General features: G+C 35.3%; 1 protein-coding gene across 1 annotated transcript; it reads left to right on the top strand.

Annotated features, from left to right (window-relative positions):
- Positions 1 to 10,942: 10,942 nt before the first annotated feature.
- On the top strand, positions 10,943 to 35,710 carry LOC131054561 (disease resistance protein RUN1-like). Its single transcript, XM_059214304.1, has 5 exons — positions 10,943 to 10,999; positions 11,113 to 11,145; positions 11,454 to 11,502; positions 33,708 to 33,897; positions 34,009 to 35,710. Exons 1-5 carry the CDS (start codon positions 10,943 to 10,945, stop codon positions 35,180 to 35,182), a joined length of 1,503 nt encoding a protein of 500 aa, XP_059070287.1. The 3' UTR covers positions 35,183 to 35,710.
- Positions 35,711 to 72,089: the final 36,379 nt, after the last annotated feature.

The raw sequence follows: 72,089 nt of genomic DNA on the forward strand, positions 1-72,089 counted from the left end.
AGAACTTCATCTTCAAGAATGATGGGAATATCAAGTTTTGGAGTACGAGGAGTTTTGGAGTGCGAGGTTGGCTTAAGGATAAGACATATCTTTTTTCCATTTTTGATAAGATTGAAAGAGAGTATCGCTTCTTGGTGTAAGAGATTGAAATTGTTGAGGCCAAAAGTAATCAATAGGAACACTTGGGCTTCTTTCTGTTGGTCGAAATAAGCTATGGTTAACAGTTATGATTTCTCCATTGTGGGGAAATTTCAAACACTTATGGATTGGAGAAGCAATAGCCTTCATTGAAGATAGCCAAGGGTAGCCTAACTTCACACAGAATTGTTCAGATGAAGGAATGATAACAAAGTTGACATCTATAGATTTAGTGTGATAGAACCAATAGTAGGACAAGAAAATCCATCAAATAACTTAAAGACCACATTAGTGTCATCATAGATTAGTTTATGTAAATGTAAAGTATAAAGACATTCTTTCGTGATGACATTAACCATGCAAGAGGGATCAATAAGCACACCATGACAAAGTTTGTCTTGGATCTTTGCAACTATGTATAAAGGACCATCAGGTGCTCTAATGATCTCTATAGGGTCAAATGTGATACATGGATCCTTAAGTGTTTCTTGTTTCTCTACCATATTCACCAAATTTTGAGTCGTGGTAGTGAAATCAAAGGCAGAGAAAGAGTTATCTTCAGTCTCAATCACGTTAGAGGTATGAGAGGGTAAAGGATCAATAGAAATCATAATATTTTGATTAGGAGGAGCCACTGATTTGTTTCCCTTATCATTCACACCTGTCATAGATAGACTATTATTATCAACCAGGTCTTGAATCTTACTTTTTAATGCAAAACATTTCTGAGTATCATGACCAGGTTGACGATGAAATTGACAAAAGGAATTATTATAAAAGGTGAGGCTACCTTAGAAGGGTCAACTGGTTTTATTGGAGGAAGTTTGATAACATTTCTTTGTAACAACTGAGACATGATGCTATGCAAAGATTCATTCAAAGGAGTAAATTATCTTCCTCTTTTGAAAAATTTAGAAATAGGAGGCACACATGTCGTAGCATTCACATTGTTGTTGTTGATGGTGCAATTGAATTTGATGAAGCCTTTACTCAGTTTGAACTTTGTAAATAGTTGTTGAGAACTCTCACCCTTATCACTCGAAGCCATAGGAGTAGATTGCTCCAGTTGACTCACAGTCAATTGATAATTGTGAAGTGTTGTGCACAACTGCGGAAAGGAAGTAAACTCAGAAAGGAGAAGTTTTTCCCTAATGCTTTTTTGCAAATTAGAAATGAAAATTCTTTGAATATCATTATCAGGCTTTGGAAAAGAAATTTGAGAACACAAATTCTTATATCTACCAATGAAATTAGTCACTTTTTATTTAACACCTTGTTTACAATTTGCATTAAATCAGTCAAAGTGATTTTAGGACCTATGTTGTTTCGAAATTGTTGAATAAAAGAATTTGATAACTATTGAAAAGAAGTAATAGAATAGGAAGGCAAAGAACAATACCATTGTAAAGCCTTATCTCTCAACATTCTAGTAAAAAAATTGGCAAGCACTCTTGGATCATAAACATAGGGTTATATGAGGTAGGGGTAAGTTCAATAGTGATGTGTATTAGATTGTCATCAAAGTTTCCTGTTAGTGTTACTTTGTATCAGCATTAACCACTTATTGTCATTTTATTATAATCAGTTTGTTGTTCCTTATAAGATTTTGAAGTATTACCATAATTTGCATAACCTGAATATGATTGTATTATGTATTCTTGAGATTATGTGTAGATATATATATTTATATGTTATGTTTGGCAGTAACGTTATGTTATTTTAATGTTGTTTGAATAAATAGATAAAATTTACCTTCTTAACTTAATATGATATTAACTGTCATTGACTTGATTAATAACATCTTAATTTATATTCAATGATGCACAAATCTGAATTTAAATATGTATATCATATTGGCTAATATATACTCTAATGCTAACTCAGGAAATTCATGCTTATACGTACCTGACACTGAACTTACCCTTGTCTTTATCCTTGCTGGTAGACTATCATTATTCATCTTGTATATGCTCTCTAAACTTGGGCATTAAGGTTGTCCTATGTATTATCACATGGCTATTTTTTCTTATTCTTAGGGTTGCCTATTTCTCTAAACATGATTAGGCTTTTTCACTATGTTGACTACCACCTTTAATGGACTTCCATCATGAAGACTTATTACTATTGCCCTCTTTGGCGATCACAAGATGACTAAAATGTTTGCATAGATCTAGGACTAGTAAGATACTTATATAGTTACTAGGAGTCATGTCAGATACACATAAAAGCATGATACCCATGTTAGTAAGATCCTCTAATACTTAGTCATAGATCGCATTCTAACAACAAATAGAAGGTCATATCTTGGTAACCTAACTAGTCCATGAGTAGTAGCTCAAAATGTTATCAAAGCTAGGTTAGATTAGGAGCCCCAAGAACCTATAATGTGTCTTATGATGGTTGTTGAAAATAATCTACACTCAAGCCAACAATGGAATGGTAAGAAAGGGGGCAGTATCTCAATGGTAGAGAAATTTATTAACAAATGGAATGCCTTAAATTGGATTCCTAGCTATTTGATGAGTATTAACTTAACATTTTCATGTGTAAATAACATCTACTCCCACTACCATAGATCCAAATTCCACCATTTCTCCTTCCACAACCTCTAGTCACCTTCATGTACCAAAGCCACTAGTGCCACACCTTTAGTACTTACATCCTTCACTTATCATCCACCATATGGCCTATTTATCAAATTTATTTCTTATACATGTAAAAGACATATGCACAAGATGGAATTAAAATTGGTAGATTTAAAAGCCATATTCCACAACCTTTGCTAAAATCCTTTCTACCAGTGCCAAAATGTGAGTCTTGTAACAAGATGCGACATCCATCAAAGCATAATAGAGATGAGATTTCTAACAAGAGGGCAGGTCAAAAAATGTAGGAAAGCATCGATTAAAAATAAATACAAGATTGCACTTTATAGATTTAACTTCATTTTGTCTTTTTGTGGCATTGAATTTCATAGTGTTTAAAAGAAGATATCATAGTTTTTCCAAAAAATGTCAAAACCCTGCCTAGTGTTTATCGAGAGGAGTAAATAATGTATAGTTTGGTTTCCCATGCATATAAATTCACCCAAATGTGTGGGAAGGAATTTTTTCATGCTATGTATCATATTATGTTGTGTGCAGGGCTTCAAATTAGATTTGGTACATGTTTGGGCATGAGGACAGCCTGATATCTCTATGTATAAGACAGTAAAAGGCAGTAAGAGTGAAGAATTTGGTGGGAAGACCAAGCGATTGGTATTTTGAAGTGGTTGATGATAAAGAGAGGGGTGAGGCAACCCTATTCAACCTTTGGAAGGGTTTGTGGATCAAAACCAAATGAATAATATTAAATTTCTATGACTGTCCTAAGGGTATTGATTGTCATAGTCATAGTTTTACAAGTGATATTGTTTTTGTTTTGACAGAGTTGTGTTTGTAAACCCAAGTGTCGACATGTGATGGAGTCATGAGATTTATTAAGAGTACATCAATACTTAATAACAACATAGTGTGTAGGCACCTAAAATATGAAAGGACTACATATTGGAAGGCGCATGTGATGATGCCATGAAAGGTTTGATATCCCTATGTATCAGACTGAGAAAACCAGTGAAAGACAAAAAAAAAAAACATTGAGAAGGCAAAAGGTTGAATTGCCTAATGTTTGTTGTTGAAGTGATGTGTGGGGACCTTGCCAAGTCAAATACCATGTTGTAGTTTCAAAGGGTGGAAAAAGAATAGGCATTTTATTCACCATCCTAATAGATCATCCATCATAACAATTATTACCAATGATGTGTGCATTGCAAACAAAGTTCTAGAGGAAGGCTCTTTCTATTGTAATACCAAGTGAGTGTTCATAGACCTTGTGTAGGGTCCTCCAAGCCTAGAGTAAGGAGTTTGAAGCCTAGATACATTGATTTGGCCTTGTGGCCATCAATGAGTGTTGACCCAATAGGAGAAATCTTGAGACTAGCAATTTTGGAAGTGTGGCATTGTTGAGAGCCAACACTTATGTGTGAACCCCATCTTCACGTATTATGATTAGTTGCCATGATACTTGACCCTATCCTCATGGTGTTGGCTCAAATCATATTAGTGTGTTCTGTTGAAGAAACATGATGTGAGAAGTTTGATGCAGAGGCAAGGGTAGAACTCAATATTTCATATTAGGATAGCAAACACATTGATTAGGCAAGTCAGATAAGGTCTCTCCAATGTTTAGGATACACAAGGGCAACATTAGTCATGTAAGTAGGCATAAGCATGGGAATGGATAGTTGATTTCCTTTTAGACTGATTTGGACAGTATTGAGAGGATCCTATAAGGAATGACTATCACCATACTCTTGATGACTTCACAACATTTATAATGAATTTAAATTAGACACTCATGGATTACCCTAATTAGACATTAGTCAACTTAAGATATGATACAAGGATTGCATACCACAAAGCCATTAGATATGTTTTGAGATGAAAAAGAAGAGTTAAATGGTTTTGGTTCAATGATGATAATTTCTATGTTCAAGTAATTTAATTTGGTATATTATACTAAAACGCTATTTCATAACTAACATTTCAACTTCTATATAACTAGTTCTATAGCCCGATTTTCTTGTCTGTGAAGAAAGACCATGTCAGACAATATCAACGAACAACAAAATAAGGAGACAATTGATAGATTGTGGTCTAACTTGAAGAGAAAAGGTGATGGAAAATGTTATTGTCCTTGCAAAATTTGTAAGGGGTTAAAGACTAGAAGACTTCTAATCAAAACAGCTAAGAAACATTGTAGTCTGCATGGTCACATTGAAGGTGGACATGATTATCATCCATTGGTAAGTTTTTCATTATATCGTTTTAACAATTTATATACATAATAAATAACTTGATGATGAGATCATTATCATGGTTTATTTATGTTTATCAATTTTATATAGGTCAAGCACCCTAGAGCACATGATATGGATCAACACAACCCAGAGAATATGGTTTTTGAAGTGGACGGACATGGAGGTGTGAATATCGAAGCTGAAGATAATGATCCCATGGAAGATGATGATCATGAGTCACAAAACACAATTGAAGATGATGGTACAAATACATTGATCCATGACACATTTAGTACTTGCGCAACTAATCATGATGATGAAGATGACCTTGATGTTGTTCATGATGTCCCTCTACTTGAGAAGGCATCTGAGGCCCTTTACAAAGGCTCGTAGACAACTCTTCTCTCCATTGTATTGTTGTTGGTGAACTTGAAGGTTATGAATGATTTATCAAACATAACAATCTCACGTATGTTAAGGTATGTCATATATGTCATAATAAATGGTGAATCATGATGTACCATTAATATTTTTTATATTAACAAATTATATTTTTTTCCTATAGATTGATAGGTGGGTTTTTGTTACCACCATCAAATATTCTACCTCGCTCATATCGAGAATTATCTTCCATTATGAAAGATATTGGAATGGAGTATCAAGCAATAGATGCTTGTCCCAATGATCATATTATATATCACAAACAACATGAATTTCAAACTGAATGCCCTGAATGTCATATCAATAGATATCAAATATATCAAATAACAAAAAGGGTTCCTCGCAAGGTTCTTCGCTATATTCCCATTATTCCACGTATGCAACGATTATTCAAGTGCACTAGCTTCACACAATTTATGGATTACCATGCACAAAATAGAAGTCAAGATGACATTATTTGAATGCATGCAGATGGTTCAATATTTATGGACATAGAGGAAAAGTGGCCACATTTTAAAGAAGAACCTCATAATCTTAGGCTTTCATTGGTAGAGGACGGTGTCAATCCATTTGGATAGATGAGATCTATTTACTCAATGTGGCCTAGTTTTGTTATCAACAATAACATTCCTCCATGGATGTCAATAAAGAGGGAGCACATAATGTTGGCAATGATTGTTCCAGGTTTTTGTTCATTCAATTAGGTAAGTACCAAGTTAAAGATATGAATGTATATATTGAGCCTCCTATCAATGATTTGTTGGAGTTATGGAATGGTGTCACTATGTATGACGTCTCTAGACCAATAGGACAAAGACAGTTTCAATTCCATGCGATGCTTCTATGGACAATACACAATGCCCCGAGGCTAACACATTTTTATGGTATGTTATAGTGTTTAAGTTGTGCATGAACATTATAATTCAAAAAATTATCATATTTAATCCAATTATACATTATCTTGTAGGTCTTCAAACAAAGGGAAAATTTGCATGTCCAGTTTGTGGTCCAAAGATGAAATCGCGCCATTCAAAAAGTTTAGGAAAGTAGGTGTTTGATGAGTGTAGGAACTTTCTCCATAAAAATCATAAGTATCAAAATACTGAAAAACATATTTTCAATGGGAAAGAAGAGAATACATCAAAGCCATGAAGAATGACACCTCACCTGTGGAAATTGGAATATAATAGAATTAATCATCAAGGTAATGCCATTCCATCTAATGGTTTATGTCATAAAACATATTTTCTATTTTGTTTTGTTTAATGATGATGTGATTAATGATCATGAAGGTCATGAATGCATAAATGACCACCTTCCTAAGGGACTAAAAATTTATCCCCAACAATTTAGTAGGTTGCCCTACTATGAGCAGTTACAAACTATGCATTTGTTTGATACTATGCATATTGGAAAGAATATAACAAAGACATTATGGAAAATATTGGATGGAAGGTGTGACAAAGAAAAAATTGTCAAAATATGTAGTGACATTCAGGATTCCAATCATGCAATGATAAATGTCATTCAATCAAATAGCCATGGAGACTAGATTAATATAAGTGAGCTTCCTTGGTTATTAACGGACCAGCAAAGCAATGCTATAAAAAAAGTCATACAAAAAAATTTGATTTCCCACAGGATTTGCTGCAAACATAAACAATCTCATATCAAAGAAAAGTGAATTTGGGTCAAGGATGAAAACACATGATTGACATACCTTCATTAAGGTAATTCATATTCTTGTGTTTTTACTATGTATTTAAGTATTGCACGTACGTGTACTTTTCATTGTATTATGTTAGAAAAAAATGAAAAGATAATTTTATAATTGTTACAGTACGTTCTACCTCTATCTCTCCTAGATGACTTCGACAATAATGTCAAGAAAGTAATATATGATCTTGGAAAATACATGAGGTAAGTAGTGATATTTGTTCAGTTCGTTGTATAGATATTATATTTGTGATTTGTTTTACTTGTTATGTAATATATTTTTTTGCATCTTGAATATCTTGTAGGTGGTTGTCATGTAAAGAAATCCATAAAGAAGATATAAAATATTGCAAGAGAAAAATTCCTCATATAATGTGTGAAAAGTGTCTACCTCCATCTTTTTTCAATGCACAAGAACACTACCTCATACACCAAGTTGAGGAGATTGAATTGTGTGGACCTATACACACTAGGTCAATGTGGATGGTTGAGAGGCACTTGGAATTTTTGAAGGCTTTGGTTTGACAAAGAGCACATCCTGAGGGTTCTATGGTGGAGGGAAATATGGTATACCAGACTATGGTGTACATTTCTGAATATCTTCCTAAGTTTGCAGCAAAGATCCACATGGATTGCATTTGGGATCCCAACCCCATTAACAAATTCAAAGGGGAGTACTTGACCAGGAAAGGTAGATTGAGGAAAGTGAGAGGTAATTATAAGATGTTATTGTAGTTAATTAATTCTTAATATTCAAAATAAATTGGTTGTAAGACGTCTATTTATTTTTTGTACAGTTGGTCGAGAGTGGGATGCACTACATTTGTATATTGCAAACAATCTTGATTGGATGACGGTATGGATTGAACATTGTCAACATTCTGAATGCACATTAACATGGGAAGGTGTGGCTTCATTGGTTAAAGAAGTTCATCATAATGGAGATTCCAATGTTACGCAAAGGGAAATTGATTTAGCATATGGTTTAAGAGATAAACAGGTACGTATAAATTTATTAATCACCCATGTGTTTATCAACTCACAATGCAATAAATTTTACATGTTTGACATATCACAGGTCAAACACCACAATGCTATGTGCTACAATGGTCATAAATTTTGCATAAAAAAGTTGGATGACACGAAGAAAACTTGTGATTCTGGCATCACTTCAGTCTTTGAGGTGACAAATATTTCATCAAGAAATGATATATATCCTCAACAGTCTCAAAATTGATACTATGGAATTTTGGTGGATATACTTGAGTGTGACTTTAATTCCTTCAAATTAGTTTTGTTCATTGTCAAATGGTACAGGCTACGATTGAATAAAAATGATCCTGATAGAACTATTATTGAACATGATAATGGTTTTACAATGGTTAATACAAGGTCATTTGAACCAGTTGGGGATGAGCCCTATGTTCTTCCAAGCCAATGTGAGCAAGTATTTTACTCAGAGGTTCCACATAAACCGGGTTGGTCATTTGTTGTTAGACATGATCCAAGAGGAAGGCCGATAAAGTATAATGTGATGGAAGAAGAAGATACCGAAGAAGTAGAAGATGAAGTAGATGATGATCACGATCGATAGTTTCTCGATGATGATGAAGAAGAAGAAGCTGATGATGATGATGACGATGATGATGGTGGTGGTGGTGGTGGTGGTGGTGGTGGTGGTGGTGGTGGTGGTGGTGGTGGTGGTGGTGGTGGTGGTGGTGATGGTGATGGTGATGGTGAAGACGATGACGACGATGATGATGATGATGATGATGATGATGATGATGATGATGATGATGATGATGATGATGATGATGATGATGATGATGATGATGATGATGCTGATGACGATGGTGATGATGATCATGATGTTCATGATGATGAATAAAATGTATGAGGTATGCAATTAGTATATTATCTATTTAATATTGATTTCTTGATAGAATTTTTTTTACATAATTAATTCATTATGTTTTGAATTCTAATGCCATTACATAATTAATTCATGATGCACCTTTTAATATGGAGATGGAGATAGGGAGAGTGACTATTTATGTGACATTTTTTAAAATTTGTGTTTATTTATGGAATTTAGATTGTTTATTAGCTATGTGATGGATTGTGATTTAAAATACATATGTGATGGATTACATGTTTATAATGATACATGTGACATTTTTTGAACTTTGTGTTTATTTATAGAATGTGGATTGTTTATTACCTATGTGATGGATGGTGATTTATGATACATATATGATGGATTACATGTTTATGATGACACATATGTGATGCTAATTATGATGCTTATGATACGTATGTATTTATTGTTTATCAACTTACAAATGTAGTAATACTTATGATGCTCAGTTGATGGTATTGATTTCATGAATAGTCCCTGTGTGATTATGTCACCCTTGGTGGGAACAAGTCATTGACTACAGACATCGTCAACCATTTAGTTGAGGATCCTGCATAATCTACATAAAGTAAAGGTAAGGAATTAAAAAATTTACAATGATTTTGATGACATCTTTTTATTATTTAATACTCTTTTTGTCTACAAAGTTCATGTTGTGTAATATGTAATTTTTAGCTAACATAAGATAATTGAATTACATGTGTAGGAACCTGAACCCCTTTGACAAGGATCCTGCATAGTCTCATGGATGGACAGGTATAACTAGTCAATACACCCTATAGAAATAGTTTTTTTTTAAAAAATTACTTGGAAAACAAACTTCCTCAGTTTTTCAAACCTCAACATTAGCAGCAAATCTAATATAGTTATCAACACTTGAGGCCCCAGTTGGACTTATTCAAATTTTAATCCCAAAATCAACTTTAGGGCCGACTTCTTCATCAACATTACCCTCATTTGCAAAATGTGTCTCTCATTACCAATTAACTCTCTCATTTGATGGAGTGTAGGTACCCCCAAATAGCTATTAGTCAGATCTGTCTTCCTCGAGTTAGGGAAATGTAGGAATAGAAAACAAAAGTGAGACATATAGTAGGTCTACAATAGGGAGGTCAACAAGAGGTCAAAAGATTAGAAGAAAATTCAATAAACGCATGAAATTTTTCCTTGCTCAAGGGGGGTCATGTTCTTATGATGATGAGACCAAAGGCGACATTGAGGTGCCATTGAGGTACAAACATCTATACAAACAATGGGTTCCCAAGGAACTTCCTCCAATAAACACTGATTTTTGTGTTAACGATAGGATATATCACATAACACCTTCGTCGTTACATGGTTTCAGCCTATTTTCCATGGATGACATAAAGGTTTGTTACAACAAAGTTGTTGAATTGATGGAGTTTGTTGGACCTTGTTACAATTACAATAATTGGATGCAGATTGTTCAATATAAAAAAGGTATGCGTAGGTATGCACTGTCATCAAATTATATACAACAGAAAGATAATGATCAAAGTAAATGAGTGGCTATATACATTGATGGTCGGCCAAAAGCAACAGGGAATATTGTAGGTTTTATAAATAGTATGCGACCTAGGTCAACTAATAAACAACCCAATTGCATATTTGAGGCACATGAGGGAAATAGTGTATTCGTATATACGATAAAATCAATAAGTGCAGGTGAAGAGCTTCTAATAGATTACAATTTGAATCGTAGAGATACAAACAAAGTTAATATCATGGGGGTGGTACGTAGTATATATCATTTAAATTAACCAACCTCCAATTAATGAATCCAATATACCATTTTATTATAAGTTTTTTGCTAAGTCGATTGGTTTAATTTCGCTAACATTTTTTATATTTTTCCTTTGTAACAGGGCGACATGGATCCATCACATATCGCAGATAGGGATGTAGATCGCGACACTTCTAATGAGCAAGTAAACCTCATTATAATTATACAAATTAGATAGAAGCAAACTGTTACATTATTATGTTTTTTTTGTAGTGATTTAGACTAATTTTGTAATTGTTAATGATATTCTTGACATAGACGGATGTTCGGGAAAAGGGGAAGGGAGCTACAGTATCTGAGCACCTATCTAGGGATGTGGACTCAATAGGATTAAGCAATGATGAACCTGAAAATTTCACACACCCTATGGAATTCATAAAAAAGCCTCTTAGAAAAATTAGTAAAGAGATTGTTGCTTTGGCAATCGTGCATCCTATGACTGATGAGATACGAGAGAGGGTGCAAGTATTGATTCGGACAACAGAAAACTTGCAAGTAAACAGTAATGAAAGCTTTAATTATAACAAAAGTTCAATGATGGTTTATATTTTATTCTCTTTTATGTCATTAACTAAAATATGTACGTGTTGTTTTTACAGCAATTTATGTGCCCTCATGAAAATCGTAGCCATGATCAGGGTGTTGCAGGTACTTTAGGTGATGACAATTTTCTTGGATTATTGGTTGCTTGGCTTATCACTTTGAGTACCCAAAACACATCATACTTGATACTGTCAATGTTCATAATAAAGGTTCATCCTTGTTTACAATTCTTGCACTTTTCATATATTTAATGTTTGATATATTTAATGTATTATTCTTTAGGTGCTATCAATGTTCCTATGCAAATGTTGTTGCCGCCTCATCAGAGACTAGCCCCACTTGTATTGCTGACTGCAATGTCGGCAACACGTAGCATGCAAACATCCTCTTCTGCATGTCATATTGGCCCGCCCATTGTTGGTAGATCCCTCTTTTGCTCTATCTTTTGTTATGTGTTTATTTCCCTTCAAGCGTTCTTTCTTGGGGGCATTTCATAGTGGATTCATTTTCTACAAGAGGAGATGCACATGAGGATGTGCTAGAGGCGACTACAGCTGATAACATACCATCATTTCCTGGATCTTCTTGTATTGCTAGTACGGGAATGTTGTAGGCCACATTGGTGGTGAGTGATGAAGAAATGATTCCCTTAAAGATACAAAAGGTTCCAGGTACTTTAAAATTATTATTATGTATAGTCTAATTGTAATTTACTTTATGATCACTCATTTTGGACTAATGATCCCATGAATTTTTTGCAGGATATGATATTTTCTATAAACATCTTAGTGACATTGCATTGCAGATATTTGGGCCCACCATACATAAAAGGTGGTACATCATATGTGAACTAACCCTAATCCACTATTTTGATTTCATATCATTGCTAGAATAATTTTCCTTTGATCCATTTCTTGAACTGTAATAAATGTAGCTTCAGTTCATTTCTATATCTAATAGGTTTGTTTTTGCTTTAAAAGGTGGAATGACCAAGAAAAAAGGTTAAAAGATGAATTGACAAACCAAATGGTTGAGTGGTTTGGAAATGACACCTTTGACAAAGCCAAGCTCCTTGAAAAAGCTGGCACATATCTAAAGTATGTGAGGGACAAATACAAGACCCATTTAGAGAGGAACCTAAAGTACGAGCATCCCCCCATGATTCCAGAGAGGGAGTGGAAGGACCTGATTTTGGATGCCAAGGAGAGAATTGAAAGGAAAAAAGGAAATACACCACTAGACGCTAGAAGAAGGTACGAGATACTATTAAGAATGTAATTATGTACTAATTAATTACTCTTTATATTTATATAATCTAACATATTTTAAACTTTTTATAGACTGAGTGACACGCCAAAGGAAACCAAGGGAAGACAAGAAAAGAACAGGCAACACAAACTCGGCTCTGGTGGTTATATGAAACTTGTTGCATGAATTGTAAGTATCTCATGTAAATGAAATATTGCATCAAAATATTAATAAATTGCAAACGATTTTTTTTTTATCAAACAATGCAAGCAAAATTCACGATACCAAGAAAAAATGCAGGGCTCTGAATTCAATAGAGTGCCTACAGAAGATGACAAGAGAATTGCCTACTAGCAAGGCTATACAACTATGGTTGATCGGCTATGAGAATTGAGTGGGCATACACAGTATTCGAGTGCATCTGTCACACAAGTAAATATGCTAAATGGAAATTGTTTCAAATTGAATACTTTACCAATAATCTAATTGATGTTGAGTTCCAACATAAAGTGACTATATTTGTTTTAAATAAGCAAGCAATGATAACAATGTTTTAAATAAGCAAGAAATGATAGCAAGGGTGTTTTGGGAAGGCATGCTCACACATGGAGCATTGGGACTTGTGCAAAGAGGCATTCCCACTCACACAAGGATTATGTGATCATTGTTCTCGTTCACATGAGAGAATGCTTGGTTCCATATGGTCCGTTCCCATGTAGCACATACGATGAAAGGCATGCCCGCACATGGAGCATTGGGACTTGTGCAAAGAGACATACCCACTCATGTAGCTTAGGGATTGTGTGATTGACATTCTTGTCCATATGAGAGAACGCTTGGTTCTATATGGTGTGTCCCCATGAGCACTTACAATGAAAGGCAAGCTCGCACATGGAGCGTTGGGACTTGTGTGAAGAGACATTCTCACTCATGTAGCACAAAGATTGTGTGATCGTTGTTCTCGTATGTATGAGAGAATGCTTGGTTCCATATGGTGCATCCCCATGAGCACATACGATGGAAGACATGCCCGCACATGGAGCGTTGGGACTTGTCGAAAGAGACATGCCTTCTCATGTAGCACAAGGAATGCAAGATCATCCTTCTCGTCCATATGAGAGAATGCTTGGTTCCATATGGTGCATCCCCATGAGCACATATGATGACACTTCCTCCACTACACTCTAGAATCTAATGCCTTGTGTAGTTTTAAAGTAGTGGCCCTATGTGGATTCATGACTTGGTATCATCCTTGTCTATTGATGTTGCACCGTATTGTTCCATTACTTGTGTCATGTATGCATCGTGTATGGCATGTGTGAGCCTATAATCCCCCTTGTATACTTTGATTGACTATTTGGAGCTATCTCCACAAGCACGATGGGGTGGACCTAAGGGTTCCATGTGGCCAGGTGGCATTGCAAACCACCGCTGGGGACCGATGAACTGAATTCGTGATCACCTTGGAGAGAACTTCCACCTCCCTCAACACATGTTATTTCTCTTTCATCTATTATTGCAAGTTGTAATTCAAATGTATATTGAAATAAGCATTGTAATCATTGATGATATGTATATTAAACACTCCATGTGGAGATTGATGTAATTGAACATAATTGATATGGTTTATGCTAACTTCACTTAAGTATATTATGGGCCCATAACCCTTAGGTCCCAAGATCAATTTCATAACTAGAAAATAAGATATCTAAATGAGTTGAAATTTTTTATGAGTAAACATGTGGGCATGTTGAACTATACAGGGGGAGAGATGACCTTTAAAATTTAATTTTTTTATACCAAAATTTAAATTCAAATACCCTAGTTACTTAAACAAAAGAAAGGTTGGAACTATTTTATATCAAGTGTTTTGTGGGTGGTCATAATGCATTTATGTTTTCTTTTAAGATGCTAGTGACATTATTTTTAGTACTATCTTTACCTATTGTACTTTTCTGTTGGACTCAATCAACCCAATAACCTTGTACATGTGATTTATTTTATTAAAGAAGATCATATTAGCTTGAAACCAGTGCGCATCATATTAGTTTTAAACCTATGCCCCCTATTGGTAGCTAGTGGGGATAGAATATCATTCACTATACATATCAATGAGGTGTGCTTTACGTCTAGATAATAATAAATTAAAAAAAAAAAAAAAATCATCAGAATTATGATGGAGACTAAACTTTCCACCGACGATGGAATCATCGGACCAACAACGTTCTTGTCAGTGCAAAGTTTCTGGAATCTGTTGAAATTCCAACTCAAACTACACAAACATCCAACGAGGATGTTGTATGTCCGACGACACTTCCTTATCAGACGGTCGTCGATGCATATTAATGGACCGATGACAAAACCGTCAGACAAATAGTGTTCTCGTCGGTGCAAAGTTTCAAACTTCCATCGACATTCCGACGCAATCTAAACAAACATTCGACGAGGATGCTATATGTTTGATGACTTTTTTGACCGAAAGAGCGATCATGCCCACTACCAGCAGAGTCCATGGGGTCGTCGTAGTGCTAACGGTCAGAGGCATCGTCAAAAAGTCCGACGATGAGTTTTCGACAGCTACTTTTGTTGGCAGTCCAACGTAAAGTAGTTGCAATTCCGAAAATTGGCCGTCGGAAATTAGGCCCGAATGTACTAGTGAAGCTACCCAAATTAGGCTCCAACTCTTCAGGAAATAAACTTTGGGAAACCTTAATTCTAATGCTTCGTCTAATGAAGATAGTATAGGTAGGACTAATAGTGGTAAAACTCATGCACTAGAGGGAAAATTTAAAATTTGAATTTGAATTTTGAATTTTGTGAACAAAGTTTGCAAAATTGAATAATGCAAAAATTCAAGAAAGTGATGATTGTACAATCTGAACTTTGTGGAAATAAGAAATGACACAATTTCCAAGATAAGTTATGATAAAAGAAATTGAGATTTAAAATTAGGGCCAATGGGATACTACCTAATTTCAAAATTAAAATTGACAAGATTTTAAAATCAGGGCAAATTATAATTAACCACTTAATTTTAAATGTTTCCTTGAAAGTTGTGATGTTGGAATTGAGAAGTATTTTTTATTTCAGAGGGATCAAAATTTGACAAAATGAGCCAATTTTTTGGATTTAAGCAATTAAATACAGTCATAACAGTCTCCCAAAATTTTGGAAAAAAAGTCAAGGACCAGATTGAAAGTGTACCTGGTCCACCCAACTTTTTCAAAAAATTTTAGGGATGAAAGCTACGATGATTTGAGAGCTAACCCCCAAAAATTGGTTAATTTTACGAACTTTAGATAGGCAAAATTAAGGTTTGAACATCAAAATAGAACCCTATTAGGGTTTTGAAAAAGATAAGAAATTGAATTGTAAATTTGAAAAAGGTCAAACCTAATGGACAGGGCCATCTTGAATAATATTTAGAAAACTAAAATTGGTTGAAATTGATTGACATTTGCACAAAATCCAAGTAAATTTGAAAATTAGGGTTTTAGGACCTAACCACTGAATTTTAAAATTTTGAATTTTGGAAAAAGGAGGGAAATTGAAAATTTGAATTTTAGGCAAGAAGACAAATCTGAAAATTAAATGTAAATCCAATGTTTGCACAAATTCAAGTTGATTTTTTAAAAATTAGGGTTTTGACAACCAACCACTTAATTTTGCAAATTGAACAAGACAATGAAGAAATTGAATTTGACAAGCAATGCAATTCTCAGATCTAAAACAATAGATATAAATTTTTACAAAACATAAGTTCAATTTCAATTTCAATTTTAACAACTAGGTTTTGATTGAATTAACCACTAAGTTTTGTAAATTGCAAGAAAATTAAACTTGTTAGTGAAAAATATGCAATAATTTGTAAAGCATGTATGACGTCGAGTTCACCAAAATGTGATGTGGTGAAAAGGGATGAGAGGAGATCAAGTGGAAAGCTTTACTCCCCCGGAAAGAAGGATGTGAAAGTTTCACAAAGGATTCCCTTCAACTTCTCACACACATTACATTTAAAAGAGGGGGGCTGAATTCACTAAATCCAATCCCAAATGGAAAGAGATTAAATGCTAAGCGAATTGTAGGGAATTGACAATAAATTTGGAAAGTAAAGCAACCCTCTTTAAAAATAGACAAGTTGAATTTAATGAATTGAAACTAAGTATGGAGATGACAAAGAAATGATTATATCCTGAGATAGAAATGCGGGATGAAATTGTGCACCTAGAATTAGAAGTAAAATGTCGAGACGAAGCTCCCCTTCAAATTTGAGCAAACGTTGTAGGGACCAAGTTGAAAGTGTACTTGGTCCTTTGAAAAATCCACACGCCAAAAATGGTTTTTCTGTCTCTGAAAATGAAGCCTAAACTTGCAATTACAGCTGTGCACCTGCAACCTACACATAGAAAAGAGAGGAAATGTTGTTGGGATTGGGGGTATGCATTTAGGTCAAACCTCGGTTTGGAATTAACCAAATGATGAAAAATACTTGCAAGTAAATGAAAGGACATGTCTGAAGTAGAATTCACCTCAAGAGAGGATGCAATTGAAATGATGATAGAGTTGTTTGAAAGGATATGTAGAATATAATGTCTTGAATGTTGGTAATGATCTCCTCTTCATTGGTTGAATCCTTGACTTGAATGCAACACCTATCCTTGAAAGGACACTTGAGATGCTCAATGCTTGAAAGGATTCTTGAATGCTTGATGACAATGTCGCTTTGTGATTTTTCCTTATGATTGCTTGTACTTGATTTCTCTTATTGAACTTATGCCAATAGGAGGGAAAAAATGCTCCTTATATACTTGATAATCAGGGGTTTTAATTGATTTTCCATCTTAGGCCAACATAGGAAAACTTTTTCCTGCTCACAATTGACAAGCCCAATGCAAGATTAGGTCAAGGGAGACCCAAAATAGGGCAGGGATAAGGGTGCCATGCCCCTGTCCTACCCTAATTTAGGACAGGCAGTGACAAGAAGTAATGCGGGGTGCAAGTTTTAGGTGTTTTGAGCATGTCTCGAGTCTCCAATCGGGATTGGGGATTCATTCACCAATGAAAAGACCCAAATGCAATCGAAAATTGCAAGGTCACAATTTTATGACACTACACTGAGTATGCAAAAGAATGAATACTTAATCACTTAAGAAACAAAATAAAAATTGTTGTATCTTGGGTTGAATGGTTTAGGATCTTACATTTTGTATAAACCGTATCTTTTTGTAAAGTTGGAATACATGTTTATACTACAAATTTCAAATGTAATATTTAGGTAGAATAATAGTCAATAAGTTGGATTTCTTGTAGCCTCTCAAGGCCTATCTTTTTGTTATACTTATTAATAGGTATACTATATTTTATTATATAAAAATGTCTCCTTGCTTTCAATATTGTATTGGTTTATGATATTATCTCCACATGCCACATTTGTCCTTTAATCACCTTCAATCAATATGAGTGCAACACCTATTAAGTCTTGTTTTCCTAGGATAAGTATTGACACATGAGTTAAATTAAGTCAAGGTTTTTTTACACTCACACTATTAGAGAATAACATCTTACAACTCATTCAAAACTACCTTGATTAGATAAGCAAGGTTACAACACTCAAGGAAAAATCTACACCATCTAATAATTGTGTTTGTGGAGCTACAAATGTGAAAGCAATAGACCCAAGGGGCAAGGAGGAAAACTAGGAAGAAGAATGTGCTAAAACCAATACTATGGGTGTTGTCACCATGAGCATGGTTGAAATCAAACTTGACATTAAAATTCATGTGCCATTAATGTTTGAATGAGAATCTATTGTACTATAAAACCTAAAGTTTAGGATGAGATATTTTTTGGACAATACGTGTCAATCCCTAAATAAATTCTATTGCCTTAGGTTTCTTTATCAACATGTTTTAGATAATTCCAAGGATAGGTGCCACTTCGAAGAGGGTGTCCCTAGCTAAGAAATCCTTAAATTGATGTAAATGATGATCTAATTTTTACATTGAGAATCAAAGGTTTAGAGACTAGCCTAATGGTCAAAACTCACATCCATAGGAGGAGAGGTGTTGGATGAGAAAGTAAGATCTAACTATATTAGAGGGGGGATGGACGCATCCAAATAGAAAATTCTTCATATATGGAATCTAGTCTTGTGCAAATAGGTATTATGAATTTTCTTGAACAATGCAAAGGCTTCTTTGAACTTTGTTAGCTGAAAGGAGAGATTGGGTTGTAAAACTCATAAAAGAGTTTACAACACACAATTTGAACTACTATACAAGTAATGTAGAAAATAGAGCCTTTAAAGTTTTATAGATTTTTTTAATTTTGAAAAAATTAAATTTGTTTTTATATTGAAGTGGTGGGTTCACCAAAATGTAGAGTGTGGAAATAAACTAGATTGCAAAGGAAGATTGATTTTCTTCTAGAGTAATCTCATACAATATACTATGATGAATCAATAGCTTTAATACTAATTGTGTTAGGTGAAAAATAATGATGGCAAATTATTGCAAAACTACAAAGATCCAACCACAACAAACCTTAGTTCTACAATAAAACATTCACCAGACACCAATGAAGAAACCTAATAACATGCAAATCAACAAGTTGAACAATAATACCATTCACATGCCAAGTAGAATTTGATCTCCATTGATCTTGTTTTGATATATTTCCTCTCAAATTTGTGTATGTGCATAAGAGATCAACAAAGAATGGATTGTGGTTGTGAAATTGCTTGATTGATTGAAAGCTTGATAGTCGCATTAGGTGTTAGAAAGAGAAAAATAATTCTCTTATATAGAAGATAGTTTAGAAAATGGAGGGATAAGATTAAGAGGTGAAAGAAAGAAATGGTCGGCTATGTTTAAAGGGTAGGTAAAAGTAATAATAAAATAATGAAGGGGGTAGGTAGAGGAAAATTAAGAGATAAATGACATGTGTCATAGAAGAGAAAAAGCTAATGAATTAATTAAATAAATAAATATTTATTTAATTAATAGAGGAAATGGGACCAATTAAATAAATTTACAATATTTATTTAATTTAGGGAAAGATAATTTAAATAAATAAAAATATTTATTTAAATGAGGAAAGTGCTAGAAGAAGATAAATAAGTTAATTAAATAAATACAAATTTATTTAATTAATATAAGGATTAGGATAAAATAATTAAATAAATAAAATATTTATTTAATTAAGCTAGGACAATTTTAGGTATCTACATTTTGCTCCTCTTTGAGACAATGCAACTTGTTGTGTTGTTTCAAAGAAGATAAGATAAACTAATACAAAGTTGCCCCAAGATAGGAATGATATGCCCCCTTGAGAGATTGGATGTTTTTTTTGAAAAAGATTGCAAACAATCTCTCGACAAGAAAGAAAGGCTAAAAATGACTAGTAAGATTGGGTGACAAGGTTATGCAGGAAAAAAGACTAACTCTAGAAGAAAGACACTAACACAACATACTAGGGTTAAGAAACCTCTATATGCAGACACAAAGGAAAACATCCTCATTGGAATTCATATCACTTAGGAGATTAAAGCAGACTAGGCTGCCTAGAGAGCAGTCAACAGTACAGGAGAGATGACAAAGAGGATCCACAAAATCGATTGCATTCGACGGTTCCAGCGACCTAATGACATGGGTGAGATGGTATGTACCTTGACCTTACTTAGTACATTTTTTCATTTATTGCTCATTTAATGCATTTTAGAAGTAGTTATGCAAAAATGTGAAAGTGACATTTAGGTTAGAAACGCATCTAGGTTTGTTTTGAACACGTTTGTGATAGACGGGCGCGTCTAGGTTGAGTCTGCACACGTCTATGTATGTCTTCACATCAGTGTCTCAGTATGAGCGCATTTATGATGAATAAGTGCATATGTGTCAGAAAAGTGCATATGTTTTTTTTTGGGTTTTTTTGTGTTACAAGGCACCTATTTGCCAGGTTTTCACCATAGTGACAATTTTTTATTTTTGACATTTTTTAACTTTTTCATATTTTTTGATATTTTTGATATGGGATACTCTGAAAAACTATGTAAAACCTACAAAGGTGTACATTTTTTAATAGGATCCTCTAAAGGTTCTCCATCTGGTATTGATAATTGATATGCACCTGATCCATAAACTATTGTGATGACGTAAGGGCCAAGCCAATTTGGTTCGAACTTACCCTTATTTTCCCTATCTTGTTGATTCTTAGGATTCTCTCTTAGCACTAAGTCACCCACCTCAAATGTGTGAGGCTTTACCTTATGATTGTAGTTGCAACTCATTCTTTGTTGATATGCTTTGAGATGATTGAAAGCAATTTGTCTGCGCTCATCCAATAATTCTAAATCTCGTAAGTAGGAGACCTGGTAGTCTTCATCATTGATTAGATTGTGCAAAGAGACCCATAGGGATGGTAACTCGACCTCAATAGGAAAGATAGATTCAGCACCATAGGCAAGTGAATAAGGGGTAGCTCTAGTAGGTGTTGGAACACTTGTGTGATAGGCCCAAAGTGCAGGGTTGAGTTGGATATGCTAGTTACAACCAACATCATCGACTATCTATTTGAGGATTTTTAGGATAGTTTTGTTAGACATCTCAACTTGACCATTACCTTGGGGGTAATATGGAGTGGAAAGGCGATGGTGGATATGGAAGTGATCACAAAGCTCACAAATATCCTGATTCTTGAATGGACACCCATTATTTATGATAATGGAAGGTGGAACATCGTATCGCCAAATGATATAATTAAGGATAAAAGTTGTGATTTGCTTTCTAGTAACTTGGGTGAGAGGAACGACTTCAATCCATTTTGTAAACTATTATGTGGCTGTGATAATGAATTTGTGGACATTGGAAGAAGGAGGGCAAATCTTACATATGAGGTCGAGTCCCCACTTACAAAAGGGCCATGAAGTCGTGATTGAATGAAGTTCCTATGCTAGTGCATGAATAAGATCTCCATGAATCTGACACTGGTTACACTCTCTAAGAAACTAATATGAGTCTTTTTTCATAGTAGGCCCATAGATTCTAAAAGGTATATTGGATTTTGACATTCTTTTTGTTGTCTTTGCATGCGACTAAACTATTTATAGTTATTGTTCTAGCTCTGGGGTAGTAATGATGCACACTATGGGATCCGTTATGTGTGTAAGGGTCAAAAAGTACACATTTCAAAGTGACCTAATACTTGCTTAAAGATGCCACAATAATCGTGAATTTAAAATTGTCAAACTTATGCACAAATTCCCTAGTAGTTTTTTATTAAGGCAAAAATAGGTTTTGAAGGGACCTGAAACCTTTTAACAAAAACAAAGATTAGTGAAGAATTAACAAGGAGTTAAGCCAAAAAGGACCACTAGAACTAAACAACTCCTTATATGTCATTATCCACATTACAACAAAGGGGCAATGACCAGACAGAGCGAAAAGACAAAAACATGAAGTAGCAGAAAATACTAGACATAGAAAAGCCAGCAGAGAACCAGCATAGACACAAAAATGAACCAACCCTAGTCCAACAATATCATTGACTTTTCCATCTCTTTTTCAATCTCAATCATAGTGTTGGTGATCTTCTTAAGCTTCTGAAAGTCAGGGGGAGGTCCAACTGCCTTTCTCTTCAATGTACCTCTGGTCCATTTTCTCCAGGTCCCAAAGAGATATCCTGCTTAGTATTAATGTCCACATCCACCACATCCTTCAACTAGAAATTCTCTTCAAGGCTACAAATCATAGTCTAAAAGATTTCCACAGTGGCACCAATCACCCCACAACTAGTTTTGACAACCGCTTTGATGGATTCCTTGATTTTGGTATTTTTCATCTTCCAGTGTAGCTATTCTGGCTTCATAGCTTTCCTTGAAGTTATCAAAAGCTTGCATAGTTGTTTTAAGGCATTCGATGATAGAGGATTTCTCCTTCTCAGACCTAGGGGTAATCTCATCCGACACCTACACTTTCTCCAACTTCTTAACTTTATTTATGATAATCTCCAAATTGTTGCTATCAGCTCTTTGTTTGAGCTGTATATCCTTAATCTCATGAAAGATCCACTTAAAAAACTTAAAGGTATCCACAGTCCCATCTCTGGCTAAAGCCAGAACATCAGTAACAATATCCTTCTCAGAACAAAGAAAATGCAAAGAAGGTTCAACAGAGCTTGGAAAGGGCTGACAGTTCTCAAAGTTTTGATCAAGTGGGGGCTTGCTATAAGCAGAGGGAGAAATACTCTTACCCTAGTTGTGAGGGTTATCAACCAAAGAACCAACAAGATTAGGATCAAACTGAGGATTCCCAATAGGGGGGAGCTGGAACAACAAGGGGTTTTAGATTTAGGGCTCTTAACATCACTAGCTTTCCCCTTATTTTTAGGAGTGGTTGAAGAGGGAGAAAAGTCATCATCATCAGTCTCAGTATGGTACTCATCCTCCAAGGATTGAGAATCCTCTGAGTTAGAATTAACCCCATGGAGAGAGGAAGTCACAGGCAGAAAAGATTTGGTATGATCAAAGATAAGAAGGATAAGTCCTTCATGTAAAATAGGGTTTTTGGTAGTCCATCCTTCTTGTGGTCAACAACGCTAGCATTTAAAGAGATTGCAAGAAAGAAGGGAAAAGAGATTCTCACCTTATGTCGGAAATGGTTTAGGAGTGCAAAATGGTATGCGAAAGCTCTGGTATACCTCCCATCAAGAGTGACATACTCCATAATCACCTTCAGGATAGCACCCCAAATGGACTTAATCTTTGCAATATTGTAGCTATTAGTCCCATCTCTCACCAATTTCTCTTCTCCTTCTCCTACTTAGGGAAGAGTTTCACCTCCTTCTTGGAGAATTTTATGTCTTTGTAGAACATAGCTCCTTCGCTAGAGAGGCCAGTGACCTCTACAATTTCTCAATATAGATGGTGAAACCAGATTTCTCCAAGATTCTCCAAATCATTTTATTGTTTTTCAGCACTGTGCAATCCATGGGCTCCACACGCTTCAAATATCCCCCCATATTATGACAACCACTGTGCCTGAAAAAATGGTCTGCAAATAGCCAAGACACTGCAATTCTTCAAACAGGAAATGGCCCCAAATTGTATGTGAATGCAATTTGATCCCAAATGCACCCAGTAAACATGCAGGAAGAAGGTCTAGAATAGCCATGAATTCTGATCGCCCAAGAAGTGTCCTTCATATGCCACACACAACTCATACTAATTTCAAAGAAATTATTATTATAATCATTACAAATTAGCTTCTTGACTAGAAAGGTTATCTAGCCTAATTAACCCCCTCACTTCATCATTCAATTTGTCCCCTCTTCACCAAATTAGTTTTTAATGGGCTTTAACTCCTAGGATGGTAAAGTGGTCCGCCACCTTATTATTTTCTCTATAAGTGTGAGAAATTTGGCATTCTTCAAAAGAATTAATAATTGAATGAGATAAGTTTATCCAATTAACAATGTTCCAAGAAGGATTGACTTCTTTTTTGAGATATTGGATAATATTTTTAGAGTCCCCTTCAATCCATACATTTGTATAGTTTATCTATTTGGCAATAAGAAGGGTTTGGTAGGCTCCCATGGCTTCAGCAATGTGGTTAGACGGGGTACCCAAAAGGAGTGCCACAACTGAGATACATATGCTATTACTATCCCTAATCACTCCCCCACACCCAGCTGCACCTAGATTACCCTTTGCCACCCCATAAAAATTAATTTTAACCCATTCTGAAGGAGGCTTAAGCCAATAAGTCCCATCATGGGATTTTCTTATTTACTTGAAAACTCTGGAGATATCCAATTGAATTTGCCAAGCATTTGCAACCTTGTAATCATAGTCAGAGCAACTTTGAATCTCTTTTCTCAATTGGGCACTATTAAGGCAATTAAATTTTTCCTTTACAATCCTTTGAATTTTTTGAAAAACAATCTCAATTGATAAGGTAGAGTCTATGAATATTCTATTATTCCTCTCTTTTCTTATACCCCAAACAAGCAGCAGGAGAGAATAGGACCAAAGTCTTTTGATAACTTGATTGTTACTAGGAGCTCTCCATTGAATAAACAGATTTGACATAGTAGATGGAAATACCCAACAAAGATCCCAAAGTTGAAGCATTCTCCCCCAAATTTCTTGAGCAAAGGGGCATTTAATAAAGAGATGGGGGACATATTCTACATTAGCCATACAAAGGATGCAAATATTGGGAAGTTGAAATCCCCTCTTACATAAGTTGTTTGTAGTTAGAATTTTGTTTTGGAGGAGGATCTAGGAAAAGATATTGACCTTATGGATAAGGTTTTTGATCCAAGCTTAGCCCAAACAGGGCTAAAAGAGCTCTAATTCCAAAACATAATAGCAAAAGTAGAAGAAACTAAATACTTACCAAAAAGATCAACTTTCTACACCATCATATCATCCAATTGATCAACACAAGCCAAGTCCAAGAGAATTTGCAGAGGAATTAACTTTGGACTAATCTAAACCAGATTAACCCAACAACCATTCCTCTAATAATATTCTACCAAGTGACCAAATCTTCTAATGCATTCTTCCCTAGAGGGATTAAATGAAGAGTTGAGACATAGAGGCTAATTTACAATCCAATAATCCTCCTAGAACAAGATGCTCAAACCATTACCCAATTTCCAACTAGCACCTTTAGTAGCAAAGCTCCTAACCTTAATGATATTGTTCCAAAGATAGGATGCATGAGGTAAACAATCAGAGGTGATGAAATATTTGAAAGAGGTGTGTGTTATGGGTACCAATAATAGTGCATAAATAGGCCAGTTATAGTCCAAAAATGCTAAAAAAATGGGTGGTTATTGGTACATGGAAATTTATTAATGAGATTTTAGTTTTTTTATTTTGGTTTCTCTAAAGTTAGTAGGGGAGAGGACCCAATAGTTGAGCACCCTAACTTCGTGCTTCTCAAAATTCTACGGGAAAATTTCAAATCACTCTCATTTTTTACTGTAACTTACTTGGCAAGTTCGTTTCGTATATATTTTGATGATGTATCATTTTTTAACAAAAGAAATTAATTCATCTATAAACCTTTTCATAAATTTGTTATATATTGTATATAAATTTCTAACTATTATACTTTATTTATTACAAATATTAGTATTAATATACATTTGATGAAATTTTCAAATTTCAATTTAGTGGTACAAAAATTTCTGGAAAAAGATAAGAAGTAGGTGTATGTCTGACCACCCTAATCACAATAAAATCATAATATTTTTTTATAAGATTTATAATATAAGTATTAGACTCATGTCTGGATGTGTCACATATTTTTTTATAATTTTTTATAAAGTAAATAATTATTTATGAATTTTCTACTGCAGCTTTATAGAAATTCATAAACTCCTACGTCTGACCACCTTAACTTGGTCAAAACCTTATGAATTTTTTTTTTTTTTAATTTTTCCCTATAGTAGATGAAGCATAGGATGTGACACATGTTTCAGATTCAAAAAATATTATGCAGTTCGAAAGTTATGAGTGTTTTTCAATCAATCTATCAATCAGGACTTTTATCAGAATTCAATTAGAAAATAAATAATAATTATTTATTTAAGTTGAAATAAGACAAGCCTTATATTGTTGGAAAGCTGAGAACATCCTTAAAAAATCCTTTTCTTTTTATCAATTTTGGCTCTAAAAAAAGTCGTCAGCCACTAGTGTAAAGTCTGGAAAATCAAGGAATACTGAAAAACACGTTTTTTCAGTTGACTTTCCAGGCTTGTCACTTCCAAGCCAAATCCTAAAGCAAACCCGAACGAAAAGATGGAGGGATAAAATTTATGTTTTAAAATCGGATATCCGATATCCGTTAAAATCGAATATCCATTTTTGAGAAAATAAAAAAAAATATTTTAGTAAATTGGGCATAACTTTTGTGTTTTATATCAAAATTTTGATTTTTTATAGGCGTTGGAAAGGTAATTAAGAGCTCTATGATATGGAATAGGTATATTTTCAATTATTTGTTTTAAAAAATAATTATAATTCATTTAAATTAATCCTTCATTTTTAAAACATAAAAAACTCATGACTTTTTCATATGATTTCCCTATTCCATGAATTTTTGTAACAATCATCTCAAAATAAACTAAATAATTAATTAATTAATAATAGAAAATTTATTAATTTTATTGAGTTTGATAATTTTTTATAAACCATGTTATCTATGTTTGTTCCTTTCTCCACCTCTCTCTCCTAAACCTATCACTCTACCTATTTGTTTCTTCCTCCCTATCTTTTCTCCATATTTATAAATCTCTCTCTAGACCTATATCTCTAACTGTCAATGAATATCTCATTCATTTTCTCAAGCTCTATAAGGTGCTTATATTTCTACCTCTTCATAATTTCCTCCTCTATGTCACTCTCTCTTCCCTAAGATCTAGACTAGTCTCTCTGCATTTCCTTCTCATCTCTAGCAACAAAATTCAGAGGGGACAAGGAGAGGCCTAGGCAAGTATCAAAAAAAGGAGAGGGGAAGAGAGGTGAGAAGGAGAGATTAATTGGGGGAAGAGAGAGTGTGTGAGAGAGAGATAAAGGTAATTAGGTGGAAGGTGAAGAGAGAGAGGGAGGGGGTGACTGGGGTGAAGAGGGAATGAGAGGGAGAGTTTGAAATGATTAGGGGGTAGGAGGATAGGGGGAGAGGGGAAAGTATCAACCAAGAGAGAAGAGAGAAGAGAGATGGGGAGAGAGGTGAAGACAGACATAGAGAGTAATTAGGGGGTGGGGAGAGGGGGAGAGGGAAGTATCTATAAACCCATAGGAGGAGATAGGTGATCGAGGGTAATTGAGGAAAAGAAATAATGTGAGAGAGAGTTGGGTGTAATTATCGGATAAGAAGAGAGGGATAAGAGTAAGTATCAAAAAAAGGAGAGAGGGAGAGATGTGGAGAGAGGTGAAGAGAGTGATAGAGAGGATAATTAGGGGGAGCAGAGGGGAAGAGGGAAGTATTAACAAAGAGATGGGCTAGAGAGAGGGTAATCAGGGGGCTCTCTCCCCATCTCTCCCCCCTCTTCCTTTTTTGATACTCCCTCCCTCTCTCTCCCCCCTCCCCTTCCCATAATTACCTTCTCTCTAGACCTCTCTCTTTAAACCTCTCTCCTCATCTCTCCCTCTCTCCCTTTATTGATACTTTCCCATCCCCCCTCTCCTCCCAACACCTAATTACCCCCAACTCTCTCTAATTCTCTCTTCCCCAAATGTCATCTCTCTTTCATACCTATCCTCACCTCTAACTTTACCATATGACCCCTTAGGTATTGTTAGGGGTCATATTGTGTCCTAATGAGTCATATGGTGTCCTATGAACCCTTAGGACACCATATTTTGTTGTTAGGGGTCATATGGTGTGCTAAAGGGTCATATTGTGTCTTAAAGGGTCCTATGGTGTCCTATGACCTCTTAGGACACAATATGACTCCTTAAAACACTATATGGTGTTGTTATGGGTTGTATGGTGTCCTAAGGGATCATATGGTATCCTATGACCCCTTAGGACACCATATGGTGTTGTTAGGGTTTGTATGGTGTGCTAAGGAGTCATAAGATATCATATGACCACTAAGGACACCATATGACCACTAAGGTCTTGTTAGGGGTCATATTGTGTCCTATGGGGTCATATGGTGTCCTATGACCCCTTAGGACACTGTATGGTGTCATCATGGATTGTACGGTGTCTTAAGGGGTCATATGGTGTCCTATGACCCCTTAGAATACCATATGACTCCTTAGGACAACAAATGATCCTTTAGGTGTCATTTGGGGTCATATTGTGTCCTAACGGGTCATATGGTGTCCTATGACCCCTTAGGACACCATATGGTGTCGCTAGGGGTTGTATGGCGTGCTAAGGGGTCACATTATGTCTTAAGGGATCATACGATGTCATATGACCACTTAGGACACCATATGACCCATTAGGTGTCGTTAGGGGTTATATGATGTCCTAAGTGTTCATATGGTGTCCTATGACCCCTTAGGTGTTATTAGGGTTCATATTGTGTCCTAAAGGGTCATATGGTATCTTATAACACCTTAGGATACCATATGGCATCTTATAACCCCTTAGTATACCATATGACATCTTTAGGGATTATGTGGTGTGCTAAGGGGTCATATTGTATCTTAAAGGGCCATAGGACATCATATGACTCATTAGGACACCATATGACTCCTCAGGTGTCGTTAGGGGTCATATTGTGTCCTAAAGGGTCATATGGTGTCTAATGAACCTTTAGGACACCATATGATGTTGTTATGGGTCTTATGGTTTCCCAAGGGGTCATATGGTGTTCCATCAGCCTTTAGGACACCATATGGTGTTGTCAGGGGTCATATGGTGTGTTAAGGGGTCATATGGTATCCTATGACCCCTTAGGACACCATATGACCCCTTAGGTATTGTTATGGGTCATATTGTGTCCGAACGGGTCATATGGTGTCCTATGACCCCTTAGGACACCATATGGTGTCATTGGGGGTTGTATGGTGTGTTAAGGGGTCATATTGTATCCTAAGGGGTCACAAGACATCATATAACCCCTTAGACACCATATGATCCATTAGGTTTTGTTAGGGGTCATACTATGTCCTAAGAGGTCATATGGTGTCTCGTGACCCTTTAGGACACCATATGACCCCTTAGGACAACATATGGTGTCGTTATGGGTCTTATGGTGTTTTAAGGGGTCATATGGTGTTATATAACCCCTTAGGACACCATATGACCCCTTAGGACACTATATGACGTTGTTAGGGGTCATATTGTATCATAAGGGGTCATATGGGGGTCATATGGTGTCTTATGACCCCTTAGGACACCACATGGTGTCGTTATGGGTTGTATGGTGTTCTAATGGGTCATATGATGTTCTATGACCCCTTAAGACACCATATTATGTTGTTATGGGTTGTATGGTCTCCTAAGGGGTCATATGGTGTCCTATGACCCCTTAGGACACCATATGGTGTCATTATGCATCATATGGTGTCCTAAGGGGTCATATGGTATTCTATGACCCCTTAGGACACCATATGACACCTTAGGATATCATATGGTGCCATTAGGATCTGTATGATGTGCTAAGGGTTCATATGGTGTCCTATGACCCCTTAGAACACCATATGACCCCTTAGGTATTGTTAGGGGTCATATGGCATCTTATGACCCCTTAGGACACCATATAGTGTCATTAGGGGTCATATGGTGTCCTATGACCCCTTAGGTGTTGTTAGGGGTCATATTGTGTCCTAAGGGGTCATATGGTGTTCTATGAACCCTTAGATCACCATATGGTGTCGTTAGGGGTTGTATGGTGTGCTAAGGGGTCATATTATGTTCTAAAGGTTCATAGGACATCATATAACTCCTCAAGACACAATATGACCCCTTAGGTATCATTAGGGGTCATATTCTATCCTAAGGGGTCATATGGTGGCTCGTGACACCATATGACCCCTTAGGACACCATATCGTGTCATTATGGGTCTTCTTATGTTCTAAGGGGTCATATGGTGTTATATGACCCCTTAGGATACCATATGATCCCTTAGAACACCATATGGTGTCGTAAAGGGTCGTATGGTGTTGTATGGTGTCCTAAGGGGTCATATGGTATTCTATGACCCCTTAAGACACTATATGACATTGTTAGGGGTCATATTATGTCCTAAGGGGTCATATTGTGTCTTATGACCCCTTAGGACATCACATGGTGTCATTATGGGTCGTATGGTGTTCTATGGGGTCATATGGTGTTGTATGACCCTCTAGGATACCATATTATGTTGTTATGGGTCGTATGGTCTCCTAAGGGGTCATATGGTGTCCAATGACCCCTTAGGACACCATATGGTGTAATTAGGGGTCGTGTGGTGTGCTAAGGGGTCATATGGTGTTCTATGACCCCTTAGAGCACCATATGACCCCTTAGGTATCTTTAGGTGTCATTTTGTGTCGTTAGGGGTCATATGGTGTCCTATGACCCGTTAGGTGTTGTTAGGGGTCATATTGTGTCCTAACAGGTCATATGGTGTCCTACGACCCATTAGGACACCATATGTTGTCGTTAGGGGTTGTATGGTGTGCTAAGGGATCATATTGTGTCCTAAAGGTTCCTAGGACATCATATAACCCCTTAGGACACCATATGACCCCTTAGGTATCGTTAGAGGTCATATTGTGTCCTAAGAGGTCGTATGGTGTCTTGTGACACCATATGACCCCTTAGGACACCATATCATGTCGTTATGGGTCCTCTTGTGTTCTAAGGGGTCATATGGTGTTATATGACCCCTTAGGATATCATATGACCCCTTAGGACACCATATGGTGTTGTAAGGGGTCGTATGATGTCCTAAGGGGTCATATGGTGTCCTATGACCCCTTAGGACACTATATGACCCCTTAGGTGTCATCAGGGGTCGTATTGTGTCCTAATGGGTCATATGGTGTCCTAAGGGGTTATAGGACACCATATGACCCCTTGGGACACTATATGGTGCTATGGGTCATATGGTGTCCTAAGGGGTCATATGGTGTCCTATAACCCCTTAGGACACCATATGACCCTTTAGGACACCATATTGTGTCATTAGGGGTCGTATGGTGTCCTAAGGGATCATTTGGTGTCTTATGACCCCTTAGGACACCATATGGTGTCATTAGGGATCTTATTGTGTCTTAAGGGGTCATATGGTGTTTTGTGACCCTTTAGGACACCATATGACCACTTAGGAGACCATATGGTGTCGTTAGGGGTCATATTGTGTCCTAAGGGGTCATATGGTGTTCTATGACCCCTTAGGACACCATATAACCCCTTAGGAGACCATATGTACTAAGTTTCAAATAAGGAGAGATATAAGGGTGAAGAGAGATGAAGAGATAAAGAAAGGAAGAAGAACTAAAGGACAAGGCCATAAATAGAGATATAGATATTAAGGAGCATGAAGTGAGAGGGAGAAAAACTAAAGGACAAGGATGGATAGAAAGAGGTAGACATATCTAGATATTGAAAAGGAGAGATGAAGATAGAGATAAAAAATAAAGCTAAAGGGAGAGGGAGATGAATAGATTTAGAGAAAGAGAGAGGTAAAGACAAAGATAAATATATAAAGAGATGGAGAAAAATGGGTGGAGAGGGGTAAAGGGAGTGAGATAAAAAAATGAAGAGATAGAGAGATAAAGGGAGAGAAATATCGATAGATATAGAGATATAGATAGTGCAAGAGAGTGAGAAATAGAGATAGAGATTATAGATAGGGATAGATAGATAGGGCGAGATAGAAAGAGGGAGATATAGAGATATATAAAGGCACTATAGAGAAGGATGTGGGGAGAGAGCCAAAGATACATAAAGATAGAGTAAATAAAGAGATAAAGGCAGAGAAAGAGGAAGAGACAGAGAAGTAGATTAATCATGTATAGAGGAAGATATATAAAGATAGAGGAACATATAGAAAGAGAGATTGATAGGGAAAGAGATGGAGATGTGAAGATGGAGATAGAGATAGATATGGATAGAAAGTGATAGAGAGAGTAAGACAAATGGAGGGAGACATGGAGTGAATAACTGAGATTTAGAGATGATGAGATAAATATACATGAAGATAGATCTATAGGGATATAGAGATAGAGGAGACAAGATAGGGAGAGAAAGGAGGTGATAGAGACAAGTAATATATAAATATAGGTAGGATACGGTAGAGGAGGGAGATAGATAGAGAGAAGAGAGATTATTAGAGAGAAATATAGAAATAAGGACTGACAATGATGGAGTGGGAGAGGGAGAGATAGGAATAGAAAGATGGAGATATATGCAGAGATGCATGTAACTTGGGAATTTATTTATCTAGATGGGATGAGAAAATAAGTGACATAAGTAGAGAAGAAAGAGATAGATAAAATATATTTATATAAGTATAGATAGACAAGTGATAGATAAAGGAGATGATAGGAAAAATTGAGACTTTGTATGCAAAATTTGTGAGTATTTAAAGTTTTAAAATTGAAGGACTAACTTCAAATGATTATAATTAGTTTTTGGTCTATAATATCATAAAAATAACTTATCCATTTGATAGGTCTCTGAATTACCTTTCCAACGCTTGTAAAAAATCAAAATTTTGATTAGAAACGCAAAAGTTATGCCCATTTTACTATACTATATTTTTTATGTTGAGAAAATCGAATATCCGATTTGAAAAAGTATGACATCACAATAGTGTATTAACGGATATCTGATTTGGTTTGGTATTACCAAACCAAATTCAAATTTTACCTGACCTAAGCAAAAAGTCAAAGCGGATTTTGGCATGTTTGGAAAGGTAATAAAACGCATTTTTTTCTCCATTGCCACTTTTTGCCCCCCCATGATCTTGCACATACCCATAGTAGATGAAAATACCTAGCAAAGATCTCAAAGTTGAAGCATTCTCCCCCAAATTTCCTAAGCAAAGGGGCATTTAATAAAGAGATGGGGGACATATTCTACATCAGCCATACAAAGGATGCAAATATTGGGAAGTTGAAATCCCCTCTTACATAAGTTGTTTGTAGTTAGAATTTTATTTTGGAGGAGGATCTAGGAAAAGATATTGACCTTAGGGATAAGGTTTTCTATCCAGGCCTTTGCCCAAATAGGGCTAGAAGAGCTCTGATTCCAAAACATAATAGAAAAATCAAAAGAAATCGAATACTTACCAGAAGGATCAACTTTCCACACCATCATATCATCCGATTGATCAACATAAGCCAAGTTTAAGAGAATTTACAAAGGAATTAACTCTTGACTAATCTAAACCATATTAACCCAACAACCATTCCTCCAATAATCTTCTACCAAATGACCGAATCTCTAATGCATTCTTCCCTAGAGGGATTAAATGAAGAGTTGAGACATAGAGGCTAATTTACAATCCAAGAATCCTCCCCGAATAGGATGCTCGAACCATTACCCAATTTCCAACTAGCACCTTTAGTAGCAAAGCTCCTAACCTTAATGATATTGTTCCAAAGATAGAATCCATGATGTGGATCCAACTCAGGTTAGATATCCTTTAAAGGAGTCCAGTCCCTACAACGAGTCATTTCTGAAACATTATGGGCATTCAGATCGGTACAAAAGAGAAGAGGTAGACGGGTGGAAGGATGCCCTTCTGGAGATCTGTAAACGCTCAGGCTGGTCCATCGATCCAACTCAAGAAGGGTAAGTACCGAAATTTCCTTCATTTAATACAAGTCAAAACAATATTCTATTTCCCAACTTTACTGTAGTTTTATCTAGCAATTTTCAATTGACCTACCGTGTTCGTTGCAGCTACGAAGCTTGGCTGGTAAAAACCGTTGTGAACGACCTCATCAAAACATTGGATAGAGTGCCGTTAGAAGTCGCGGAGCATCCAGTTGGAATAGATAGCCTGAAGAATCTTCTCATTCAGAAGGATCTTAATGCAATGGAAAAGGTGCTTAAACTTGGCATATGGGAAATTGGTGGCATTGGCAAGACCACAATTGCCAAGGCAGTCTATAATCAAATTTATGCTGGTTTTGAAGCTGCATCTTTTGTATCCAATGTCCGTGCCACTGCTACAGAGGCCACAGGCCTTACAAAACTGCAGCAACAAATTCTCAAAGATTTAATCAATTATGGTGAAGAAGTGGACAATGTTGACAAGGGCAAATCTTTGTTCAGAGATCGTCTGGGAGGAAGACGTGTGCTGCTAGTTTTGGATGATGTGGATGATCGTGTGCACTTAAAAGCTTTGGTTGGAGATTGGCTGGGCCAAGGGAGCAGAGTCATTATAACTTCTAGAGACCAACATATTCTGAATGTTGCTCGGGCTGATTGCATCCACGAGATGAGTGGATTGGACATATATGAAGGTCTTCAGTTGTTCAGTTGGCATGCCTTTCTCAGAGCATCGCCACATCCTAGTTTCGAAGATCTGTCCAAAGGAAAAGTGGAAGTCTGTAAAGGGCATCCTCTTTCATTTGAAGTAATTGGATCCTTCTTGTATGATAAGCAGGATAACAGAGGTTGCTGGGACGAAGCTCTCCGCAACATAACTTCCAATCCAGACATTTATGACAGACTCTACATCAGCTATAGCGCTCTTAGTGATGATGAAAAAGAGATATTTGTTGACATTGCTTGCATTTTCATAGGAGAGCTGCGAGAATATCCCATTATTTTCTGGAAATCTTTGTATGATAAGGTAGAGACTGCCCTATGTAATCTTTCAATGAAGTTACTGATAAAGACTAATTATAGAGGTGGATTTGATATGCATGACCACTTGAGAGACATGGGGCGCACCATTGCTGAAAGAGAAAAAAAAAGGGTACCCAGCTATGGGGAGCTGACTCGAGCATCATACCCAACAACATCACTCGCCTTCAACTCAAGGGATGCAATATGCAAAGGCTCGAATTGCTGTACAGGCCCGGTCTTCGCTATCTTTCTTTGCAGAATGTGGGCATTGGAGGCATGACGAAAGACACACTGGCCATGCTTCCTCCAACTTTAATTTGGTTAAGGATTGAACATTGTCACTATCCCATTCATGGGATGAATAGGTTTAAAATGAAGACGCGTCACTCGGGATTTGTAGGTAACATTTGGCAATTGAAGACTCTGCAAATAACATTCAGCGATGATGTTGAAAGCCATCATATCTCCTCCCTATTTTCACTTCCTAACATACGGTTGCAGCACTTGAATTTGTGATGGTGTACTAACTTGAATAACCTGCCTGATACCATTGGTAACCTCTCACAGCTGCAAAATTTGGATTTGGAAAGGTGTACTAATTTGAGTAACCTCTTTGATATCATTGGCAACTTCGAACTGCAAAATTTGGATTTGGAAAGGTGTATTAATTTGAGTAACCTTCCTGATACCATTGGCAATCTCTCACAGCTCCAAAACTTGGATTTGTGTGACTGTAATAGCTTGAAAAACTTCCCCGATTTCATTGGTAACCTCTCACAGCTGCAAAACTTATATTTGGGAGGGTGTATTAATTTGAGTAACCTCCCTGATACCATTGGCAACCTCTCACAACTGCAGAACTTGGATTTGGTATGGTATACTAATTTGAGTAACCTCCCTGATACCATTGGCAACCTCTCACAATTGCAGAACTTGTATTTGTGGAAGTGTACTAATTTGAGTAACCTCCCTGATACCATTGGCAACCTCTCACAGCTGCAGAAGTTGAATTTGACAGAATGTATTAATTTGAGTAATTTCCCTGATACCAATGGCAATCTCTCACAACTGCAAAAGTTAGATTTGACAGAGTGTACTAATTTGAGTAACCTCCCTGATACCATTGACAATCTCTCACAGCTGCAAAACTTGAATTTGAGTGAGTGTAATAGCTTGAAAAATCTCCCCGATTCCATTGCACAACTGGAGTGCGTGAATTTAATTGGGTGGTAATTTTCTCTGCAACAACTTTATTTAGAACGGTGTTCAGTTGCCACCATCGGCAACCTGTCACTAAATCTGAAAGGTTCCAATGAGACATTCTTTATCCTTTTATATGGTATTTAAATATTAAATTTATATTACTCCTAAAAGTGAGTGTTCAAAATATTAAATAGGTTCCATTTTCCTGTCAGGTGCACTCCAAGCTCACTGAAATGAATCGGCACCTTGCACGTGTTATTTGAGTTACCTGAGTGAATGCTGTGTTAAATTCTTTACAAAAAATACAATTTACCCAGCAAATATTTTTGTTGCACATTTTTTTTTTATGTTAGGACCAAATTTAATAAAATTGATTTGTTTGAATATTTTATAAATAATTTTATTTATAACTGAAAAATTATGTTCAGTTTTGTATTTTAATATTTTATATTTAATATTTTTTTAATTTTGATTCTTAATTTAAATATATGATTTTATTTATTTTTCTTTAATGTATAATATCATTAATGATTCTTTTAACTTATTTATTTATTCTCAGAAATGGAGGGAAAGATCAATCTTGTCAGCAGCATCATTAGAATTCATTTCGAATAATAGGATATGGAGCAGGCTTAGTGTCAATATAGATGACTCTAATTTTGTGTCACAACCTCTTTATCCTAGCATAATTGTACTTTTATATTATTGAGATAATTAATATAAATTATGGTGTAGAACATTTCTTTAATAATTATAATAATCTAAGGCTCATTATAATTAGAATAAAGAAAATTCAGTTTAACAAAGTGACATAAAAATCTTAAAAATATTTATACAAAAAACATATAATGTTAATAATAAATTATTTAACTTTTTTACATAAAGTAGTTATGGAATATGAGTTGGTTTCTTTTAAAGTCAAAATTCGAATTTGAGTTTAGATCGGTGATTTTGAGGTCATAAAATACTAATTTTTAGTAATATTTATGCAAAAACGAACCCTTATAGTGATAACCTATGAGTGAAGCTCACATTTTTATGTCTAAATTTTATTTTGGAGGTATCTAGAAGCTTCAAAAATACCTTGCAAAATTCAACTCGGGTTTGTACAAGTAAAAAGAAAGATGTTCACGCAATAAAATTACTAAATATAGTAGGAATCTTCTAGAGATGTTAGTTGTCTTGATAAGATTTTATCTCCTCTCTTCTTTTGCCTAGATACTTTAATATTTTTTGTCTCACATTATAGGTTGAGGACATTTGTCATGATCTTAATTAATCTAATGATTTACCTTGCCTATATTGTGAAAGTGTTTCTCATGAGAATAAGGGGGACTGATGGTATTGTTATCACATCTATCTTTCATTCATTTTTTTCTTTTTTTCTTTTAAATATCAAGGAATCACGGTACATAGAGCATTGACTTTACCTAATCAAGAGATCAACAAGTTGTTTTAGCCAAAAAAGAGGCAATACATCCACATGCCATATACCACATCCTCATATGGATTTGTCTAACATATAAGTGAAGATAAATACATGATTGTTAAGTTTATGCATCCAAAAGACAAAATATTTAGCAATAAGTATAGACCAGACTAGACATCAACCTAGGCTATCCAGCCTAGTAGACCATCCATCCATCTAAGCTCTTTCCATAATTGCATGGGCTCCACGTAAGGATGCGTGAAAAGTTCTACTACAGGGATCGTGCTAGTGCCTGCTCCAGAGCTTCCCTCTCCCTCTGCTCATGGAGATCTCTGATAAAGTTGGATAGAACAACTTCAAATGGAGTTCTTTCAACAGTCTGCTTGTTCCAAGTAAATCCACGGGAGATCTCCCAAGTGAAAGATCTAGTTGTACCATATGTTGGCTTGATGATGATTGTAATGTATTCATCACTTGTTGTCATTGATGAAACACTCTCACACATATATATGATTACAATGACTACCGATGTAACTTCAATTGGTTTACACTACCAACCGGTATGTTTAAGGTCTATCTCTAACTGATACTTTATGTCAACCGGTATGTGCCTAAGAGATAACCTGTGGTTACACTAAGTCGGTATCAAAATGAAGATAGAGTTGAAGATGAAGATCAAGTGGAAGATTCTAGGACAATGGTTCACTAGTTTTATTCCAACCAGTATTGACTGTTCTAACCAGTATCTGATTTTGTGATGAGTTACCAGCCCCATTTTCTTAGCGGTCATTTTTGTGATGAGTTATGTTTAAATGTCTAGATACACTGCACCTAGGAAATTGTGTTCCTATGGCCGACATAAGGTTTGTATGTCTATTTAAAGACATCTTAGTGAATCATCAAACATGATGAAGAGAGAACAGAAATAGAAGAGGTGATCTATGCGAATATTTTTGCTAAAGAGCGATAAGTGTTTAAGATGGAGAGCAATGTTGAATGTACTTAGAATGATTTGATCAAGCAAGTTTTGTGCTACTCAGAACATATCAAATCTTTCTTGTTGTTTTCTAATCATTACAATAGAATAAAATCCCCTAACTGGGTAAGCTCTAACAAGCTTCATTGTACAAATCCTCTAACAAGGTGATCCATTAGTTTGGGTTCTAAAATCCTCCAGCAAGGTTACTCTTAATAGGGTTGTACTCTTAACAGGGTAGTACTCTTAATAGGGTATAAGCTTCTAATCAAGCTTGGGATCTCTAACAAGATTCACTCCTAGCAGAGCTCTTTGTAAGACCTTAACCGGTCAATTTTCTATTACTGTAGATAGTTAACTTGTGAGTTCCATCTCACTGTGGTTTTTACCTATTTTGGGTTTTCCACGTATAAACACTTGTGTTATGGTGGATGTTCTACTTTATGTGGATGTTGTTATTTCATTTTGGATAGCATGTATTTTGTTCAAATTCTTAGTTAAGTTCATCTACCAGTTAGTGTTTAAAGTTGTGCTTGTTTTGGTGTCACTGATTCAACCCCCCCTCTCAGTGCTTTTCAAGACCATCACCATCCTAGAGAATCCTTTCAAATTTCTTCCTTGCAATCCTCATGGTCATTGTAACTTCGCATAGTAACAGAAATTATAGTCTCCTTAGAGTCTCAGTAAGTGTCCTACACTTACCACTAAACACATCATCATTCCTAAATTTCCAAATAAGCCAAAGAATTTCAATGGAAAAAATAGACCAAAAAGAATTGATATCTTTCTTAAGGTTAGTCATAGAACCAGCCAAAATCTCACAAATACTGATATTGGAATTGATAGAGAGACCAAAGGTAAGCTAGATTTATCTAGGAAAGAGGAAGCCAAAAAAGATACATGGTTAATGGTTTCAGGAAGTCTGCAAGAAGAGAAAAGATTGGGCTCGCCATTGGGAAAATTAATAGATAGTTTATGCAAAAAAAGACGCCAAAGGAAGCATTTCTTTTTGGGTTATATAGGCTTCTTCCAAAGGTTTTCATAGATTTTCTATCAAAATGAATCACTTTGTTTCATGTTCCAGCATTTGTTAAAGTGACTGAAGATATCATTATTATCAATAAGGCTAGATTGTAAATGCTTTTAGCTTTGGTACATTACAAAACATACCCATTTGACCACTTGAAATGGATAAAGTTGGTATTAGAGCTGTCACACTATTTGGGCAGAGAGAGGGAGATAGAAGCCTCCATAAGCATAGAATAAGTCCTCCATTGAGACTGAGGGACACTAAAACTACTGCAGATTTCTTGCTAAGACAAAAGGTGTCCCTCTTTAATGATATCAGAGAACCACTGAATACCATTTGAGGCCCAACTCTTTGCTGAGCACCCTTGCAAGAGTGCCAAAGGATTGCCTTTGTGCATCAAGTTCCACCATATAGATCTCTCCCCACAATTCAATTTATTAACCTTAATAATGCCATTATGATTAATAAGATGTTTGTGATCTCCCATGCTTTCCAGATTGATTTGCAAACTATCGAGCCTGTTGGCTTGACAAAGAATTGCTCAACAATTAGATCACTAAAAGGAAGAACTTTCCATGATGGTCCTTTCTTAGGAACAAATCTAGATATATTAAGTCTCACTAGTATCTTCTAGGACCCCTCTCCCTGTAGAGATTTAAAAATCCACTTCGCTACAAGTGACAACCCCTAAACCCTCAAATCCTTCAATCCAAATCCCCCTTTTCTCTTATTCATTATACACCACTACCATTTAACAACATGTTTCTTTTTGTTCCCCTTTCCATTTGCTCACAACATTTCTCTGATCAACTTCTGGATATAGGAAAATTGATAATTATTGAATAACTAGGCAAAGGTGTAATATATATTTATATGAAGAGAGTATTTTTTGACATACCTGGTACCTCCTTACCAATGAAAGATAATTTTTATTCCACTTCTTTAGTTTCCTTTCACCCATTCCCACACCTCTTTTAGATTTGTATCAATAGCAAGGGGTATGCCCAAGTATCTCACTTGATGATTGGGTGCTCCTAACATAAGAGAGAACCTATTGAACCAGTTAGGGGGTTGGTCCTCCCATCTAAGCATTATAGATTTAGGAAGGGCTACTCTACTTCTGAATTGATCATAGAAAACATCAAGTTTGTGCATCAAGGCACAAAGATTATCTTCTTCCAGTTTTACCAATATTGTTGTATCATCAACAAATTGAATATTTGAAATGTCTTCCCCATTTGGGAGTGAAATTCCTTGTACCTTGACATAAGTGGAGTTATCCCTTAGCAGGTAGTATATGACATCAACTACAATCACAAATATGGCAGGTGTTAAAGGGAACCCTTGTCTAATTGATCTGGATAGATTAAAGTTATCTCACTTAGATCCATTTAATTCAACTCATGCCTTACCATCCTTCATAAGTGTTTTAACCATGTGGTAGAAAAACCTAGGGAACCCAAGACTTTCCATCATCATAAGGATGAAACTCCATTCAATCCTATCATATGATTTTTCAAAGTCAATCAACAACATGACATCCTCTTGTTTGGATACCTTTGCCCAATTTATAGCTTCCTAGCAAGTGAGTAAATTCTCCAAAATATATCTGACCTTAACAAAAGTAGTTTGTGTGGGCTTTACCACCTTAGGAAGGATCCCCTCTAGTCTTTTAGCCAGAACCTTGGCAAGAATATTGTAGGATACATTAGTAATGTAATTGGTCTCCAGTTCTTGTTTAGGGATCTATCCCCTTCTTTAATCCAATAAGTTTAATAAGTCCACTATTAATATCCTCACCTATAGACCCATTTTCAATGGCTTATTTATAAACCTGTAGCAAATATTCCCCTATCCAATAAATGTTAATTTTGTAGCATTCCTCAGACAACCCATCAGGGTCAGGTGCTTTATCATTTCTGAGAACATTGATATCTTTTTGGTTTTCTTCCAGAGTTATCTCTTTATTAAGGGTATCAATGTCCTCTTTACTTACCTTCTTGGGAATACTGTTGCTTATTTTTCCTCTGACACTTTCCTTGTTTTGGTCATCATCTTCTCAAGTAAACAACTTGGTATAAAAATGAGCAAAGGCCTTCAAAATGTTTGCCTGCTCGGTTGTGTTTTCTCCTACTTCCCAAATGTTGTCAACTCTCTCCTTAGCTTCTTTAGTCTTAAGAAGCTGAAAAAAGTGAGAAACTTTTTATCACTATGTTCTTGCCAATTCATTCTAGCTCTTGTCTTGATGCCCCAAATTTTCACATTTTGAATCCTTCTCAAGGCATCCTTAGCTTGAGTGAGAGCCTCCACAATCCCTAGGTTGGCAGGGTCTTTTTGTAACATTTCTTCAGCCTTCTTCAACCTATCATGCAAATCAATTTCTAGACTCCTAGAGTCCTTGGCCTTCTTCTTTCTCATATTTTGGAACAAAATTTTCTCTTTGAATGTTTTGATTCCATCTCTCAATGGCAGTATACTACCTAGGGGTGAACTCACAATAATGGTTCCCACTTTTGCCCATGAACAAAATTTGCGAATGGGGAAATTTTTTTCTTTTTTGGAGGTTCAAACAAACTGGGGGTGTTCGAGAGAACCACCCTCATGGGTTCAATCGAACCCTCCATTAGATCTAGGTTCGATCAAACTCGAGATAGATTTTGGGGTTTGATCGAACCCAATAAAATATTTATTTTTATGGGGTTCGTTCGAACCCTATAAAAAATTATTTTTTTAAAACCTATATAAAAGCTGAAAATGACAGTAATTTGGGAGTTTACTATGGAGAGGGGGTTATAGTGAACCCAATGTTAGTATATGTCATTGTGCCCTATCAGCAGTAGCTAGTGCTTCCACTAGTACATTTGGGGCTCAATTCTGACGGTAGTTTATTGGAATTCCAACTACAATTCATCAGATTTCTGACAAGTAACACCATCAAAAACTTGTAGTCGGACATTTTGATGATGCTTAAGAACATCGAAATTATGATGACATCAAAGACTCTTCCAATGATAACCATGACTGTGCTTAGCCATCGGTAAAACTCTATATGTCGGAATTCCAATGACATCTAGGTAATGTTCCGATGGTGAACATGACCACCCATCTGGTGAGAATGTCGTCGGACTTTTGATGACATCCAATGACAACCAGGGCATCCGCACCGATGAGGATGTTGTATGTGTGATGGTTCAGATGCTGGAATAAATTGGGTGGGCGTCAGAATTCCGACAACACCCTCACTGCTTATCCAATGAGGATGTTTTCACATACAACATCCTCATCGGATGCTTGGTTGATGGAAAGATTTGAACTGATTGACCAATATGATAATACTAAAGATTCACTATTCTGTATCAACCAACCAAACGACAATAAAAACAATTTGACAATCTAAGCATGCGACGGTTCGGGCGCCAGATGCTTGGTGGATGGAAATATTTGAACTGATTGACCAATACGATAATACTAAAGATTCATTATTCTGTATCAACCAACCAAATGACAATAAAAACAATTTGACAATTTAATATTTCCACTCGAAGACCGACCTCAAAAAAACATGTATGATTGAAGAATTGTGTCCCACGTTAAGTTCTTCAATCCCATCAATAGCCACCCATAGGTGGCATACCATAAGTTGGCATGGGAGGCATTCTCAATCCACTCATACCTCGCTGAAAGCAACCTCCCATGCCCACTCCCATTCCAGGCAGTGGAGGTGCTGGAAAAGCAAGGGGAAGAAGCTGAGCATGCATATTCTATAAACAAAATAGGCACGTATTTATTAGAATTTTTAAAAACCGTCAGTAGAGTAGAACAAGTGCTCCTTGAGGGTCAATTAAGAAAAATGCATGCCTGTTGAGCAACAAGATCTTTCTCTTCTTTCTCCTTGGATTTCTCTTCTTGGACAACCTCTAACTTGTCCTTAACAAGCTCATCAACTTTTGTCATGTATTCTTGAATAAACTTTGAAAAAGATTTTTTGAATATTAGCTATTTAATTCTGCAGAAGATTTAAAATATTTATTAAAGAGAAACTTAAAATATTCATAGAATCATCAGAGTGTATCAAGACCCTAAAGTAGGTATGGAAACACAAAGTCAATCATATTATTCATCCATGCAAGTTCCAAAGCCACATCTGGTCTGTTCAAGTCATATCATATGAACAAGCATGAAGCAAAGCATTCTTTCTTACCCTACAGTTCCAAATGCAAAAGTAAGCCCCATTTCAATGCCCCAATCCAAAATGAAAATTGAAAATATACTTTGGCTTGTGAGAGAGAACAACCAACTATATGTTTTACCAATTGTATACCTGGTCCACAAAATACACCAGCAATTCCTCTGAAAGTTCATGATCACCCGATTGAGAACTAGTTTCCATTGCATCCTTGTAAAGATTATCCTTTTTAGACAGTGCAACATGTTAGCACATAATTTTTTTATAATTTCCTTAAAAATGCTATTTTTCTATAATTTCCTTAACTATGCTCTAAAAAATGCTATTTTTCTATAATTTCCTTAATTATGCCCTTAAAAATGCTATTTTTCTATAATTTCCTTAATTATGCTTTTAAAAATGCTATTTTCCTATAATTTCCTTAATTATACTCTTAAAAATGCTATTGGAGGTGTTGGCAAAGAAAGGGGAAGAAGCTGAGCATACATATTCTGTAAACAAAATTGGCACATATTTATTAGAATTTTAAAAAACCATCAGTAGAGTAGAACAAGTGCTCTTTGAGGCTCAATTAAGCAAAATGCATACCTGTTGAGCAACAAGATCTTTCTCTTCTTTCTCCTTGGATTTCTCTTCTTGGACAACCTCTAACTTATCCTTAACAAGCTCATCAACTTTTGTCATGTATTCTCGAATGAACTTTCAAAAAGATTTTTTTTGAATATTAGCTATTTAATTCTATAGAAGAATTAAAATGTTTATTAAAGAGAAACTTAAAATATTCACAAAATCATCAGAGTATATAAAGAACCTAAAGTAGGTATGGAAACACAAAGTCAATCATATTATTCATCCAGGCAAGTTCCAAAGCCACATCTGGTTTGATCAAGTCATAGCATATGAACAAGCATGAAGCAAAGCATTCTTTCTTGCCCTATAGTTCCAAATGCAAAAGTAAGCCCCAGTTAAATGCCCCAATCAAAAATGAAAATTCAAAATATACTTTAGCCTATGAGAGAGAACAACCAACTATATGTTTTAGCAATTGTATACCCATTCCACAAAATACACCAACAATTCCTTTGCAAGTTCACGATCACCTGGTTGAGAACTAGTTTCCATTGCATTCTTGTAAAGATTATCCTTTTTAGACAATGCAACAAGTTAGCACATAATTTTTCTATAATTTTCTTAAAAATGCTATTTTTCTATAATTTCCTTAATTATGCTCTTAAAAATGCTATTGGAGGTGCTGGAAAAGAAAGGGGAAGAAGCTAAGCATACATATTCTGTAAACAAAATAGGCACATATTTATTAGAATTTTTAAAAACCGTCAGTAGAGTAGAACAAGTGCTCCTTGAGGCTCAATTAATCAAAATGCATACTTGTTGAGCAACAAGATCTTTCTCTTCTTTGTCCTTGGATTTCTCTTCTTGGACAACCTCTAACTTGTCCTTAACAAGCTCATCAACATTTGTCATGTATTGTCGAATGAACTTTGAAAAAGTTTTTTTTTGAATATTAGCTATTTAATTCTGCAGAAGATTTAAAATGTTTATTAAAGAGAAACTTAAAATATTCACAGAATCGTCAGTATATCAAGAAACTGAAGTAGGTATGGATACACAAAGTCAATCATATTCTTCATCCAGGTAAGTTCCAAAGCCACATCTGGTCTGATCAAGTCATAGCATTTGAACAAGCATGAAGCAAAGCATTCTTTCTTGCGCTGCAGTTCCAAATACAAAACTAAGCCACATTTCAATGCCCCAATCCAAAATGAAAATTCAAAATATACTTTAGCCTGTGAGAGACAACAACCAACTATATGTTTTACCAATTGTATACCCGTTCCACAAAGTACACCAGCAATTCCTCTGCAAGTTCACAATCACCCGATTGAGAATTAGTTTCCATTGCATCCTTGTAAAGATTATCCTTTTTAGACAATGCAACATGTTAGCACATATTTTTTCTATAATTTCCTTAAAAAATGCTATTTTTCTATAATTTCCTTAATTATGCTCTTAAAAATGCTATTTTTCTATAATTTCCTTAATTACGCTCTTAAAAATGCTATTTTTCTATAATTTCCTTAATTATTCCCTTAAAAATGCTATTGGAGGTGCTGGAAAAGCAAGGGGAAGAAGCTGAGCATACATATTCTGTAAACAAAATAGACACATATTTATTAGAATTTTTAAAAACTGTCAGTAGAGTAGAACAAGTGCTCCTTGAGGCACAATTAAGCAAAATGCATACATGTTGAGCAACAAGATCTTTCTCTTCTTTCTCCTTGGATTTCCCTTCTTGGACAACCTCTAACTTGTCCTTAACAAGCTCATCAACTTTTGTCGTGTATTCTCATATGAACTTTGAATTTTATTTTTTTTGAATATTAGCTATTTAATTATGCAGAAGATTTAAAATGTTTATTAAATAGAAACTTAAAATATTCACAAAATCATTAGAGTATATCAAGAACCTAAAGTAGGTATGGAAACACAAAGTCAATCATATTATTCATCCAGGAAAGTTCCAAAGCCACATCTGGTCTGATCAAGTTATAGCATATGAACAAGCATGAAGCAAAGCATTCTTTCTTGCTCTGCAATTCCAAATGCAAAAGTAAGCCCCATTTCAATGCCCCAATCCAAAATGAAAATTTAAAATATACTTTAGCTTGTGAGAGAGAACAAACAACTATATGTTTTACCAATTGTACACCTGTTCCACAAAATACACCATCAATTCCTTTGCAAGTTCACGATCACCCGATTGAGAACTAGTTTCCATTGCATCCTTGTAAAGATTATCCTTTTTAGATAGTACAACATGTTAGCACATAATTTTTCAAATTAATTATGCTCTTAAAAATGCTATTTTTCTATAATTTCCTTTTATATATTGAGCACTTTTTTCATAAGAATAGTTACTGTTGGGTTTTATGTGTAGGTGCAATCTTGTAGTGACAATCTCCATCCATTTGTGACTTCTCTCCAATGATTCAACCATCAGGTGGGCATATTGAGGGTGGCATTGAGACAAGATGAAGCACTCTGATTTTCCTCTTAAGGTGAGGGCGCCTAGCAAACAGGTTCTTTGGATTGATCAAAGTGCACAAGTAATTATCATAAAGGGTAAAGCTCCCATGCAGAACAGAGTTTTTGTTAAGATTGTATTAAATCCATTATCAAATTTTGTATCTCAAAGAAGGAGTTGAAAATGATTGAAATTTCACATTATCGGTATAAGTTATACTGATGAGGGTACTTAAACTAACAAAGACCAATTTTGCATTGGGATACCATATACCGATGACAGAGCATAGCAAGCCGAAGTTGTACTCATCAGAAAAAGTTATATTGATCAAGGAGCATAGTTGTGGAGAATTGATGCATCAGAAAAAACTATACTGATATGACCCATCGACATAGTAAACATTAGTGGCAGCAGTGAAGAATTGTCTTGTCGATAGCCGATGAGGCTATTGGTAAGACTTATACCGATAAGAGTGGTGAAAAGAAGCGTCCATGGGTATAAACGAAGTGATCGGTATGTGTTACTTTGAGCCAAGGATAACTTTAAGAAACCACCCCCCAGGTAAAAGTGTAAAATCTTGGCGAATCAGACATTATTTTTGGGGCAAAAATTTCAAATTGATGGCGATTTTTTTTTCAAATTTGGAAAACAAAATTATTTGTATTGGCGATTTTATTTTTAGGGTTTGAAAATTCCATAAAATCTTGGCGAATAATTCATTATTGTGTGGGGAAAATAAATAATGGAGGAGGTGAATGTTTTTCATTTAAAGGAAAAAATATATGTGTATGGGCGAAAAATTATACTCCAAAGGAAAAATTATTTAAGTGTAGGCGATTTTTGTTATCTATTAAAAAACCATTTTTGTTATCTAATTAATGCAACATCACATCGAGTCCATAATCTACATGATGTATTGATAAGAATGACTTCATCAACACGTCACACATACCTAAAATCCCTCAATGATTTAAAACCGTTCAATGATCGCATATCAATGGCTGAAGTTTTATTTCGGCCCAAATTTCTGAAGAGAACTTAGTTCTCCAAAAAGTCCCCAAAATGAAATTGGAGACAATAGGCATGAATAAAATCTTATCCTAATCAATTATTGACATTTATTAATATCTTGTCACTGACATTCTCTATCTGTGATCCACTCGGCACGCACGACTTCCAATCTGGTAATTGGTAGTGGTTTACGGTTGTTTCCAATTTCGCACACTCGTGCATTTATAAGAAAGATTTACTAAGAGATACGCTTTTGCAAAATAGCAGGCGAATTGATTCCTCCTAGCCAATAAATATTCATATGGCTATTGGCGAATTATGTTCATCTATTAAGACAACCTCGGAAAGTGTAGGCGAAAATATTGAACTTACCGTGTGGGAAATGTAGATTCTATTGGCGAAATCTTGATAGAGATACAATTAAATACATAAAACAATGGGTGATTGGGCCATGCATTTTATGAATATTTATAAAGTTTGGGCGACATGGCCACCCCCGATCAATGCAATATATTCGCCATTTTCTAGGTCGCCAATGTGAAATATTTACCATTGGCGAATATTCGCCACTAAAGTAAACCCTTCTTTGAGCCACCTCGACACCCGAAGAAATCATCAGTGAAACATATAGCGATGGAACATACTCTATCAGGAAGACTTTGCTTATGAGTATGTTTCATTTAGGATTACCTTGATACCCGATGAAGGAGTGGACTGATTGAGCGGAGTGAAGACACTATCGGGAAGACTCATGGCAATGAAGTTGGCTACATCAGGAAGAGCTATGCTGATTGTGAAGCCCATCGGGGAAACAATACCTATCGTGATAATGCTAAATGAGCTCACCTGATGCCCGATGAGAATATCAGTTTGAGATATACCGATGAGGAGGAAAAGGAGTCATCAACTTAGGGTGTCCTGATAAGAGAAAGTAAGATGTCAAAGCAGATAAAGAGTTGTTCAAAGAGCACCAAAAAGAAAATATTCATCGGGAAGACATATGTTGATGAGCCATTGTCATATCATAATTCAAAACTGAAATTTTTAAAAATTTTCTATTTAATACTTGCAGTAGATGCATCTATGGTTCGCACGAGGCAAATTTTATGAGAAGTTCATTATTGCAAAATAATATGGTGGAACTAGAAATTGCCTTGTCTAAATACGGTGTTGGTAAAAGAAGAATACATAGATAGAACACATTGTGCCTTTGAAAAATAAATCAAAGGATTGTAATTGCAGAAATGGAAGCTTCAAGTTCAATAGGAAAGAAGAGGGCGGCCAAGAGCCTTGACTCTAAGGTGAAGAAAGGAAAAAATGAAGTGGTGCCTCTAGTTAGGAAGTTAAACCAAGACATGATAGACCAAACGCAGGCACCTGACCTAAAATCCAAAAGGTCTAAGTAGCACCTACCCAAGAGAGACCAATTAGAAGACAAGTACAGAGAGGTCGAAGATGTCTGGACCAAGGTAAGGGGACATGAACTGTTTATGTTCCACTATTTGAGGAGGAGCAAGGAGATGTCGCTCTGCCATCCTTGGATGACAAATTTAGGTAAGCTAACAGTCCCCAATGTTTTTGTAAACATAAGATTGCTAGAGTTTTTGATGAGGAATGATAATTCAGTGAAAAGGTGCATTCAAATCCCAAATGGGGAAGCATTTATTAGATTTTTTGTGGGTACCATAAATGAGGTTTTCAATTTAGACCCTAGTCCTGATAAGACATTGTCCTTTGGGGAGTTGGAGGAAGAATACCTTAGAATGGACACTACATATATTGGCTAGAAAATTGCCATTCACAAGATGTAGGTAGGAAAATTAACAGAGGAAGACGAGCCACCATTCAGCATTGATTTGTTCAGACACTACTTGCAGTACACATATATGTCATGTAGGCAAGTAGGATGGGTGGAGGTGCTTGATTTGGCAAGCACTGGGCCGTTTGTGTTAGCCTTTGATATACAAATGTATGAACCTAGACCTTTTGACTATGCAACATATCTGGTGGAGAGGTTGCACGAAGGTTTTTTAAACCTTAGGGATGATACTCATCCCAATTTCAAATTTTATTCACTATTGATGTATCTAGTGCTATTTTATGGATATGTAAAGGGTTTTTGGCCCGAAGGCCTAAAATTAAATACCAAGAACAGGGAAGGTGAGGAGCATCCTGTCCAATTGTGGACATCTATTTGGGATTCTTGATATATGAGGTCCAACTATATTAAGTTTGAAGAACTCATTGTGATGTCATTGTACTGAATGTATGGGATTTCATGTGAAGGGTCTATCTCTGACGAGATCAAGAGGTTCCTAAGACCTAGGGACTATGAAAGACACATTGTTGATCATAATTGGGAGGACTGGTTTGTGAATAAGGATTTTACATGTTTTAGAGTATATGGATTTGAGGGGAGCCCCTACATATTGCCAAAACTAGTACTGGACATAATAGCTTATCTAGAGATCGTGAGTCAATTGAGTGTGTCCAATGCTAAACATTTTGCAGATATGCATAAGCAAGCCTTCCTACCTGGGACACTGAGTTTTGGTGATTTCACCATAGTGTCAACCAAAGCTTATCAAATAATTGATAAGAAGATGATAGAAGAATACAATTTGTTTGAGCATTATGCCAAGAAAAACTATGATCCTGAAGGATACATTCACTCTTGCAAGAAGAGACAACACTTGGGAGGTTATCTACATGTCAGTATTGAGGCTGAAGACATCTTCAAGAACATGGAGGATGTAGAGGCCAAAGAGGTAATTGATCAACTAAACAATGAACTGGGAGAAAAGAGATGGAGACTCCAGGAAATTGAAACCGAGGAGGAGGAGGCAAAAATTGAATTTGATGAGAATGCAGTTGTCTCTAGATGGAAAGTGCCAGAGAAGGAAGAAGAGCCAGACATGCAGGGACAAATAGAGACTACATTAGAAGTTCATGTTGACTCTCAGTTAGAGGAGTTTTCTGCTTTTGTTGCTGATGATTTTTTTATTCATTCCAAAGAATTTAAATCATTATTGTACAATTTTAAAGGGAAGAAATTGAGGGACTCTATTCCCAACATAACACCTGATAATGAGGCTGAGTTGTTAAAGAAATTAAAAGAGGAAATCGATGCATAGATAACCACAATGACCCCTCAAAAGGGGAGGCAACTGCTTACAGAGGCTGGGGTGATTTTGTTTCCTAGATGGGACCTCAGTGCTTCTTTTATCTTTGATAGTTTATTGCATTTAGAAAACAAGGAATTCAAATTGGCTATACAAGATGTATTTATTGGTTCAAGATTTGATCAGGATGAGGAAGCTTTGTTGCTATGGGCTTTATACCCTCCCAACAAGAGACCAAAGATCATTGATGTTGACAAGGCCTTTGGCCATATGATGAAACTAAAAGTTGGTGAAATTGATCCAATTTTTTCTTCTGATATCAGAGTGGATATTTCAAAATTCAATAAAGCACATATATATGGTCAGAGTAGTGAGGGAGAGGAACATGGAAGAAAAAATGTGAGGAGTTGCAAAAAGAAAATGTGAGGAGTTGCAAAAAGAAAACAAAAGGATATTAAAACAGATGCAAAGTGTGAGGGAAGATACTCCTGCTATATTACTAACTAAAATATTTGAGGTTTTACAAGGCTTTCTGAAAGAATTTTGGATAGTATTTCAAAAGAACATGGACAATGCAGTTTCACACAACATAATTTCAAATAGATTGGGAACAAGTTTGCATGATAAAACAATGGCCAAAGAGGAAACAAAAGAAATTGAAAAAATAAAGAGGTTGTTGGCTAAACACAATAAATTTGATGAACAATTACAATTTGAATATGATGAATGCAAACACACTATTCAACATGGTTTCCTAGAGTTAATTGATCAGAAGGGTGAGATAAAGGATAAAGATATATGGATCTTAGAATGTCATAGTCTTCTCAATGTTGCCCTTGATATTTCCCAAATTTAAGGAATTGAATTGAAAGAGACTGTGAAATAGATGGAAAACTTTGTCACACTGGAAGTCATTGTTAGGGGATATCATCCATGATGCAAACACATATAAGTCAGAGAAGTACTTGGAGCATATCCAGAAGTGCGACAAGATGCTGGGAGACCAGACCTGATGTCTAAGTTGGAGCCTAGAGTCATGGTTTTCTATGTTTTTATAATATGTTCATATTGTAAAGACAGTTTTTAGGAAGTTAGTTTTTGTTAATTTTAGTTTTAATGAAAGGATTTCCCTTTCACTTTCAAACTAAATACTCATCTATAAATGGAGGATCTTTTAGAACAAGTGGGGGAGATACCTCAAGTTTTATGATCTTATCAAGACAATTTTATACATCACTTATGCAGTTTGTTTTCTGGAAATATCAAAGTTGATGGATGATACATATTGAAATCAATTGGTTTGATTATCTATTTTCAATATAAATTTGAAGTGTTCTTCATTCTGAATGGTATATGCTTTTCAATTGATTGATTAGTTCCATGTGATAAATCTATTTTATTAGATTGTGTCAATGTGCTATCTTATGCTATTGTGATTGAGACTAATTTCCAGTTTGAGCATCAGTTTGAAAGGTCGGTTGGCAAGTTTCAAATTGTCTTATTGGTCGTTTAGAGCAAAGTTAAAATTCAATAAGACTAACTGCATTTTATATTTCAGTTACAATCCATATAGATTCTTTTGATGTGATGGTCTTGTTTTGAAAACAAGTTATTAAAATTGTCTCCATGGTTATATGTAGGATCTTTCAATTTGAAATAGTTGAAATCAGTATGGGTTGAAGGAACTGGTCTGTTGTTGATATGATATAATTAAATTAGGTATTTTCAGAAGAAATCTTCATCAAGGAATCATACTTTTAATTTATAGAGGCACAACTTCATAAACATTTATAGTAAGCATTTCATAAATTTTAGCAAGCAATAAATATAACCAGACAAAATCCAAGAATCATTTGCCTCCTCGAAGGGTCACTGGTTTTTTGAAAATTCGTTATACAAAAGCCTTTAATCAAAATTCAAGAAGTTCATGTTTCTCAACCTAATTAAAATTGAAGATGATTAGAAAACTATTCAAATGCTAAATTACATCCCACTTTAACTTAAATGAAAGAACCAACAGAGAAGTTCCTTTCACCCTCTGAGCAATCCCTATCTGATCAAAGTTATCGTGCATATCTATAGATTCTTGAATCCTATCATAATCTTCCTCTTCTACATAAATTTCATTCAAAGCCTCATTAACAACAGCTACATTGTTGTTCTATACTGCAAACATGTATGACTTCAAAAGATGGAGATGTCCAGCATGGATAACAAATACAACAGAACAAAAGATACTCACGATTTTTTTCCAGACCAAATAGCTACTAAAGAGGACATCTAGAAAAAATTAATACCCAAGTAAAAGACATCTTGGTAATCCTAAAAACACTAACAGAATAAAAGAGTTGAGAGCCATACCTTAGACATGATGTCAACCACTCATGTGTGGTCTACCCTAAGGGCAAGGACATTCAAGAGGTCATTAATAAGATCAGGGTGTTCTTGCAAATCAAAGTGGACGACTTTGTAGTACAATTCAACATTGGCCACTTTAACTACAACATCTTTGAATTGCATATGATCCCATGCCTTTGGAGAATGGTTCATGATAGTAGTGGTAGCATTATTATATTCATCATCTTGAATATATAAATATGTAAGTTCCTTCCAGTGTTGCTGCTCATCACAAACATGGATGTGAGTTCATCGAAGCAACCCCTATTTTAATATTAATCACTGACCTCTTCCAAGTCATCCATCTGAAACAAAAAATAAATGTCAGAAAAAAAAAAATATCAATTTCTCACCTTCATAGTTACACATAACACTACAGATGAATCTTCTCAGATTATCATGAATTTTTTTTTATAAAAAAAACCACTTACTTGTGGTGTTGTTGTTTGTGTTGGCTTTGTTGGACCCTGCAATTAAGATTCAATATACATTATTCAATAAGATTAACTGTACAAGATAATGAAATATTGAAAAGTCTGTTATCTTATTGAGCTTTGCTTGGTTTTGAGAATAGTTTAATATTCTCTAGTTAAACAGGGCCAACCATGTGAAGGTGGAATCTCATTTGGCCCCTCCCCCACCCTAACATCACTCTAAATTCCCTGTTAACATCTAACATGTTGGCATATGGACACTCCAATGAGACATTGTGTGTGATTGAAGGTTTTGTCATTGATGGCAACCTTGCAATCCTATGGCACTGGCAAGACACTCTACCGGCAAAGCATTATTCAAGCAAGATAGTGCACCGGCATCAACAAAACCACTTTACACTGGCACCGACACCGGCACAGAAGAAAAGATGTATACCGGCACAAAGGCCGACAAGATTTTTTATATGTAATATTTTGATTATTATTGCAAGCTGACTTGGCAAATTGTAAAATGACTCTTGTATATAAAAGAGATCATTAAAGACATTTGTAGGAATAGGTAAGTGAGCATAAAGAAAATTATTAGACAGACCTAATGTGCAAGTTATAGGTCAAGGGTATATGTAAAGAATAGAGCAAGAACCGGTACTAAATCTGGCATTGGAGATGCTATTATAAAGCAGTATAGATCACTGGATTAGTTTAATCCTTATTGTAAGTCAGTGTGACTTCTCACTGAGCAGTGTGCTCTAGGCAATTGGCCTTCCTGCATGTGCAGGCCCCTATTGTAAGTAATATTCTCTTATTGGCCAGTAAGTGAATATTGTGGGTCACAAATCCCACCGAGGTTTTTCCCACATTGGGTTTCCTCATTAAACATCTTGTGTTATGGTGTTCTTTTCATGTGGATGTTTTTGATTCTATTTATTACATTAATTCTTGTATACCGGTACACTGTTACTTTATGTTCTGCATGTTTTGTCTTAAGAAAATCATAATACCGGTCAGATACTGATTCACCCCCCCCCCCACTCTCAGTATCTGTGGGAACCCTAACAATTGGTATCAGAGCTTCGTCCTCTATTTTCAGTAGCCTAACAACTTGAGGAAGATCTTGACACCGGTAAAAATGGAAAATCTAATGAAGCAACTTGAAGGAGCTCTTATTGACTATGGTGCAGAGAAGTTGAAAAATATCAAATTAGAAGATGATTTAAAAGGAGCTCAGGATATCATTCAGGCACTTCAAGAAAATCTCACTGTTACAAGAAATAAGAGAAGAGAAATTTGTGAAAAATTGCAAAATGAGAATGATGAAAAGGAATCACTTAATGATATGATAAGAAAGTTGAAACAAGAGATCATGACAAAAAAAAATGAAATGCAGGATATGACTATGAGATTTTGCAAAGAGATTGAGGATAGAAAGAAGAATGAAGAAGAATTGAATAGAAGACTAAGTGATGTAGCAAATTAGAACACAAGACTTAGCTATAAAAATGACATTTTGAAGACAAATCTGATGCATACTTAGATTGACTCAAATGAACTAATGAGACAAAAAGAAATCTTGGAAAGGGAATTGGAAATTGCAAATCAACGCAAAGAAAAATTCAAGAAAAGCTTAGAAGAACTTGGTACCTTATTGAAGAATCAAAAACCCAAAGGTGACACTTCTGGAATTGGATTTGAAGTTGGAGAAAGCTCTGGTACTACAAATACTCAGGATCACAGCAAACCAGTAAGACCTCCTAATACTTATAAATTCAATGGAAAATGCTTTAACTATAATAAATATGGTCATAGGGCAAATGAATGTAGATCTAGGAATTATCAGAATATCAATCCTCCCACCATCAATGCTCCAAATGCAACAAAGTTGGTCATAACTCTGAAAACTGTAGAATGAATGTAAGATGTTATGTTTGTGGAAGATTTGGACATTTATCAAATCAATGCAGAACACAAACCGGCATAGGTTATGGGAAAGCTATTCAGAAAAATAATGTAACTTGTTATGCATGTAACAAGATTGGTCATATTGGTAAATTTTGTAGAAGTAAAGGTACACCGGTAGACAACAAAAGTACTGGATTGAAAGGCAAAGAAAAGGTTGAAGAGGTTAAGAAAGAATTCTCAAAGCAATGGATTAGAAAAGCTGATCTAAATATTGGGAATACTCCTCCACCGGTAGAACCAACAAATGCTCCACCGGCAGGACAATGTGATGCTCCACTGGTAGGAAGTTCTTCATCTAATTGAAGAAAATTATCTTGAGGGTTTGGCAATCTAATGACACGTGTGTTATTATTCCCTTGGTTAGAGAAAAGAAGTTGAAAATCACTTATTACTGGCAAATAAAGTTAAGTGAATACATTACCGGCATGCAATGAATGTGGTAGGTAGCGAAAAGAACTTTATAAAATGAGGTTTTGGCTCCATTTCATTTTACCATGATTTCAAACTTTCAGAGAGTGCGAAGATTTCCAAGCTAAGGCATTTCGAGCAAGAAGCAAGCACACTCCAAGCAATCATTCATCCAAGACAGAAAAAGGTATTTTATCATGGCATCCACCTCTGCAATTGAATACATAGTGAAGCCTACTGTTGTGGAAGTAATTAAAAGACCTAGGCCCGTATTTTAGTTGGTCCCTGAAATAGCAAAGAAAGATGATACCTTAGGTGCATTCTCTCAAATCCCTAAAGGTGTTCTATATGCTGAAGACCCTAGAATGTATATTCACTGTAATATTGAAGAGCTAGGAGATGAGGAAATCAAAACCATGTAAAAAACCGAGATATGTGATGATACCGGCAATATCAAAGCTGAACACAAAATCATTGAAACCCTAGGATTCACATTTTCCTTAGTATTCCTGAATTTCCTAAGGATGTGATTAGGATTGTATTAAGCAGAGTTCATGGAGAATTTTTTTGGTTAGATACAATTCATAAGATCACCAAACAAGCAGTAAAGGCTATCATAGGGTTAACGGCCACCGGTAAAAGACTAGATAAAAACAAGAAAGTTTCAAATGATTTAGCCATTGACCTAACAGGTGCAACATCTGATAAAAGATCTTTAAGGGCTAATGATGTAAAGGATACAAATGTGAGATTCATAAGCATGATATTAGGTTACAAAGCCACTCATGCCAATAGACTCAACTCAGTTTCAAGTTTATACATCAAGAGTGCTTATGACATAATAACCAATAATAAAAAAATTGACATCTGTGAATGGCTAAAGGATGAATTGATAGACAACCTTGGAAATATAAAGAAGGATAAGAAAGGAACCTTTAGATTTGGAAATCTATTAGTGTGTCTAATGCTTCATATAACAAAACAAGTTCCCAATATAGGATATAAAAATTTTAGATATGACATACCGGTAGGAAAGCAACTGACAGAACTGTTCAATACCATGGGCGAGAATAAGGAAAACATCATTCATGACTTTTTCCAAGCACTAAAGACAAAAATGAAGAAAAGGACAAGGTTATCACAGAAGATTGTAGACAAATACAAAGATGATATATGCTTTGTTATCAAAAAGGATGAAATATGGATGGAAGCAGTCATCCCCGGGACAATCTGGGTAACAGAAATGGGCTATGAAACAGATGACCACATAGTTGAAACTTATGCCAAAGCACTTCTGGAAGCCCCAAATGAACCTAAAGAAGAAATATTTGGTAGTGCTGAAACCATAGAAAGCCAAATTCAATCAAAGAAAAGAGTGAAGAAGGTAGAAGCTTTTGTGAGAAAAGGATCCAGACAAGCAAAAGCCATTAAGGAAGATGTATTAAAGAAAACTGACATAACTAAAGATGAGTTGGTAGCCCCACAACCTGAAGCTCATCTATCATTGGTAGGTACTTCCTCAGAAGGAGATATGCCAACAACCTTTAAAAGAGTTGTTAGGAAAAGAGACCCCTCACCGGCAACCACTCCTTCACCTAGAAGGACAAGGTAGAAGCAACAAGCTATGAGATCTCCGGTTAGAAAGGTCACACCTAAAAGGAAGCTGACCCCTAAGAAAAAGAAAAAGGCAAAAACTGACTTGGCACCTCTAGACATTTTGTTAAATGAGATCACAAAGGAAGGAAAACTGAAGAACATAAAGAAAATTTATGACACCCTATCGGCTGATGAGAAAGGGCAAGTTGAGGAGAGTGTAATACTACACATGGACATGTTTAAAAAGGTTTTGATGGAAGTCTTAAATGAAATTCCTGATGACTCATACAAAAGACTTGAGGCCAGAAGGCAAGGAGTAATTGAACTGGACAAGAAAATAAAAGTAGAAAAACTACTTGCTGTATATTCGGTAAATTCCCCAAAAGAAATTGATGATCTGATAGCTTAGGCCAACCAGATAGTTTTTTCCACTGCACACCAGCATATTTCACTGATGGCAGGTAGAGTTACAGAGGTTTTAGAGGAAACAGAAGATGGTTGGGACATATTTTTGGTTGAAAAAGAAAAACAAGAAGAATATAGGAATCCCAAGCCTATTAAGGTATATCAAAAGGATAAGGACAAAGGGAAAGGGAAAGTTGGTGGACCTCCAAGGATAAAGATTAAAGATAACCTACCTCCACCTGTAAAAATTGCAATCCTTGAAAACCAATCGACAACTGAAAGCATGGATGCAGAGGATAGCAAAACAAATCCTGAAGTCCTATTCACTGTAAATGTTGATACCCAAAAGATCAACATAACAGTTGATAAAGACCCAAGTGAAAAATCAGATATGGCCAAAAAGCCTCCGGTAATAGGAAATACAGAGCAACCGGCAGTGGATACAGGGAAAAAGATGGAATCTGAAGCACAAACAGAGAAACCGACAGAGCTAAAGGCTCTAGAATAGATGCCACCAGTAAGAAATGAAGCAGGAAAACCAGTGCTAAAGGAAATGTAGACACAAACTGACCTACCAGAGGTCAATACAAGCATGGTCACTTCCACCGGTACTTAGTTTGTTGGGTCACCATCAAAGTCAACAAATGTGATTGAGGTATTACTTGAATCCATCAAGAAAATAACTGACTATAGCTCACAAGATTACAAAGCAATAGATGATTCAATACCAATTTTGAAAACAATAGCTCCTAATTGTAATATAGATAATAAATATTCTTTAGGACAGTTGGATACACTATGTAAATATATTTCTGGAAATATTGAGCAAATAAAGGTAGAATCTGTAAAGGACATTGTAGAAAAGGAGAAATAGAAATTCTTTGAGGAAGAAATTAAGAAGTGTAACAGAGATTTTAACACACTTCTATCGGAACTGTGTAGTTTGTTAAAAGAGTACAAAAACCTATACAAAGACACATGCAAAACAAACTTCCTGACTATAGATATAGACAAGAAGATAAGCAAGACATAGGAAGAGATAAACAAGTTTGCAGACAATTTTGTCAACTCATCGGATTCATTATCTATTTTTGAAGATAAGTTAGCAAATTTTGAGGTAGAATTACTTAAATAGGAGAAAGAGAAAGAGACAATAATAAATAAGGAAAAATACTTGAGATCTAAATTGAGCCCAATATTGGATTATCTAGCATCTCTATGGAAGGAAATCTCAAAGGCATTAACACCGGGAAGTAAAACACCGGCAGAGCAATTGCAACATCTCACCGGCACTGTGAAGAGAACTGAAACAGCAATACAAGATAGCAAAAAGTTTATGGACAGTATAAACTTAATTTTGGGTGATCTTTTTCAGATAATAACTACCCAACTACAAGGTTGAGGTCATGGACCGGTATAACTACAAACTCTACTAACATCTTGACAACCTTTGTCATTGATGCCAAAGGGGGAGTAGTAGGATGAGAAAAATCAAAACACAGGGATCATATGCTTAGGGGGAGTCCCTCATTTTTTTTGGTAAATTTTGGGTGTACACATTTTTGGACATCTTTTTTAAATTTCTCATGAGTGTTGCCGTCAATGCCAAAGGGGGAGATTGTTGGCATATGGACACTCCAATGAGACATTGTGTGTGATTGAAGGTTTTGTCATTGATGGCAACCTTACAATCCTATGGCACCGGCAAGACATTCTACTGGCAAAGCATTATTCAAGCAAGACAGTGCACCGGCATCAGCAAAACCACTTTACATCGGCACCGGCACCGACACAGAAGAAAAGATGTATACCGGCACAAAGGCCGATAGGATTTTTGATATGTAATATTTTGATTATTATTGCAAGCCGACTTAGCAAATTGTAAAATGACTCTTGTATATAAAAGAGATCATTATAGACATTTGTAGGAATAGGTAAGCAAGCATAAAGAAAATTATTAGACAGACCTAATGTGTGAATTATAGGTCAAGGGTATATGTAAAGAATAGAGCAAGAACCGGTACTAAATCTGGCATTGGAGATGCTATTATAAAGCAGTACAGATCATTGGATTAGTTTAATCCTTATTGTAAGTTAGTGTGACTTCTCACTGAGTAGTGTGCTCTAGGCAATTGGCCTTCCTGCATGTATAGGCTCCTATTGTAAGTAATATTCTCTTATTGGCCAGTAACTGAATATTGTGGGTCACAAATCCCACCGAGGTTTTTCCCACATCGGGTTTCCTCATTAAACATCTTGTGTTATGGTGTTCTTTTCATGTGGATGTTTTTGATTCTGTTTATTACATTAATTCTTGCATACCGGTACACTGTTACTTTATGTTCTGCATGTTTTGTCTTAAGAAAATCATAATACCGATCAGATACTGATTCACCCCCCCCTCTCAGTATCTGTGGGAACCCTAACATAACATTCATTCATTGTTTCATCCATTAATAAAATATAACATTCATTCATAATCAAATAACGATCAATAACACATAACATTTATTAACATGCAACATTCATCAATATTAATTAACACATATCATTCATGAACATTCATTAGCACATAATTGCATTCATTAACACATAAAAATCAATCATTATCAAATAATGTAGATTACAATCATTTATTTTTATTTTTTTGAAGCAATGTAAAGTCTAAGTGGAGCATCATTTTCTTCATCATTTCCCCCCTCTCCAGTTGTTCTACCCTCTGCTTGTGATCTCAATGTATGCCTAGTCCTCTTCTAAGGATGAGGACACCAATGCAAACGGGGGTCCTCTACAATAATAAAGAAATGGGTTAAACTCACATCATTTTTTATTTTTGTTATAAGTATTTCATTAATTTAAAGAACATAACCATGACACTCTTTACCTGATGGGGCCACATCATCTTCAAAATCATTTTGTCTAGCCTCAACCTCAACATGCTGAACACCCTCTAGATCCTTTGGAGTTGAAATACGAAAGGTTACATTAATCAATACATCAATTGCAATTAAATTTGTTTAAAGGAATAATAGTGGTCCTCTTTACCTAACTTGGGAACATCATGTTCCTGATGTTGTCTACCCTGATCATGCTCCACTTGGTCACCACCGACTACATGCTCTAAACTATTAACAAAAAAGGTTACATTAATTTCTACACCAATTACAATTTAAGATGTTTATTTGTATTAATAATTAAATAAAAAAATTGAATAGCAAATGAATACCTCCACTATTGGGATGCACATCAGAATCTTCATGTGGAGGTTGTGTTCCATGATTATCAGGCTGCATTCCAATGTCATGCACATTGTTATAATTGCTTGCTTAGTTAAAGCAAATAAATTCACTTTATGTTGGAACTTAACATCAAATAGATTATTGGTAAAGTATTCAATTTGAAATTATTTTCATATAGCTTATTTACATGTGTGATGGATGCACCAGAATCTTGTGTTTGCCCACTCAATTATCATAGTCATTCAGCCACAACTGTATAGCCTTGCTGGTAGGCAATTCTCATGTCATCTTGTGTGGTCGCTCTATTGAATTTGGAGCCCTATATTTTTTCTTAGTATTGTGAATTTTGCTTGTATTGTTTGATAAAAATTAAATTGTTTGTAATTTATAAATATTTTGATGTGATATTTCATTTATTGATACTTACAATTCATGCGGCAAGTTTCATATAACCACCAGAGACGAGTTTGTGTTGCTCGTGCTTTTCTTGTCTTGCCTTGGTTGCCTTTGATGTGTCACCTAGTCTATGAAAAGTTTGAAATATTTTAGATTATATAAATATAAAGAGTAATTAGTACATAATTACATTCTTAATAGTACCACATACCTCCTTCAGGTGTTTGGTGATGTATTTCCTTTTTTCCTTTCAATTCTCTCCTTCGCATCCAAAATTAGATCCTTCCACTCCCTCTCTGGAATCATGGGGGGACACTCGTACTTTACATTCTTCTCTAAATGTGTCCTATACCGATCCCTCACATACTTTAGATATGTGCCAAATTTTTCAAGGAGCTTGGTTTTGTCGAATGTGTCATTTCCGAACAACTCAACCATATGGTTTGTGAGTTCATCTTTTAACCTATTTTCCTGGTCATTCCACCTTTTAAGCAAAAACAAACCTATTAGATTCAGAAATGAACTGAAGCTACCTTTTATATAGTTCAAGAAAAGGATCAAAGGAAAACTATTCTAGAAATGATGTGAAATAAAAATAGTGGATTAGGGTTAGTTCAGATATGATGTTCCACCTTTTACGTATGGTGGGCCCAAACATCTGCAATGCAATGTCATTAAGATTTTTATAAAAAATATCATTTCTTGCAAAAAAAATCATGGGATCGTTAGTCCAAAATGAGTGATCAGTAAGTAAATTACAATTACACTATATATAGTAATAATTTAAAGTACCTGGAACCTTCTATATCTTCAAGGGAATCAATTCTTCATCGCTCACCACCAATGTGGCCTGCAACATTCCCGTACTAGCAATACGAGAAGATCTAGGAAATGATGGTATGTTATCAGTAGTATTCACCTCTGGCACATCCTCATGTGCATCTCTTGCTGGAGAAAATGAATCCACTATGAAATTCCCCCAAGAAAGAACACTTCAAGGGAAATAAACACATAACAAAAGAGAGAGCAAAAGAGGGATCTACCAACAATGGGCGGGTCAACATGACGAGAAGTAGAGGACATCTACATGTTTCCTGTACTCAGGTAGTAAATAGGCTTAAATTGCATAAATCAAATTATCAAAGAGTGAATCACAACTCTAAATCTAATTATTACTCCTAAATAACAATGAAATAATGCAATCATCAATTGAATTGAAACAATCTATCTAAGACTCCCTCAATTGACATAGCAAGGCTTTCATTACTCTTCTCCATTGTTGTTGATGTAGGTGGCTCTCAGGTATTGCACTTGATTTCCTACATAAGATAGACAACAATTTTGAAGATTGTGATTCAGAAAAAAGCTAGATTGAATTGATGGAAAGAGGTTGAATTTATAAATTTTCAACACAAAAGGGGGTGAGAAATTAATTGATTGATTTGTTAACTCATTTGATTGAGTAGTACACTAAATTGATTGAAGAGTGAACTCCATTGATTGATCAGTAGATTGAATAGATGGATTAGTTGACTGGATTGATTTTGAGTTAAAAAGGATGATTGATGAGTTAAGTGAGTTAACTGATTAGACAACTGATTTGATCATTCAGTTATGATTTTAGCACGTGTTGTAGGAATTTGAAATTGAATTTGATTCTCATTTTCAATTTGGATTTGAATTTGGTCATTCGAATGCTGAAATGCACATGAAATTAATTGAAATTCAGATTTGGGGAAAATGTGAATTTGAGAATATGAAATTAAATGAAATGATATGAAATTCAAATTTGGGGAAATATGAAATGAAATTGGATTGAATTAATTGAAATTATAATTTGGGGAATTGGAGGAATTTAATTAATTTAAATAATTTAAATGAAATTATTTAAACTTAGGAAATAGAATTAATTAAATAATAAAGATTATTTAACTAAGGAAAAGGTCATAATTAATTAAATAATTGAGATATGGTTAACTGATTAAAATGATTTGAGAATAGAAATAGAATAAGTAGGAGTGTTGAAGGGCGATGACTCGAAGAAATAATTAGTTTAATAAAATAATTAAAGAATTGCTTAATTAAATAGAATAATTAGTGTAGAATTAATGAGACATTTTTAGGTGTCTACATTTGTCCCTCTTTGAGACAATTCAAAATGACATTGTTTCAAAGAAAATAAAAAAAATTGCCCCAGTATGCCCCGTTGACACTAGGGTATAATGCCCCCTCGAGAGATTGTTTGTGCATTGAAGACATGAATGATCTCTCAAAAGAAGAAGAATGTTAGACTAATGATGAAGAATGATTAATTTATGACATGAATGAGTTTGATTAGAGAAAAGAAATGGTTAGAATAATTTGTAGATAAAAATGATAGGATTGATCCGATAAAGATAAAGTCTGGTTTTAGGAAGGACACATCATGTATAAGACAAAATGATCAAAACATATGGTTTCAAGAAGGATACATCATGTATAAGACTGATCTGTTTGGTTTCAGGAAGGATACATCTTGTATAAGACAAAGATAGATGATCACATCTAGTTTCAGGAAGGATACATCTTGTATAAGACAAATAATAGATCAAAATATGATGAATAATGCAGAATAATTGATTGATAGATATAATAGTTGATATGAGAAAATGATAGAATTATAGATGAAAAGATTGGAATTAAGTGATGAGAGAGATCATGTTAGATGAAAGAATGATTGGAAAGAACGGTCAAGTAGAAAAATGCTTGATGAGAGAATGATATGAATAGATAATCAACATGATAAGATTAGAAAAAATGAAATGATATGATTGATAATGAATAGTCTTCTTTACTTTATTCATAGTGCAATACATTTTCATCATTGAGCCTTATTATGTAACAATGAAGCTTTATACACTAGGGTATAAGGAACCAAGATGTATAGATATCTCATTGCAAAGAAACAAACACATAGCAGACATGGAATGAACCCCCCATTCTGAGAATCACACTAGGGGTCGTGGTATGTGTGGCATTCACAAGCTGAATGCTCCTATCACAGACACCCACTAGAGCGATTTCCCCAGAACTTCATTGGTTCAAACCACAAACAATAAACAAAGAAAAGGATCATGCCCATCATGGCTCCTCTAGTCACTTTTGGACATCCTTGAGTAGCTAAAAGCAATGATCTTTGCCAATTTGATAAAAGATAAAACCAACTAGAACAAAATGCAACAACCATATTGATTTATGTCTTCGTTTGATTGCTTGATTTGATTTTAATAATGTCTGGTTTCAGAAGTTTTGGACCCTATTTAAGATTGACCCATCTAGTTTCGAGTGTATTGATTTTGTTTAAGACAAGATGTTGATCACGTTGATAGTTTGATAGTGATTTGATAGATTAGACAATTGATCAATTTGATTGCATATGTTTTGACAAGATAGTTGTATCCTTTGTTTAACTTTGTGCGAAGTGTTTGCTAGATAGTTGCTAGGATAATTTTTTTTTGTGAGACATGTTTATTGCAATTTTTTGATGGTTTTGGATTTTAAGTTTGTTTTTTATTGATTTTTTTGATATTTGATGTTTTTTGTGTTGATTTTTCAAGACTTTTTCTGAATGTTTTTGGTATTTTTATGGTTTTCAAATGTTTTTGTTATTGATGAAACATGACTTGCCATTAATTGATAAAGATAAGATTAACTTGGACAAAATCCAGCAGTCATACTAATATATGTCATTTTTTTAATTTGTGTGATCATTGATAGGAATGTCTGGTTTCAAAGAATGAGTACCCCATATAAGACTTATCTATCTGGTTTTGAGTATACCCTTCCTTGTATAAGACATGTTGATGTTTGATAAAGTTTGATCGATAGATTGATTAACAAGACATGTGATCAATTTGATTGTAGACTTTGAGAGTCTTCTTGTTGTTGATTTGATTTGATGGATGGCCCATGCTTTCTTGCATTGATTTTCTAATTTTTATTTTATTTTTTCATGGCATTTTGTGATTTTTAAAAAAAATTTCATGACATTTTGTGAATGTTTTTGATTGATTTTTTCAGAACTTTTTATGATTTTTAGAATTTCTTCAATTATGCCCCCAAGTATGCAGACCTATGATGATAGCATGATGATGCATAATGCGGTGGAGACAATGAATTTTGTATATGAGTTATGCTAATGCAGGATGCATGACAAAAATGCAATTCCTATTCGAACAAGGATGAGTGTGTGTGTCTTTCATTATGAAATGCACTAATTGGATTGAAGGTGCGAAACGTTTCAGAGATAGGAGTTCAATCCATTCTCAAAATACTTAGACCATTCAACCTAACACACTATGTAACCAAGATTTATGAATAGAGGCGTGAAAAACTTCTCTATCAATTCTTGAAATTTTGATCTTCTTTTTCCCATGTGTGTGTAATTGTGTTTATTTTGACTCTTATAACCATCAAAGGCCCTTGGAATCCTATGTGGCTATCTACACGAGTTATTCTGACTTCAAACGAAACTTGGATAGAGCCTTGCTGCCAGCAAGCTTTTAGGGCTCTGATGAGGTTATGCATCGTAATCTCTCAAACATTGCTCCATTGCCAACAAGTGTCCATGGCCCTGATGGAGTTATTTGCATGTTCCCATAGTCAAGTTTTCTCTTTTTTGTTGCATTTGTATGCGTGATATTTCAGTAATATATCATTTTTTTGTTTGTTTTGCCTTGAGATTAACATAACACTTTTTTTTTCTTTTTTTTTCTTGCCTTGGCTTGTAAGTAATGAAACTTACTTGGGTATGACAATTATAACAACGCTGAAGCAAAATATTGGATTTTTCACTAGCCACATGACCAACGAGGTATCTTTAATGACTTAGAGTTTTTTTATTAATGTGTGAGATATAGCAATTGATAGATTTTTGGTAGCAAGACTTGATAAGGAAACCTCTATTGAACCAAGGATAAAGCTTATTCACAATGTGACGTTGAAGATGAATGACTAAAGACCCCCTAAAGACTTCAAGAACAAGTATCTAGGAAATGAGACAACCTTCGTTCCTTTCAATGTAGGAAGGTGAATGACACTTACAATCACCCTATTTTATTGATGCAACTATATGAGAAAGGGATAATGCAATGTGGTAAAGAAATGTGTGAATGTAGTACTAAAAATTGAAATAAACCCACCCTTAGATGTAATATATTTTTAGGTACATACTGTTGATGGGATCAGGGAGTGAATCTCCCTCCATTGTTTGCAAATGATAAGTGCCATTTCCAATTACTTTTGTTATGACAAAAGGACCTAACCAATTAGGTTCAAACTTTCCTAGTTTTTCATGTTCAACAAGGTTCCTTTGATTTTATTTAAGAACGATATCTCCTATTTCGAAGCAACGTGGGTTGAATCATTTGTTGTAGCTTCTTCTCATTCTTTTTTGGTAGCCTTGTAAATAGTTTAGAGAATTTTGTCATTTTTCATCTAGGAATTCTAATTCTTGCAAACATACTACTCTATAGTTTTGTTCTGAGATAATGTTTTTAAGAGAGACTCTTAGGGATGGCAATTCTACTTTGTTAGGTAAAATGGCTTATACTCCATCAACTAGAGAGAATGGTGTTGTATTGGTTTCCGTACGTATACTAGTTCGGTAAGCCCATAGAGCTGGGTTAAGTTGGAGATGCCAATCTCATCCACTGTCATTAAGAACTTTCTTTAAGATATTCAAAATAGTTTTGTTTGTTGCCTCAGCTTGACCATTGCTTTGGGGATAGTAGGGTGTTGCAAAACGTTGTTGGATTTTAAATTGTTCACAAAACTCGCTCACTTCTTGATTTTTAAAGGGTCATCCATTATCAGTCACAATGCACATGGGTACCCCATACTTGCAAATGATATAATTTAGGATGAATTTTGCTATTTTCTTTCTTGTTGTGAAGGTCATTGAGATTGCTTCAACCCATTTTGTGAAATATTATGTAGCTGTGAGAATGAATTTATGTTTGTTGGAGGAGGTAGGATTTATTTTTCCTACAAGATCTAATCCCCATTGTGAAAATGGCCATGGTGATGTTATTGGCTGAATATCTTGATCAGGTGCATGAATAAGATTCCCATGTACTTGGCATTGTTTGCATTTTTGGACATACTTGTAAGTGTCCTTTTCTATTGAAGACCAATAATAACCTGTTTGCAACAATGTTTTTTCTAGAGAAGGTCCAAAAGAATGTGCACCACATATTCCATCATGAACTTCTTTCAAAGCGATTTGTGCTTCCTGAATATCAAGGCATCTAAGTAAGGTGTTGTCTACACTTTTAATTAATAAAGTATCAACAATAATTGCTTTTTTGATGATTGTCGGATGAGTGGTTTCCTTTGATTCCCTGAAATATCAGGATGTATATATTGATCATGCAGGTATGCGTATATATCTCTATGCCAAGAGACTCAGGTCCTACTATCATACAGGCATATTTAGAGGATGGTATTTCATAAGCTAGGACAATGAGTTATTCCACTTGAAATTCAAAGTGAGTTCCATCATTTGGCATATCCAAGAGATATCCTACTATTGCCATTGCATCTGCTGCCATGTTTTGCACTCTCAAAATCTATTCAAATGTGACCTTGGTGAAGTGTTGCTTGTATTCTTCTACCAATTATTTGTATGGTTGTAACTTATCATCTTTTGTATTGTAATCATCATTGACTTGATTAATGATGAGTTGTGAGTCTCCAAAGACCTGTAGATCTTTGATTTTTCACTATAGTGCAGTGTGTAGTCCTACCATCAGGGCTTCATATTCAGCGATGTTATTGGTACAAGGGAAGCTAATCTTGAATGATTTGGGGATTTAGTCTCCTTGAGGAGTTATGAACATAATTCTTGCTCCTGCTCCATGATTTGTATGTGAACCATCAAAGAATAATTTCCACTATGTTTGTGTCGATAGTGTAAATACTGATTCATCTAGAAAATCTATTACCATTGGATGATTGTCTTGTAAAGGTGATTTTACAAGTTGGTCTGCTATGCTTTGTCCTTTTATATCCTTTGTATTGACTTATTCAATGTTGAATTCACTGAGTATCATGACCCATTTTGCAAGTCTTTCAGTTAGTGTTGCTCTATTCATCAGGTATTTGAGTGGATCAAATTGTCCAACAAGATGTACTCTATGAATCAACATATAATATCTCAGTTTTTGTGATACAAAGACTACTGCAAGACATGCTCTTTCTATTTGTGTGTAGTTGAGTTCATATCTGATGAGTGTTCTACTGATGTAGTAGACAACTCTCTCTTTTGCTTGTTCATCTTGGTGTGCTAGGAGAGCGCCTAAAGAAGAATTTGTTGCAGCTATATATAGGATTAATGGTTTCCCATGTATAGGTGGAACCAATATTAGAGTGGACAATAGGTATTCTTTTAGTTTTTTGAATGCCTCCTGACATTGTTGTGTCCATTTAAATGTAACACATTTCTTTAGAAGATGTTCTACCAATTGGGCTATGAAGCGCCTTATGGATTGTAATCTCCTATGTAGACTTCTAAGTTTTTTGAGTTTAGTAGGAGATGAAATGTCTAAAATACCTTTCACTTTCTCTGGATCTACTTCAATTCCACAATTGGATACAATGAAGCCCAAGATTTTACCAAAGGTTACCCCAAAGACACATTTTTTTAGATTTAGCCTTACATTGTATTGTTCAAGTCTATCAAAGATCTTAGCCAATATGTTTAAGTGACTATCCCTTGTTTTTTATTTTGCTAGCAAGTCATCTACATAACCTTTCATGATTGTGTGTATCATGTCATGAAACAAGTTGGTCATTACTCTCTGATAAGTGGCACCTGCATTCTTAAGGCCAAATGGCATCACATTCTAGCAATAGGTTCCCCATGGACAAGTGAATGTTGTCTTCAGTTGATCTTCTAGCACAATTTTGATTTGATTATAACTAGAAAAACCATCCATGAGTGATAGCATTTCATTTCCAGCTGTTAAGTCTACTATGATGTCTATATTAGGGAGTGGAAAGTCATCTTTGGGACAAACCTTGTTAAGATCTTTGAAGTCAGTGCAGATCCTGATTCCTCCAGTATGCTTGGATACTAGGACTAGATTTGAAATCCATTTAGCATAGTCTATAGGTCTGATGAAACCCACATCTAATAATTTCTGTAACTCAATTTTGACTAACAAGGCTATATGAGGGTGCATTTTCCTGAGCTTTTGTTAGTATGGTTTTACCCTTGGAAGCAAAGGCAAGTGATGTAAGACCAATTCTCAGTCTAATCCAGGCATATCTGCATAAGACCATGCAAAATTGATGGGTCTTTGCTTAATGAATTTGATAAATTTATCTTTTTCCACTGGATTAAGGGATTTTGCCAGGTGAATGTTACGAACCTTCTCAGCATCGTCAATGTTGATTTCCTTAGTTTATTTTACCAATAATGTTGACTATTCTTTATCAATAGGTAGGGCATCTATAATGTGTTCGACTTTATTATCACTATTGTTATTAAGAGAGGAGCTTGCTTCTCCAAAGTATGTAGTTCTGTCTAGATCTACTGCATAACCATCTTTGTGATCATTATAAGGGAATCCATCCCTTACACCCAAGAATTCTGCTATGGCTTCATCATTTTGAAACCAATCTAATTGTGGCTTTCCTTCTTGCCCCTAGTCAATCAAACATGGGTGCATGGGGAGAAACTCTTTGTTTCTTGTTGTCTTAGAGGATCCTGATATCATGCATACCTGGTTATAATCTATTGTTTCTTCATCATAAATTGGTGGTGGTTTGTCTTCATTGTCAGATGGAAATTCATAGTCATGAGAATCTGTGATGCTTTCCATGTACATTTCACTTTCTAATTATGTGTGGCTTAGTTGTTCTTGTTCTGGTAACTGAGTTTGTTGTAAATGAGCAGACTTCCTTTGTGTTGTGGATACCCTTCTTAAGCCTGGTATTAGTCTTATCAATATTTCTTCATCTGATTCAAATAAAGGAGCTGAAGTCATTTCTCTTGGCAAAAGTATTGACAGTAACCAAGGATTTGGTTCATCTGCTAGTGTTAAGCCTGTATCTTTTACCATGTTTGCATGTGTAGATGATCTAGGTAGTGTACTACTAAATGTCTCTATGCTAGGGTCTTGTAGAATTTGCCTCATGTCTTCACCATCTGGTTCCATGATAGGAGATGTTGGTGGTCTCTTTCTTTTTTGAGGTGGAGAGAAATACATCTTTGTTAATTATTGATTTTGAGGTATTAATTCTGAGGGTAACCTTGGCTTGTTCAATATATCCAATTTACATTATCTAGCTTCTGTTATTTGTGGCACATATTTATATCCGAAGCCTTGATTCTTTGGGTTTTCATGTGGTAAAAAAGGTTCTAATATTCCTTTCTTTTGTAGTCCTAATCCTGTAGTGCTATCATATCCATGTTTTTGTAACATCTTGAAGCCATTTCCATATTGATGTAGAGGTATCCTGGGTATTACCATGTCATCCCCCTCTCTGTATATCCAGTGATTGATATCTTCATTTAGAGATTCTTCTTGTAGATCTCCTCATCTAATGAAAGAACAAGAATCTGAATATTTTACTATTTCTTTTCCTTTATCTTGCTTCATTGTTGTGTTCTGAGGCTTCCCAAAGGACCTAGGAGAAAATGATAATTATTTGTCATCTGATGTGCTTGAAATGGAATATTCTCCACAACCAACTTCTTTAATATGTAAAGAAGATGTGGTTGGTGTATTTTTCTCCATTTCTTTAATTGATAATGACTCCATTTGTAGGTGAATAGGAGCTTCTTGATTATTTGGTACTTGATTGTTTGAGCTTGCCCTTATATAATTACAATGTTGAAAAGGGTTTGGGTCACCATGGATAGTGATCCCTATACCATTGTATGGGAACTTTACACATTGGTGAAAAGTTGATGGTACTGCTTGCATTGTATGTATCCATGGGTGACCTAACAACATACTGTACCCGAATTCTCTGTCTAGGACTTGAAAGGTGATATTTGTTGTAGTTGGTCCCACTTGTACTGGTAAAGTCACCATACCTTTAGAAGGGCGTTCCTTGTCATCATAGGCTTTTATATTGATTCCCTTAGTAGAGTCAATATAATGTTCAGAATATCCCAAAGCTTTGATCAAATGTAGAGTGCATATGTTGAGGCCATCGCCACCATATATAAGTACTCTTCGAATATTTTTTTGGTCAATGAAATCTTCTAAGTGCAATGGATCATTATGCATGAGTCAATTTGTAGGGACATCCTGTTCAGTGAATGTGACCTTTGAAGCTGGCAAGTTTCCCACCATTGATTGA

This window comes from Cryptomeria japonica, chromosome 2 (genome assembly GCF_030272615.1).
Source record: "Cryptomeria japonica chromosome 2, Sugi_1.0, whole genome shotgun sequence".
NCBI lineage: Eukaryota > Viridiplantae > Streptophyta > Pinopsida > Cupressales > Cupressaceae > Cryptomeria > Cryptomeria japonica.

Coding starts and splice junctions, on each gene's coding strand:
- LOC131054561 (XM_059214304.1), top strand. CDS start 10,943: ATGGATCCATCACATATCGCAGATAGGGATGTAGATCGCGACACTTCT. Junction 11,000..11,112: donor GCGACACTTCTAATGAGCAA/GTAAACCTCATT, acceptor TTCTTGACATAG/ACGGATGTTCGGGAAAAGGG. Junction 11,503..33,707: donor CCATGATCAGGGTGTTGCAG/GTACTTTAGGTG, acceptor ATTGTTCCAAAG/ATAGAATCCATGATGTGGAT.